The sequence below is a fragment of the Protomyctophum parallelum genome, assembly GCF_964188405.1.
Source record: "Protomyctophum parallelum genome assembly, chromosome: 13".
Classification (NCBI taxonomy): domain Eukaryota; kingdom Metazoa; phylum Chordata; class Actinopteri; order Myctophiformes; family Myctophidae; genus Protomyctophum; species Protomyctophum parallelum.
Window position 1 is genome coordinate 19,400,740 of NC_139708.1, and position 51,854 is coordinate 19,452,593.

Sequence of the window (51,854 nt, forward strand, 5' to 3'; positions counted from 1 at the left end):
GTTAACTGTGTTTGAGAGGGTGGTCAGCTTTTAGCTTTCCACATAACGAGAAGTGTTTTTTAAAGAAAAGAAAATAATTGTATAGGCCTACATTAATAGTGAAAATAGCTGATCTACAAGCTTGCAACGTGTTGCGTTGTGCGCTTGTAGATCTGATATTTTCACTAGTTTGGGTCCCGGGCAAATGTCTAAACTCTCTTTTGGGTCTCCACCTGAAAAGTTTGGAACCACTGATTTATAGAGACTGTTATTGTTTAGAAAAGTCACCAGGGTTTTAACGGCACTTAAACGTTTGCCGTTACCGGTTAGAATGAAGTTTCGTGACTTGAACACCTGTAGCGTCCATAATATTCTGGGCGGTTGGTACCTTAGCCAAAACAGCCCGTCGTCAAATAATTCATATACAGTACACAGGGAGGGTACATCGTCATTGCACAAGCACTTTATTTGGTGTGTTGCCGTGAAACCAGACAACTGAGATAGAAAGATCACAAATGTGTAGGCGATGTGGAAGGTCATTGGAACACCTTACAGTGATGTGCATGTGTGTGTGTGTGCGAGCATGTGCGAGCGTGCGTGCGTGTGCGTGAAAATATCGCCGTCAAGTGTATGTGATATATCTGTGCAAGTCTACATCAGTTTTGTTATAGCATTTGTACGTGCACTTCAACAGTTAAACATATATCATCATGGCATACGGAGTCTGCCTAACAGTGACCACAGCGATAAGAGGCTACAACAGAGAACAGAGATAAATATTGCTTTAGATCAAACGACGGCAGACGTGTAAAGGATAAAGTGGCCTCACCTCACCTCTCTGTGTGAACAGATTTTTCGATATCGATGACGAAAAAGCACAGTTGCACTTATAACACCGATTGCACCACCAGAATACTCATTTGTATGCAAACGCAGCGGATTAATGACACACACCATGTGCCCGTCTGTCTGTACACGTGTACGCGAGATCAATGACAAAAATACATTAGAACACAGACACCACACAGGAACAACCTAGAGATGCACCGACACCATGGAACCTACGACTTGGGATAACACAATATTGGTTATTCAGAGGACCGCCAGAAGTGGTTGGAAACAGAAATGTGATGGTTAGAAATCTGGCCACCTGCATGGGGCATCTTTGACTTGTATAGATTATACATTTGTTTTGAACGTGATAATGTACATTTTACAACACAATCCCTATCTGACAAAAGTTTGTGCATTGGCATTCCCCATACGCACCTGCAGCTAATAATAGCCCCTGTTTTACAACGGGTACAGAGACACATCTTAAATTTGTTTCTCACTTGCAAAAATTCCAGTGATTTTAAAGCAACATAGTGTAGGCTACCAGCGTTTTAGGCATGGAGTCCTTTTTCACTGTTATGCCTAATTCATACTGTTGTTATGTTGGTGGTTCCACCTACATTTTGTAATCTGGGTCCACTGTACCATAATCATAGCCCCCATGCATATGTTACATGGGATATTGGACTTACTTATGGATTACGGCACAATCTATTATCTACGTAATGTACCTAAATTACAAAATCTAAGTGAGAAGAACACCAAAACATTTGATAAGAAGTGTGGGAAGTTTTTGTGAATTAAAGGTAACAAACATGAATGAATATGCCGGTATTATGTCAAAAACAAAAAAATAAAACGTTTTGAGGAATTAAATCCTATAATGAATCATATTATGTGACCGAGGAGGACCCACATGGCCGTCATCCATGATCTTCTAGCATGAGTGAGTGTAAGTATGAGCGAGGCTTTAAACTGTCAGAGATGACCGTAACAGGAATAACACTGATTAACTTTAAGATCCTATCTATAAGACAGCAAGCACTTGTGCAATGCATCAAAGGAGGTCCCAACTTCACAGAAAGCTGACGAATTTGACTCACGTAATGACTCTAAAAATTTGTTTTTTTCCTCTAAATCCAATTGTACTCTTTAACATCTATACTTCAGATATATAAACATACACATTATTTTTGTTCATTCTTCCTTCTTCAAAAGGACAGTGACAACCACAAAACACATTCATTGTTTGTTACCTTGAGGTGGTTTTATATAAACCTGTATGGTTCTCAATCTCTACACATCTCAACTAGGGTTGGGTCTTGGGATCATTTTAGGATTTTTACAATTCCGGTTCCTTAACGATTCCCTCTTAAAGCTCTGATTCTTTAATCGTTCACTTTTAGTAGAAGCAAGATTACTTGTGTTGAAAGCTACTCAATTAGTGACAAGAGCAATTGTAATTAGTTACAATACACCCACACCAAGAGTACCAACATATTAATGAACATAGTATTTTGAAGTTGTTCTTTGTCCTTGATCCTCCATTGTTGGAGGAAACTCTTATCGATCTTCCCAAAAGTAATTTTCAGCTAGACTAACCCACTAAATGAAAAGTAAAAATTAAATAAATTAAAAAAGTTTTGAAAATATGAAGTGCAGCATTTGGGCAAGAGTCAAATCCTTTTCAACATTTAAGCACGTTACTGTATGCATGAACGTTCCTAAGTGTTAAATGTACTGAATACAGTTAACATGTCATGTTCAATAAAGCTATACCGTTCAAATATTGCCACCTCGAGCCAAGAGACAATGACATATCACATCATTTTAACAGCAGAAAAGGGTATCACCGCATTCACACAGTGTTCTGAGTTAAACACATTCATGATAAATTCTATCCTCATCATAAATAAATAAATACATAAATATATATATATATATATATTTGCTGGCACAGTATACCTTTGACTCTTTAGTCTTTAACCAACCACATAATATTTATGACCATGAGGCTTTCTAATCTAGACGTGGTGCAGTCTTCTAGCACTGTGGTTCTCAACCCTTTCAGGCTGTGCATTCAACTCTGTTCCACAGATACAAAATTGTGAAAACAGCAGATCTACAAGCTCACAACGTCTCTTGTGAGCTTGTAGATTGGCTATTTTCCAAAAGAAAATCTTATATAATATAAGAAGAAATTTGGCCAAATTGTCAAATAATATAATTATAATATAATATAAATTATATTATTTGACAATTTGGCCAAATTATGTATTACCTTTGATGCAGTAATAGTATTATTCTCTCTTTTCTTTCTGTTGGAAGTATTAAAAAGTTCTCTAAATTGTCATCTGGAGAAGGAGCCCCTAAAATCACTTCACTGTCATCTGGAGAGCCCCACAGTGCGACCCGCCGACCCGCAGATTGAGAACCACTGTTCTAGCAGATTACCAAGACACTTAAACAGTAAGGCAACACAGAGCAGACACAGTGGCCCCCCACGCACGTGCACGCGCACACACAGGCACGCGCACACACTGCACCCGGCAGCACCAGTGTAGTGGACAGTACAGTATATGATGGTATATGAACACCCACGACTCATTACCACTGAAACATATAGGATGTGGGTTCACAGTATACCTATTTACCCTGAAAAGTATGCACACCCCTTCAACACATACACGTAGCACTTCATTGCGATACATTGCGTTAATATAATAAAATTACTTAAACAATTGGGGTGGTTGTATTTTGGCTCCCACATGCTCTTCTATTAAGACATTTAGATCGTGTCAAAGGTCATGTCTCACCTGGACACAGGATCTGACACAGAATTTTGACATGATGGTCCAGATTTGATTCATCCCCTGAGCAAGCAGGCAGGCTATATTAGTGGTTAATAAATGTAGCACTTGCACAGGAAACCGAGCTCAAATCCGGGATAGAAGAGCAGAGGCAAGCAGGGCTTTCCATCATTTTTTTCCCAAAAGAGAAATGTGATGTCTCCCCGGGAGCCGAACTAGTGAAAATAGCAGATCTACAAGCTCACATCGCGTCTCTTCACGCCGCATTGTGAGCTTGTAGATATTTACACTACTTCTTAAACATTAGTTTTTTAATTTATGGAATTTTTGGAACATTTGAAAATGTTTTGAAATGATGATAATTCAAAAGAAAATACCAACTAAATAAAGGGACACCATAAGAAATGTGTCTACGACCAACACTGTTTGGGAAACAGTGCTCTATATTGCCCTGAGGGACTCCGGTCAACCAGCCTATAGGGTTTAAGGGGTAAACAAACAGGCGTACCGACGTGCACTCCTTCAGTACGGACCCGTCCCTTCTGTACAGACGTGTCGCATACCAGGGCGCACACCCCTTCAGTACGGACGTGTCGCGCACTGGGGCGCGCACCCCTTCAGTACGGACGTGTCGCGCACTGGGGCGCGCACCCCTTCAGTACGGACGTGCACCCCTTCAAGGACTGGACTGATGTGCAGAATGACAGTATAGAACAGCACAGCACAACAAAAGGACAGCTTTAAAATCTCAACAACAAATTCACAGTGGTGGAAAGTAACTGCACTTAATTTTGAGCACTCTTACTTTACTTTACATTTTTTGGGGGGGACACTTTAATACTTCCACTACAAATATTTGAAAGATTTAGATTGCCTTGTAGATTTAGACTATTAGACTATAGACTATTTTATACTTAGGCTATTCAACAATAGCAGATCTACAAGCACCAAACGGCGGGGCAACTATCGCTGCAAGAGCGCTGACATTTTGAAGCAATGGCTGCTGAACGATTTTTTCTTTTGGTGCACACGAAAAACAAAACAACACCAAATAGCATATTGCACGGTCACAAGTTAATTGAGTTACGCATCTGTTGATAGAACCCTGATGATTAGTATATAGGCCTTTCTACCAGGTGAAATACGGTAGAGAAATACAGTCCCAACCACAGACTTCTCAGCAAACCATTGTCCTCAACCGCCATAATGATGAATAAGCTCAACTCCTTGTTCATTGTGTGAAGCAGTTTAAATGTATGTCACTTGTTCCACTGGTGGGAGACACTTCACCTCAACCATATAGTATAGTGTCCACTCACCAGCAGATCCTCATTATCCAATCTGCTACTTGAAAGACATATACTGTATCTTAAGTGCCACAGTCAGGATAATTCAACAACTAATTTGTGTTATATAGCTCCCCTTGTGTAAACTTAGTTCCTTAGGAACTAAGTTTACACAAGGGGAGCTATATAACACAAACGCAGTATCAAAAGCCCATTGACAGCAACATTTTTGCTATGCATTGCATTGACTGATCTTTTCAGAAGAATTATTTGGATGGGCATTTGATTCCCCCCCCCCCCCCCCCCCAGAAGCTGCAGTTGGTCATTGTTGCCGATTACATGTGAAATTTGTTGGACTGAACTTCTCATTTTTTCTTTCCAAAATTGAATTAGAAAAAGGGCTGATGGCATTTGAAAGCTGGATGAATGTACCTGTATTATGTGGCTGTAAAAGTAGGCTTCATTAATGTATTGCAGTGAAACCTGTACTTTACACAAAGTTAAACTCTCAGAATATGTGATGGTAGTAGTCACATATACTGTATCTCACCTGTCTGACTGTCTTTCCTTTCTGTGGTGGTCGGATAAGGCCTTGTAGGTTCTACTGTCATGGAAACCAAAGTCTTCACTTGTCAGCTCAAATGTTCACCCAGTCATCAGATCCAGCATTTCAACCTGTTTGACAGCCAATCAGACAGAGCATTTCAACCTGTTTGTCAGCCAATCAGACAGAGCATTTCAACCTGTTTGTCAGCCAATCAGACAGAGCATTTCAAGTTTCTTTTCAGCCCATCATTGGAAGTCAGCAGACGCCAGAAGACGTCAAAGGTTTAGCAGCATGACAACGATTGCAGTTGAGGTGATGGTTGAGTCCCATCGATTATTTCTTTTATCAATGTGATAAATCAAAAACAAGCAAAACAAAAAAGACCCAAAGGTACTCATCTTCTCCAGGAGTTGCTGTTGCCGTTCTTATAGCGCCTGTTTTCAAGGGTACATTTAAATTTACCAGGTACTCTGTTGTCATTGGAGGAGGACAGAGGGGGGGCAAAGACAGCCACCTTGATGATGCAGACAACGGATTGAAGGGAACTTGCTCCATCTGAGACGGTCACTGCTGGTCGTCCCAGTAGATGAAGAAATGAAAACCTCTTTCTCTACCTGCCTCGACAGAAATAAATCCCCTTTGACCTCTTCCTCTCCTGACCCATCCGTGTCCACCTCAGAGACCCAAGGAGCCACCGTCGCATCACCCCCGACCCCCTATCATGTGACCTCCAGGGACGCGGGCGAGACTCGATCACATTCGGCCCGGGAGCGCAGGCTGTGCCACTGCTCCACCGGTGTCCTCTGGGAGGCCAGCAGGCGGCGCCAGTGAGACGTTTCAGGTGGACCCGTGGAGAACTGACCGATCACAATGCGGCCCACAAAGTCATTGCTGCTCTTCATGTTGTGGCCATACACTGTCAGTAGAGAGGGGGCGAGAGAGAGAGAGAGAGAGAGAGAGAGAGAGAGAGAATGAATGAAGTTAAAAGTAGTGAACTTTAACACAATCAATATTGATCGATGGCACTGACGTTTGATTCTGTCACTCTGCATGCAGGCTTATATCACTCACTGTGCTGTACAATAGAATACATGATTATTCATGTAGGTCTGTTTACGGCCCAAGAAAAACCCTGGAAAGGGGAGGGAAAGGTTTCAGGCAGAACTCCTAATGGAATACTAAATGATAGAAGACACGTCACACCAGTGTCTGTGACTATGTGGAACGGTGAGTCACAGTGACCTGTATGTTATTGCGACCAAAGGTCGCAATTCTGACCTGAGATCAGATTCTATAAATGTCTTCTACATCCTGACAGTTTTCTGAAAAAGCATATGTTTCTGTCAGTCGTTCTTAGATTTTTCAAAAATAGCAGACCTACAAGCTCGTAGCGCGCCACTCGGTGGCGTGCTATGAGCTTGTAGATGTGCTATTCTTCAATAGCTAAAGCATAGCATAATGCTAACACCAAAAGGGGTTCCCGCCCAGAATGGGTTAATGGAATCGTGCATAATTCCCGTCAGTTTGTGTGTCGGGCACGTGACATCACGTTACATCATCAGGGATGGAGCACGTGACATCACGTGACATCATCAGGGATGGAGATCCCTGATGTCATCAATATTAAGCCCATATATCCCTGATGTCATCAATATTGGCCAGCAACTCTACACCTCAAAACTCAAACCCCTAGATCTCCATATATGGAGCTGACCTGTTCTGACATTCCATTATGATGATCCTTCCCCTCCATCCTTCCTCTTCGATGTCTCCCTTTTGACTGATACCTGTCCGTTCAAACTCTAGCCGGGCCTACCGTATGTGTATATGTATTTGGTTAAAATGGGTAGGGTTTAAAAAAAGGCAAGAGTTTGCTCTGGTGCACTGGCCTAAAAGTGGGTCCTTAAAAACTGCTAAAACTTCTGAAATGTATGTATGTATGTAGGTATGTATGTGTGTATGTATTTTAAAAGGGGAGGCTTTTTTGTAAAAATCCCTGCCCGCAATACCTTCATATATTTAAAATTAGTCCAAAATAGGGTTACCAGTGAAGGGCAAACTGCCTATTCACTGGGGACTATGCAAGGCAGAGGCGTCCACCCCCCTGAGTCCAAGTTTAAGCTAGACCGCATAGTATGTATGTACGTACATATGTATGTATGTCATTCATACTGTATACACTTGTTAAAGGTGAAAAGGGAAGTGTTTTTCCCCCATGTGTTTGTGTGGGTGTCTGTAGGTGTGTATGAATAATGTGGTCTCTGTGTCACAGCCTCTCATGTGACGTGAGACAACTGAAAAGAGTAATGCCTGGCTAAATTTAACCCTGGTTTGACAATAAGGAGTTGACCCCTTATAGGAGAGACAGGGGGGGAGGCGGAGAGCAAAGTGCTTTGATAAGAGACAGATAGAGCCCTGGTTAGGTCTGTTTTCATTCAACAAACTGGACGCACGCAGAGAAAGACAATTAAATAATTGCATAATAACTCCCCTATAGTTACTGCCTGTATCTGTGACGTGATCGTGCAGAGAATGGGTCATGACTGTTGAGTGTTCTATGGATGCATCACACGTCAGACCCACAAGCCCCATTTATTGTCTCCACCAGGCCGAAGGCATGGGGGGAGAGTATGTTTTGCACTCCGTCCGTCCGTCCGTGTGTGTGTGTGTCCGTGAGCAGCTAATCTCCGGCACCGTTAACCCGGTCGATGCCAAATTTTGCACACAATTCAATTCAATTCAAAGGGCTTTATTGGCATGAGAAAACATACGTTTACATTGCCAAAGCAGAAAGAACAATACAACAATACAGCAATACAATCAATACAAAAAAATAATGTACATTTGAAGGTCAGAATCTTCAATAGATCAAATTCTATGTACCCAGGTCACTCGATGCAGGTATAGTGCAGGAATATACACAATGATTAGTCTTTAGGGTGGTTGTGTTCAATTTGATATCCTTCTCCTATCACAGCAACTCACAAATCTTGCTGCTGTGTTTGCACATTGTTGTACTTCGCCCAGCAGATATGGGATTTTTTTGTCATTGGTCATGTTTTCAAAATCTCTGTGTGTGGTTGTAATCTGTGGGAAGTATGTGTCTCTGATGTCTTGGTACAATGGACAGATGGTTAGGAAGTGTAGCTCGGTTTCCACTTCATTTTGTGTGCAGTGGGTGCATAGTCTGTCTTCTCTTGGGATACACGTCTGCCTATGACGGCCTTTCTCGATCGCGAGACTGTGCTCACTGAGTCTGTACCTAGTTAAGATTTTTCTTTGTTTTGGGTCGGTCACGGTGCTCAGGTATTCTGCCACTGTGTATTCTCTGTTTAGGGCCAGATAGCATTCTAGTTTACTCTGCTTTTTTGTTGCTTCTTTCCAATGTGTCAGATAGTTTTCCTTTTGCTGTTTTATAATTTGGTTTAGTCCAATAGGTTTTCTATCTCGTGGCTCTGTTTGTGTCCGGAGTTCTAGGGCCAGGTGGCTGAGGGGGCATCTCTCTAGAGTTTCACTGTGTGTGAGTGCCTTGTTATGGAGTGCACCTAGGTCACTTTCTTTTAGGTGGTTGTAGAACTTAAGTGCTCTCTTTTTTATTTTGATTATGAGTGGGTATCGTCCTGATTCTGCCCTGCATGCATTATTTGGTGTTTTTCGCTGGGTACGGAGAATGGATTTGCAGAGTTCTGTGTGTAGGGTCTCGGTTTGGTGTTTATCCCATTTTTCAAGGTCATGGTTTGCTAATGGTCCCCAGATCTCGCAACCATAGAGGGAAATTGGTTCTATCACAGAGTCCAGTATTTTAAGCCAGGTTTTAATTGGGATGTCTATTTTGATGTTTCTTTTGATGGCATAGAATGCCCTTCTTGCCTTGTCTCTCAGGTCCTTTACAGCTTGGTTGTAGTTCCCTGTGCTGCTGATGTTTAGGCCAAGGTAGGTATAGTTTTTTGTTTGTTCTAGTGGGATTGTATTTAGGAAAAATTGGTGGTTTTGGCGGCTGGGCCTTTTTTGAAATATCATGATTTTAGTCTTAGTTAGGTTCACTGTCAGGGCCCATGTCTGGGAGAATTTGTGTAGGAGATCAAGTTGCTGCTGTAGTCCTTCCTTGGTTGGGGACAGCAGCAGCAGGTCATCTGCATAAAGTAAGCATTTGATTTCTGTGTTTGCCAAGAGGTAAGACTGTTCTAACGTTTTTGCTAATTCGTTGATATATATGTTGAAGAGTGTTGGACTCAGGCTGCATCCCTGTCTAACTCCTCGGTTTTGGGGGAAAAAGTCTGTGTGCTTTTCGCCTATTTTAACTGCACATTTGTTGTTAGTGTACATTGATTTTATGTCATAGGTTTCCCCCCAATGCCACTTTCCAACAGTTTGTACATCAGGCCCTCATGCCAAATTGAATCGAATGCTTTTCTGAAGTCGACAAAGCAGGAGAATAATTTGCTTTTGTTTTTGTTTATTTGGTTGTCAATTAGGGTGTTGAGAGTGTAAATGTGGTCTGTTGTGCGATATTTTGGTAGAAAGCCAATTTGTGATTTGCTCAGGACATTGCTTTCTGTGAGGAAATTTAGAATTCTGTGGTTGAGGATCATGCAGAGGATCTTTCCGAGGTTGCTGTTTACACAAATCCCACGGTAGTTATTTGGGTCATATTTGTCTCCACTTTTGTGGAGTGGCGTTATCAGCCCTTGATTCCATGTGCTGGGGAAAATCCCAGAGCTGAGCACGATATTTAGGAGTTTTAATATGGCCAGTTGGAATTTGAGGTCGGTGTGAACACACACTCCCTGGATGCCAACGATGAACCTCTGCCCCAAAATTTCCACAACGGCCTGTTATAGCGCCACCAGGAGGCCGCTTTGTGCAAAACAAGTTTTTGCATGCCAAATTTTGCACACACACTCCCTGGATGCCAACGATGAACCTCTGCCCCAAAATTTCCAGAACGGCCTGTTATAGCGCCACCATGAGGCCGCTTTGTGCAAAACAAAGTTTTTGCACAGTACACCTACAGATTTTGTCCAAACATCGCGCAAATTGGTACACAGTCTCTCTAGAGCCATTCAACGAAACGGGTCTTTCAGATTTCTCAGACACCATCCTGATTGGTTAAGATTGGCTTCCAAAGTTCACAGGAGTGCTCAGTTTCAAACAAAATGCTGCAAATCATGAACACATCGCGTGATTTCCGTGAAATTGTGCACGCACATTCCCACTAGGCCCAGGAAGAAATGCCACATGAACAATTTCAAGACAGGCCTCAAGGTGGCGCTATAACTGGCCAAAAAGTGTTTTTACCTCTAATTTACTTTTGTTGCCCTTTTATCCAACCACCAGATGAAGGCAAGCTGCAATGTCCTACATTCCTATCCTGGTGGAGACCTGTGCCCAGAAGGGCACTTTTTCTAGTTATCCTCTGTTGCGTGCCGGTGTCACACACACGAAAATAGCAGATCTATAAGGTTACTTTACTTTATATGACGACTTTACACTGTGAGTACTTAAAGGACCACTTCACCACTTTTCAACCTATCTTCATATAATAGGTCCTCACTAATAATCATGATAAAATTGCACAATCTTTTTCTACTCAGTCTGTGTCTCATAGGAGGGCTGTGGGCAGTTTAGAATCCGTTTTTTTACAAAGATGTTTAGATTTTCATTATCGTGAGAACGATGGCTTCCATTTTCGCATTGGAACTTTTCAGGACTAGAAAGCCTGCAGTTTCTATTAGCTTGTATTCCCCATTGATGATGTCACTGGAAGACGGTTTCTGAACTGCCCACAGCCCTCCTATGAGACACAGACCGAGTAGAAAAAAATTGCACAATTATTTCATGATTATTAGCGAGGACCTATTATATGAAGATAGGTTGAAAAGTTGTCCTTTAAGTAGACGTTTGAGAATGTTTTACTTTAGTGGAGTATTTCCAATTTTCAATACTTTTACTTCTACTCCACTGCATCTCAGAGGACAATTATTTAGACATACGGTAGTTCAGCTATAATTAAACATAGAGTTTTATACATTATGATAACTTGTGAAATGGGACATTCTGTAGGAGAACTTTTACTTTTGGTATTTGTTTTATGCCTATAGGCTATTTTAGTACTTTTAATACTGAACTTGTCCTTGTAACAGACTATTTCTACAATAGGGTATTGTTGATACTTGTACTTGACTAAAACATGTGAGTACTTCGACTGGTGTTCAAGGACAACACAGGACAGTAGGCTACAGAGTCATGCAGAACCACAGTATACATTGCACTGTATAATAGAGCAAAACGTGATATTCAATAAAAAACAGGTTACCTGTCTTTTCAAATTAATTCCCATTTCCTCTACACTTTATTTAATTCATTCCTTTCTAGACTCCTTTGTCTGTTTCCATTCCTGCTTCCCCCAGGATGGTTTTTAAAATGTTGTGTAAACACATGCCCTGAGCCGCTGCCACCCAATTAGTGCTCAACACAGCAGTGAGTCCGTCTCTATCACTTCTGCATGGAGAAAGAGAGACGGAGCACATCTCTTAAAAGGCCACTTCACCCCTTTGCAAAAGACGTTTAGAAGATTTGGAACACTTTCCTTTGGTTTTTATGTGTGTAATATGTGGTTTTAGATATTTTAGTATTTCAAAGTGCCTGTGGTCAGTGTGGTGTCATAGGCACTGGTCTCACTTCTTCCCTGGACTACATGTTGTCTCAGTAAAACAAGCCTCCCCATCTCCACAAGGTGGGGCAGTGCACCAAAACATTATGGTCATTGTAGTAATCCAGTCAAACACACAGACTTCATAATGTTTTTGGCCATATAGAGTGCAAATTTGAAAATTGTGCTACTGTTATCTACAACAAATACTATTAACATTGGATGACTGGAGTTTCTTCCAGCGGTGAAATGTCCCTTTAAGACCAGTGGTGCTCAAACATTTTCATGTCAAGGAGCCCCAAAAATAATAATAATTATTATGTAATTGCCCGCCGACCCCCATCTGAAAATATGTTGTTCCATGGACCCCCCCCCCCCCCCCAGAATCAAAGATATGAGTTAAAATGTTCGCTCTGAAAGAATATATATTAAATTATTTGCGCCACATTTTCACGATTAAAAAAATAGCAGATCTACCAGCTCGTAGCACGGCCTACGAGCTTGTAGATCTGCCATTGGGGATAATGGTTGCAAGGAGTTGCATGGCAAATCATTGGTATGGTTTGGGCTTTATGCACGCGTAACTGAGGGGTCGAGACGCGAGACCCCAAAGTCGCTCGTAAGACAGGGTGTACTCAGCAGGAAGTTTGCTGTAGTGCATGATGCCACAAAGAAAGGGTCCATCCGTTATGCTGTACACATACAAACGGATATGATATATCACTAAAGATGTTATTGTGCACTATGCAGTATGTACTTGGTTCAGTGTTTTGCTTCAAAATTCGGCCCATTTCTCACTAATAGATAACTTAATTAGCTGCCATTCTACAGCTATAATCTTGTTTTCCCTCGGCGTAGCCAAACATTCCACAGCCGGTGCCTAATTCTGCGTGAGTTTATGTGATTGTCGTCTCCTGCCGAGATTACATCAGGTATGAAACCACAAACAACAGGTAATTAATCCTGTCTCAGCACATATTAGCCGGATGGGAGATGACGGTGCAATGGGTGTGAGGACGAGGTCGCGAACAGCCAGATCCAAGGTGTTACTTTAGTCTGAGTCAGAGGTCATCGCCATGTTGGCTTGTGGTGGACATTTTTGTCAAAATTCCATGTTTGCGGCCTGGGCGGCCGGCGTAGCCGTCTGGGCACCTTGGCTGGCGGTGTGCCGCGGGTTCGACTCCCGATCCTGGCGGCCTTTGCTGCGTGTCACCCCCCCATCTCTCTCTCCCCATTTCCTGTCAGCCTACTGTATACCTATCTCTCTATAAAAAATAAATAAAATAAATGCGAAAGCCACAAAAGAAATTATCTTTGCAATCTATTACCACCAGAAATCCATAAAGAGCTAGCTCTGAAAGACAACTGGTCTGTAACTCTGAGAGTGTTCGAATGGAAACTCTCAGAGTTATTTGAGAACCACTAGTACTAGTTGCGGACTCCTATGCCATAGTGTCATAGTAGATAAGTGTCATAGGCCTACATATTCTGCAGAAAACCTGGAGACTTGACATACAGTAATTAGAATATTATAATGGTGCGTAAAAAGGAAAATCAAAACAACTCCAAACTCCAAACGATTGTGTTAATTTGTATTGACATATTTAAAATTCAATTTTATGATGAAACGCAAAGAACTCAGGGGCAGCAGCACCCTCTATTGGTGTAGTAGGGTAACCATTAATTGGAGACCAATTGGAGAGTGTTGGGATGGGGCCTGACACAATGCAGCGTTTCCCCAGGCTTTCTACTGTAGCACATAGCAGTTCTAGGTCAGTGCGCATTTTGGTGGAACGGCCACCAGCTCTGACGTCATTTGTAGCCACATGTGTGATGATAATAGAGGTGGTGGGGTAAAGATTAATAACAGCTGGGACAAGCACGATCATATCAACTATCTTACCCCCGGAGAGACAAAAAGTGACGGCGCGTGGTAGAATTGTGTGCCTAACTAATGAAACGCAAAGAACTCAGGGGCAGCAGCACCCTCTATTGGTGTAGTAGGGTAACCATTAAGACTAGAAAAGGGTGCTTCTCTGAGTGCAGGTCTTTGCCAGGATGGGTGGACTACCCAGGGCTGTCAGTCAATGTTGAAGCCTATTACAGGCAAATAGTATGGAATATCAAAACCCTGTTTGTCACATGACTCACAAGACCATTTGTAGTTAATTTGGTAGGATTTAAGACCTGGGTATGACAAAAGAACACCCATTTTCAACATGTCTTCATGTCATTTGTCCTCACTAATGCTCATTATAATATGGCACCAGGCATTTTTGTCTATTCACTAATTCAGAAACCTGAACACCATGCAGTGACATCATCGATGGGGAATCCAGGCGAATAGAAACTGCAAGTTTTCTATTCCAGAAAAGTTAGTATGCTATAATAGAAGCCATTGTTCTCGGCTTCTCGCATTAGTACAACTTAAACAACTTGTTTGAGATTACCAAATTAACCTACCATTGATGTCACTGGTAGGTGGATTTTTGAACTGTCCACATTCCTCCTCTGAGACAGAGTTTGTTTGGCGGAGTGCCCTGGGTGCGTCAAGAAGAAAATAGTTAAACTTTTGATCCTCCTGGCTGTGTTTCACAACACAGTCATTCACGACCTCACGTTGAATCGTTACCACAACCATGAGAAGGCCATGTTTACCGTTGGTTCAGCTATATGCTAATGTGCTTGGAATGAACTCCCATTTACACCTTAGACAGGCAGCCTCTGCAGACAGCTTCAAAGCACTGCTCAAGACCTATTTCTTCACTCTTGCTTTTAGTTTAGCAGCTCGCTTGGTCTTCAACCAGCCAAAATTCTCACATGTCTCCCCCCTGCTCCGCTCCCTCCACTGGCTCCCGGTCGCTGCCCGCACAGAATACAAAACTCTGATGCTGGCATTCAAAGCAACCAAAGGTATGGCTCCCCCATATCTTACAAGTATGATTGAACCCTACAAACCCTCCCGCGCACTCAGATCAGCCAACGCAGGGAAGCTGGAAGTACCCTCACTAAAAACGCCGGGACAACGCTCCACACGTCCCAAACTCTTCTCCCTTCTGGCTCCAAAACTGTGGAATGCACTTCCCATTGCAGTCAGAACTGCAGCATCACTCCCAATCTTCCGCCGTAGCCTGAAAACCCACCTTTTCAGACTCCATCATGGCCCTTAGCACTTACCCTAAACCCTTAGATAGCATTTCTGTTGGATTATATAGCATTTGATACAGACTTATAGCATGTTATGTAGACAGCACTGTAATTGTATTGTATGTAGTCATAGCACGCCATAGTACACATATATAGCATAGTAGTAAAGATGTATAGTTTATATGTATAGTGTATGTATAGTTTCACTATATAAATATTCCACTGTTACTTTCTTAGCTTACGCATGTTTCATGATAAATGCTTTTTATGTGATGTATTCCCATGCTTTGTTCTTGCTTAAATGTAAGTCGCTCTGGATTAAGAGCGTCTGCTAAATGCCTAAATTGTAAATTGTAAATTGTAGTTGATTTTTGAGGGGCGCTAGCCCGTCCTATGGCCAGCTTTGAGGCCTTGAGGGTTTGTGTGAACACAAACATTGGCTGACAATTGGCTGATCACCCTATAGCGATGATTTGATTGGCTGAGCAAAGTACATATTGAGGATAAAAGTGAGGGGAGAAAAGTGAAGGCGCCAAAAGTGATTGGCCGGAATGACATTTGTGATGATTTGAATCATAGGAGTTGTTGAGGCACTCGCTTTTTTTTTTTTCTTTTTTTTTTAAGATATTTTTTTGCGGCTTACGCCTTTTATTGATTTTTGAAGGGACAGACAGTAGGCTGACAGGAAACGGGAGAGAGATGGGGGGATGACATGCAGTAAAGGCCGTGTCGGGCTCGGGAGTCGAACCCGCGGCACACTGCGACTGGATTACCAGTCAGGTGCCCAGACCGTTACGCCATGGCCTGGGCCAAGGCACTCGCTTTTGTTTGACTCGGTTCCACACATAGTGAAAAGAGCAGATCTACAAGCTCACAACGCCTCATAACCTGATCTTGTAGATCGGTTATTTTCACAATGTTTGCCTCTTTCTTATATTATTTGACAATTTGGCCAATGTTTCACCTGCTTTTATAGTGTATAGTTTGTTGATTTACTTTTGAGTTTTGATATAGCAATATAGTAATGGGATAAAAAATACCATTACATACCATATTAAAAATATTAAATTCGTATCGCATCGTATCGTATTGTATGCCATTACTTTTCCTCAAGTAAATTTGGAATACTGGAGTACTAGACTCAGAGTATAAGGTATTGATGCTTTTACTAAAGTAAAACATGAGTACTTCTTCTATCTCTGGGTACTGATGCACCCCAGACTGTCTCTCTCTCATCTAGCCTGGCTTGGCCAGACTCATAGCGGGGATTCACTGACGCTTCCTTCCGTGGGTGGAACCTTCAGTGAATCCCCCGCTATGAGGCTGGCCAAGCTAGACTATCTCTAACCCCCTGCAGGCCTAGAACCTGTGACTGTCCAATGCTTGTTATAATCTCCCAGTGCAGCTGCAGCCTCTCGGGGTGCACCTCAAAAAACCTAACTTTTAAAATATTACTTTGTGTCGACTGCCACCTGGCTACACGATGCTCCCTGCCACAACAGCGCACGCACGCACGCACACAACACACACACACACAGAAAAATACTGAGCATTAATTCAACTCAAATGTGGTTAGAGTCTATTTGATTCCATTTGCACACTCTCAGTGCAAACGGTAACCCTTTTTTGTGTTTAATTTTCCTTAGAGCTGATTGATTTATTTTTGCCCCTATTTAAATAATACTGTTTTTACTGTATTATTACAGGCAAAGACAAAAAACTTTGTCTTTGCTTGGTTATAAATAAAGGTGAAATAAAACAACACATCTATATTATGAAACCAGGTTTTGGCTCACCGCTGAAAACGAGGCTGACTTCGCTGAGGTCCTCATGAGGCACGCGGAAGCTGAAGGACTCGTTGTAGAAGGGGTCGATTGTGCCTCGCATGCAGGACGTCTTCTTGGTCTTGACCAGCTTCAGTCCGGTCACCAGCTGGACCTTGACGAACGGATCTGGAGGGGAAGGACAGTCAGGAGACAGCCAGGAGCTGTTATGAAGTGTGAGCATTCTGATCACTTTCATCTTAAATTGTAGGTACTGTAGGTATTTCCAGTGGTGTAAAGTAACTCGTAAGTACATTTACTCATATACTGTACAGTACTGTACTTAGGTACAATTTTGAGGTACCGGTGTTGTTACTTTACTGGAGTGGAGTATTTCCAATTGTCAATACTTTTACTTCTTAGTTACTAGATTTTGATTATTATTACAAAAACATACATTAACCACTTCAGCCCTATATACATTTCGGCCATTTGAAAATAGCCGATCTTCAAGCTCACAATAGCTCACAATGTGTCGTGATGTGACTCATTGTGACCTTCTAGATTTGCCATTTTCAAAAGATTTAAAGATTTTATACATTTGAAAACATTGTGATATTAATAAATACTAGAGCGGCTCCATATATGGACCCTGGGCAGGGCCCTGTCCAGGTCTTTTTGGGGTGGTTCAGGACAATCGTTGGTCCGACCGACTGGACACCGGGCACTGCACCCCCTGTGGTGGTGTGTCGAATTTGAAGTCGGTGGGGCGATAGATAGATAGATAGATAGATAGATAGATAGATAGAAATGTAATTGTACCTGATCCCTGGCACATATCTGTCTGCAGCAGCTGCTTAGCTCTGATGATGTCCACGTTAAGTCTGCCAGCACTGGGAAGGTAGGTGAGGGAGAGCAACAGCTCTCCAAGCTCCACTTCATTCTGAAAAACCACAGGATCATTCATATCTGGACGTTTTTACAGCAGTAATATCTGTAGGCTAGCCTCTGTACCCAGAGCATAACATGAAACCAACTCTCACAAGTTAAATTATTATTAATCATCTGCATCAGTTAATTAATTTACAAGAAATCTACACAATTAGAGAATGTAGAATAATAGTTATTTTTGATCAACGATTACCTGTTATCTCTCCTAATGGTAACAGCATGGAATTGTGGACAAAATCTTATCCAACGATAACAAAATATTCTTTAGTTTTGGGGTCTGATAGGCTACATCTCATCCAATGGTGGTAAAACGCTGAACCTATTCTGGACGGGAACCCCTTTTGGTGTTTTAAGCATTATGTTAAACTTTAGCTATTGAAAAATAGCAGATCTGAAAATTTGTTTAAGTGCACGTGCAACTTTTTGAACATATATTCTTTCAGAGCGAACGTTTTTAACTCAAATCTTTGCTTCTGGGGGGGGGGTCCCTGGAACTACATATTTTCAGATGGGGGTCCGCGGCCAAATACAGATAATTCTGGGGGTCCTTGATATGAAAAAGGTTGCGCTCCACTGACATAGAAACATAGGTTTTTCAGGAAACTTTTAGGATTTAGAAGCCTTTTTTTTTACCCATTTTGTTGTTAGCATTATGTTATGCTTTAGCTATTGAAAAATAGCAGATCTACAAGCTCATATACGAGCTTGTAGGTCTGCTATTTTTGAAAAATCGAAGAACGACTGACATAGAATTTTTTTTTCCAGAAAACCGTCAGGATGTAGAAGACATTTTTAGAATCTGATCTCAGGTCTGCATTGCAGAGTAACCAGACCTGTGAACTGGGCACCAGCAGAGTAACCAGACCTGTGAACTGGGCACCAGCGCCTTCCACCAGTGTCCGCCCTTGACCAGGTCCACCTCGCTGAGCTGCAGCGCCACCTTGCCCACCACGCAGTGGCGCGAGAACTTGTCGAAGTCGACCACGGACAGCAGGAGCGTGCGCCGCTGCGCCTCCAGGAAGGGGATGTCGAAGGTGAAGCGCTCCTCGAACACCGGGTTCTGGGTCTTCCGCTTCACGCCCGTCTGCCGCGAGTTCTTGTGGTCGGGCAGCAGGCTCATCTTCACGTAGGGGTTGGAGTGCGCCATGTCCTGCCGCGCGCCGTCGCAGGTCAGCGGCGGCGGCAGGTCGCGCGCCTCGATGACTCGGACCCCCAGGTGGCCGTTGATGAGGTCGTATCTTATTATGTGGGGGGGGCGACAGGCAACAGGGGGACGGGAGGCAGTGTTAATTTAGTCAACAAACAAAAACTGGACTAAAATGTAAATCGGCTATTTTCATCATGCAACCATTTTTGTCAACAAAATCAATCAAATAGATTTAGTCGACTAAAATCTTATGATATTTAGTCGACTAAAACTAGACTAAAACTAAAACATTTCAGATGATTAAAATAAGACTGTCAACATTAACAGTAAGTGAGAGATTGAAATCAACAGTTTACAGCAGGATGGGGTTCCCAAAATATTGATCCCCCCCAAAAAATCATTGGATGGATAAATGAGAAGTCATTGGTGCCCATGATGACTAGCCTGGCTACTAAGACAGACCGAATCTTGCTTGCCCAACAGTGTTGTGTGATATTAGTTTGGCTACATGATGACGTCATTGGCTAAACTATTTCAGAGCCAAGCTGTGTAAGTAAGTGAATGATAGACCTTGCACAAATATGGAGATATACATCATAGGTGACACCAGTCATAGATGACACAGCCATAGACGGACACCATGCAGTCAGTGGCGTGCACAGACATTTTGAAGGGCAGGTATCAAGTGAAAGAGGGTCACCTTTTTCGACACAAGGGAGGGACTGCCTTAAGAGTGTGTGAAATCTATATATTCCGGGGCATAAATAATATATTAGCAGCTTTTAACCCAGAATTGGTGACATGCACCTGTTATTGATGACACCAGTCATTGGTGTCATCTATGACGAGTAAAGAAGTTAAAACTCACTCAAGAGATCCTGATAACTCATTCAGAATGTAAAGTTGTGCAAGCTTAGCATCTCTTCATCTCGTTGTTCCGCTTTATAACAAGAAAGAGCTGTTGTGAGATAAAGCCAGTTAATGTTAGCTTAAAGCTGTGAAAACATGTCGTGGTATTTTCCTGGCTCTTCCAGGCCCTTCGGGGTGAGTGGTGGTGTGTCGTGGAGCAGCGGCCTCTCCGTGTCCACGGCTACGGTCACTTCCCGCTCCGCGGGGTCAGTGGCGGTGGGAGGCGCGCCGTCTCAGCCCATGGTGGTGGTGTGGGAGTGGCAGGATGACCAGGGCTTGTGGCGCCCTTACAGCGGTGCGGTGAGCGGCTACATCGAGCTACATTTGTCTCCTGCAGGCAGCTGTGCGGGGGTCTGTCTGGGACTGTCGGACCCCGGCCTGTCTGCTTATCAAATCGACATCCCCAGCCTCAAACAGTTCCGAAAGGACACGGGGAAGGCGCGATCGGTGCGTCGGTCACTGTTTGCCCAGTCCTCTTGCCTGGCCAGTGGCGTCTACTGGGAATGGGTCAACGATAAAGGCGCATGGACGTCATACGAGACGCACATTTCAATGCTCTTGGAGCAGAGCTACCAGGCCTGGCAGGGCACAGCAGACCTGAGTCCACACGGATGTGATTACACAGTTGACCTTACGTCCATGACTCAAGTCAACGCGTCCACCGGCTTCAGAAAGCAAGTGCGGCGGCAGTCAAGCGCACCCTACCCGCTAACATCCTCTACTGGATCCTCGGCCATCCCCTCAGGCCCTGCCAGCTCCTCCTACCGGCAGTTTCAGAGTCACAGCAGCACGGTCCGCGCGCCTAGCCACCTTCAACACGCATTCTCATTTTCGTCCGGCCAAGTGAGCTTCCCCAGCTTCCAGGGGGCAGGAAGGCCTCTGTCTATGGGGAGCGTGTCCTGGGGTTGTCCTTGGCCTAGTCAACGTTCTGGACCTCAGCCGATGAGCTCCACAAGTGGTCGGAGTGGCCAGCAGAAGGCCCCGGCGGCCCGGAGACCAGAGGCGGTGATCCGGCGCTACATGGAGGAAGTGTATGAGGTCCCGGACGAGGACTGCATCATCTGCATGGACCACCTGTCGCGTCCGTCCGGCTACGAGACGGCGTCGTCGTCACCGGACAGAGCCCAGAGCGTCCTCCCGGACTCAGTGGGCAGGTTCACAAAGTGTGGCCACGCCCTGCACGTCCTCTGCATCCTGGCCATGTACAACAACGGAACCAAGGACGGCAGCCTGCAGTGTCCGACGTGCAAGGCCATCTACGGAGAGAAGACCGGCACCCAACCCGAAGGAAACATGGACATTCTCAGCTCCTCCGAGTCGCTCCCCGGCCATCCCGGCGCCGGCACCGTCCAGATCGTCTACAGCATACGGCCCGGCATACAGGGTCCAGAGCACCCCAGCCCGGGGCGGCCGTACTCCTGCAGGGCTTTCCCTCGCGTCTGCTTCCTCCCGGACAACGAGAAGGGCAGGAAGGTCCTGGAGCTGCTGAAGGTGGCGTGGGCGCGCCGTCTCATCTTCACCGTGGGCACGTCCAGCACCACCGGCGAGCCCGACACGGTGGTGTGGAACGAGATCCACCACAAGACCGAGATGATGTCCAACATGTCGGGCCACGGCTACCCCGACCCCAGCTATTTGGACAACGTCCTCTTGGAGCTGGCCTCTCAGGGCGTGACGGAGGACTGCCTCAAGCAGCCGGGCTCCAGAGAAACAAGATAGTGTTCCTTCTATTATTAGGACAATATACCGCCACAGAATAAATAATGCAGGCAAAAGAAAATAAAAAGATACACATGAAGTCATACCGTTATTGAATTTAGCGGACTTCTCTACGAAGAGGCTATGCAAGAAAATGTATCTTGCATATATGTACTAAGTTATCACACCAGTAAAACTGGAGAAGATTAGACACTCCTTGAATGGTTCTTCCGATACGTTTGGGAGGATATGGGGTCCATTCTTTCAATTCATTCAGAATTTGAATCCGTCTCTGCTTGGGGATGAGTGAGGTCTGCTGGACTTTTGTTTTAAAAGTAGCTTATACTGTGATTGGATTGTATGGATTGTATTGTATTGGATTATGGATGTATCATGTACCTATGTTTTTTTTTATATATATATATAGGATGTTGTGTACTGTTGTTTTGTCTGTTTTTGTCTGCCTTTTATATTTCAACTTTTACTGATCTTGTATTTAAGGTTTGTTTGTCTTGTTTTCTGTTGTCCTTTTTCTTTGGGGTGAAAATTCAATGTGTTTACTCTTTTATGTCATACTTACATATTTAAGAGAAGCTGTTAATGTTAATTATTATTTTTCAAACTCAAATGCTTCTATGAAAAAAACCAATAAACAAAGATATCACACCAGTGTATTTAAATACATGAAGAGGGTTTTATACGTATTTGAGTCAGATCAGCCGAGTTGTAGTACTAGGGCCTAATAATTTGTGAACAAGAGAATGAATGACATGAGCAAAAAATGATGGTTATCAATTCCAAACGGCTTCCTGAATGTGTTTCCTGAGAAACACCAACACCAGATCATCCTCCGAGTCTGAACCAGACATTCTGAATAATGGAGGACATCCTGACGGCATATTGTCTCAATCCATTTCTATTGATTATGTTTATGATTGATTGAATAATGGAGAAGCACGTTAATTTACATAAAATCTACATCATTATTAATTATATTATACTGTATATTTTTGGAGGGGCGCTAGACCCTCCTAGCTTTCTGTGTCTGTGTGTACCACGGAATTGAGGATAAAAAGTGAGGACAGAAAAGTGAGGACGCCAATTGTGATTGGCCGGGATGTGATAATGTATGATCATAAGAGTGCCCCTCACTTCACACGAGTGTGATTCTCTCCCATAATTGACTACATTGATTGGTCTGATTAACCTCTTAAGCCCTATTCCATCTATTTTCGCTATAGTTGTGATGCGACACATTGTGTTGCTTTTAGTCATATTATGTATGTGTACTGTACAGTATATAGAGCTTAAGAGAGTTGAATATGTCTCCCCCTCTTAATTTTATCACATTTTTGAGGGGGCTAGCAAGTCAAGTCAATGGACTTTTAATGTTTGTTTAGGGCACTAAACGTGACGTCATGTGGCGGCCAAGTATATGGACTTTTAATGTTGGTTTAGGGCAGTTAAACAAACATTGACGTCATGTGACGTCATGTGGGTGTGTGAGGCGCCTGCGCTCACTTCACACAAACTGTGATTTTATTTTCTGGTGTCGGAGCTGCGGATCTCACTGCGTGCTGAAGTGGAGCATGCCCAGTTGGTATCGGAGAAGGATCTCGTCGTCCGTCAGAGAGTCGACGTCGTCCGCGGACGAGTCCAGGGAGTAGAGGCGAGGCTCCAGCTTCCGGAAGTAGTCGTCAGGAGGGTGCTGGGGCCTCCGCAGTGGCTGGATCACCTCCTTCCTGCTGGGGCCCATGGCCCAGAACTCGATGGACTTCACATCCACCAGGGGTGAACTGGGCCGACGGCTATCCAGAGCTGAGCAGGAAGAGCAGAGGGGAAAGAGAGGGAGGATAAAGGCATTAGAAAAAACCATTGAATGGGAGTTTATCTTCAGCTCGACTTGACGGCAATTTCAATCACTTGTGGGATTTACTTAAAAGACTTAACGCTATCTACGAGCATGTCGACCGTACACTAGTCTGCGGTAGTGTATCCCACACGTTGGGGGTTAGGGGACCCATCTTTATGGGTCGCAAGCAAATATCAAATATCAAATTCATATTTTTATTTTGTACATTTCATTTCTCAGGGAAAATGTGTTAAATTCCAGAAATCTTCAGCACATTAACAGGGCTTAACTCGGAATTTAATTTGGTACTTTTTTTGGACCCTGACCTGTAAAGGTTCTATTGGGTTCCATTTGAGTTAAACTAACACAGTGTAGATTGATAAGGTCCCCGGTCGGATCCGGCATGTAGCTAAAACTCACAGGAGAGCTGTGGACCCAGTGTTTAGAAACTGTGAGCCATAGCTAAACTCACAGGAGAGCTGTCGGAACCAGCGTTTAGAAACTGTGAGCCATAGCTAAACTCACAGGAGAGCTGTCGGAACCAGCGTTTAGAAACTGTGAGCCATAGCTAAACTCACAGGAGAGCTGTTGGAACCAGCGTTTAGAAACTGTGAGCCATAGCTAAACTCACAGGAGAGCTGTCGGAACCAGCGTTTAGAAACTGTGAGCCATAGCTATCTAAACTCACAGGAGAGCTGTCGGACCATGCTGAGAGTGGAGCGAGAGGACGTCTCAGAGCTGGAGCGCCTCCGCATGAGAGAGCTGTCCGGAGCCATCGCTGCTGCATCTCCAGAGGCCACCTCGGAGTCCACATCCTTCTCCGTGTTACACTCATTCACCCTGGCACGAAGAGAGACAGAGGAAGGGAAAGAGCGAGTTCTATAGGTCAGATCACCGTTAGTAATAGTATTAACATGTTAAGGCTGCAGGCGGAAATCCTGATCATCAACAAATTAATCTACATTTTGTTCATAGGACATACTTAACCCCCCGTAGATTGTGTGCTATGCGGATTTTAAATAATCACAACTGCACTTTCTGCACGTCAAACGCCATAGGTACATTCTTTCATATGGTGTGGGAGTGTCCGAGTGTCCTCACATTTTGGAATTTGGTTGCTACTAACCTTTCGACTATTCTACAAGTTAACATCACACCCTCCCCATCTCTATTCTTATTAAATTATGTATCCCAGTTGCCATTAAATCTCTCTCTCTCTCTCTCTCTCTCTCTCTCTCTCTCTCTCTCTCTCTCTCTCTCTCTCTCTCTATCTCTCTCTCTCTCTCTCTCTCTCTCTCTCTCTCTCTCTCTCTCTCTCTCTCTCTCTCTCTCTCTCTCTCTCTCTCTCTCTCTCTCTCTCTCTCTCTCTCTCTCTCTCTCTCTCTCTCTCTCTCTCTCTCTCTCTCTCTCTCTCTCTCTCTCTCTCTCTCTCTCTCTCTCTCTCTCTCTCTCTCTCTCTCTCTCTCTCTCTCTCTCTCTCTCTCTCTCTCTCTCTCTCTCTCTCTCTCTCTCTCTCATTGTTTTGAGTCTTCTCTAGTTAATTCTGCGCAGGCTTCTGCACTGGATGCCTAATACCCAGCCATCCCTCAGGGATCATCAAAGGCCCTCGGTGTCCATGGCGACAGCCAGTGGGGCAGATAGTTGTCATGACGACGGTCCAATCTAAAGCACATGGCTGGAGGATGTATGCGCGTGCGTGCTTGGCTCGAGGGTTGACTAAGGCCCTGTGAATTGGTTTAAGTGATGCAAAACTGTCACACACACACACACACACACATTGATTAGACATTATAACATTGATTAAAAGGATCCATTGCCAATAAGAGAAGATCAGCATCAGTCAGTCTATTCCTAGTTTTAATATTCCTAACATTTTGGAATGAAATGTGAGTGAACACATCATGATTGATTTTCCATTAATGTTATGGTTTTCAGTTCAACTGCATAAAGGAAACAACACAGAGGTTCAGTTCAACGGAGGCTGAGGCTTATAAAGTAAATACAGAAATATAGCTCATGCCTCAAATAATTTTATAACACCCCATAAACGACATCTGTGTGTGTGTGCGTGCGTGCCCACCCACGCACACACGTGTGCATGTGTGCGTGTGCCTGTATGCGTGCGTGTGTTTGTATTTGGGTGGGTTGGTATGAGTGCTTCCTGACTAACATTGCTAGGAAAACGTGTGTATGTTAACGACCAACTCCATATTCCAGTCAGTCATAGTTCCCTTTACTGCCTCATGATGACATCACACCCTGTCTCCAAGTCTCTAGCTTAATTACCAGAGTCCATTTTAAATTGTTTAATATGGGTCAAAATAATGGTGGAGCATCTACTTACTTATATCTAGGGGGGGGGTGGCGATGGGGATTTTCCCTTTTTTTTCCAGCGCTAGCATTTATTGAAAAATTAGGATCTAATTTACGCCAGCATTTTTTTCGGTCGAGCTCTTATTTTGAAAAGCCACATAAGTTCCAGTCTACCGGAAGTAGCTTATCCTCTCAACGGAGCCGAGACAGGCCTGGTTTACAATGTGAATCCAAACCGGGGCACTGGAACGCTCCACATCATCGGCTCTGTGCCGTCAAAGAAACACTGTTTTGACCCAAATGCCATCTGGGACAAGGAATAGGAGATCCGACGACGATCTATGATTTACGATCCAGTGCTGTGCTAACAACATAGCTAGCTAACCAGCTAACGTAAGTAGCATTATGGCTCGATTGATCTAATGCACTATAAAAGCACAATTGCCATTAATCAACGGCAATGGTGTTAAGCGTTAGTATCAAAATTAGGCTTCAATTGGCATTAATCAACGGCAATGGTGCTGAAATTATTAATGTTAACAAAGTCCACGATCACAACACCAGACCAGAGGGACCACGTTCAACCCAGATTCGGCTCAAACAGTCCCTAGACTCTTTCAAAACCGCTCTCAAAGAGCACTTATAGGGGCGACTGCAATTCGAAACTGGCCCCTGTAAAAGTATAACATTTTAATATCAATCAATCAAGACTTACATCCAGGCAGGGGTCTGTGCAGGGAAGGGTCCAAGGATCTCCACCTCTTCGTCCGTCTTGGTGCAGCAGACACACTCCCAGCACCACAGCAGACAGGAGCGACACGAGCAGCGACACCGCAGACAGTCTGCCAGCCGGGCCAGAACGCCCTGCGTGTGCGTGTGTGTGTGAGTGAGTGAGTGAGTGAGTGAGTGAGTGAGTGAGTGAGCGAGCGAGAGAGAGAGAGAGAGAGAGAAAAATAATATTACATTTCTTCCAGTCTTACAATTGTCTCTAAGTGAATTCATAAAAAGGAAGCCTGATAGAGGGATCAGCACTATAAACCGCTTTTGGTAAAAACATCCTTTCAGTTCAAGGCTGTTCAATCTGGAATGACCTACCCCTGACAATAACAGATTGTCTGTCATCTAAAGAAAATGGTTACTCGACAACCAAACCTGTGACCATGTATAGTCTAATAGTCTAGTGTACTTGACAGCCTATATTACTTGAATCCTGTATTATTTGAAAGCAATACTGCTACTGTAATAATTGTCTCTGAACGAGGGCACATTATATCTGGATCTCATGTGATCAAGATTCAGTTAGACTTTTCATATTCCATTCGGATTGTCTATGATTGACTTCCACAGTTTGCGGGCCTTGGGTAAGCAAGGCTCCATGGAGCACACTAGTAGCCAAGTTAAGTCATTAAAATGTCTTCATTTAGTAATGAATTCGTTCGCAAACATGAGCACCGGCGCATTCCGGTGCTCGCTGTCTCTTGTGGGTGCTCGAGCCCCCGGTCACCCATGGGATATGGGACTAATGGCTCACTGGTTAGGCGTCCCCACTGGGAGGACGGAGGAGCCTCCACTGGGAGGACGGAGGAGCCTCCACTGGGAGGACGGAGGAGACTCCACTGGGAGGACGGAGGCGTCCCCACTGGGAGGACGGAGGAGACTCCACTGGGAGGACGGAGGAGCCTCCACTGGGAGGACGGAGGAGCCTCCACTGGGAGGACGGAGGCGTCCCCACTGGGAGGACGGAGGCGTCCCCACTGGGAGGACGGAGGCGTCCCCACTGGGAGGACGGAGGCGTCCCCACTGGGAGGACGGAGGAGACTCCACTGGGAGGACGGAGGAGCCTCCACTGGGAGGACGGAGGAGCCTCCACTGGGAGGACGGAGGAGCCTCCACTGGGAGGACGGAGGCGTCCCCACTGGGAGGACGGAGGCGTCCCCACTGGGAGGACGGAGGAGCCTCCACTGGGAGGACGGAGGCGTCCCCACTGGGAGGACGGAGGCGTCCCCACTGGGAGGACGGAGGCGTCCCCACTGGGAGGACGGAGGCGTCCCCACTGGGAGGACGGAGGAGCCTCAACTGGGAGGACGGAGGAGCCCCCACTGGGAGGATGGATGCTGGTGAAATGTAATCATGTGCAAAATCGAACAAAGAAAGTCAGAAAGTCGGCATTTATGCAATTGTATTTGTACGGTGTATAGCTTATAGCTACATTACGGTCCAACCATAATAAAAGTTAAAGCCATCCATCGTCTCACTCGAGCACTCGAGCACTGCAGAGACAGCCTACGTGAGCAGAGCTCCCTGTCTATCGATCAGTCACAAATGTAATCATCCCTTATGATCCCCTAATTGAGCCCGGCCAGGCTGCATACATGTATGCACGGCCAATAATAATTCAAAGGGGTCTCCTTCCCCTCGCCTTTAATTAATTTGGCCCTTAATTGATCAAAACTGGAGTGGAAATAAGAAAGGAAGATGTTCACATCTGCCAGCCCCCCTATATCCCTGCTCTTATTGTTTTGGAAGAAAAAAGCTAAGGGTTAAGACGTCGAGAGATGAATGGCAGCAGGAAGGCGTGGCTGGCCGGATGCAGATGCAGAACGCACTCACATCACATTACCTACAGTATGTACGTACGTACATGTGGCTCTTAGCCCGTCCGTCCACCATCACCGTCTGTTTGTCCTCCATTTTGAAGAAGCAGAAGATCTGCTTCAAAATCTGACTCCATGATTGAATCAAGGTGCAGTCGGTGGCTATAATCTGTCTGGCATCAGGGCATTCATTACATGCAAGCAGTTCCTTGTCAGGACTGAATTCCCAACAGACCATTTCCAGGTGCCATTAAATCTCGCTAATACCTAAGCTTTGCTAGCAACAGCAGTGCTATTGGCTATTCAGTTCTCAGTGACAAACAGCCTGAAAACAAGCTGGACAAAAAAATAATGTTTTTTCTTTCTTTCATGTGAATCTACAGTGAGTCAGTGATGCATGGAACAATTGATACACCATTAATGGAGAGATCCTCCAAGACGTGGAGAGATGGAGATGGAGAAAATTGTCAGTGATGTTACGTTACCCATGTTTTAAATGGAGAGTTTGTAATTCTGCCCTATAGGAGAAGGTGCAAAGAATTGAAGTGGAAGTACATCAGGTTTAAAAAATGTTGATCGAGGCTCTGAAACAGCAGTGACTGTAAAGAGGTTAGATTATTCACACTGTGTGTGCACTGTGTGATGTTATGTCTCCCTCTGCTATGTATTTTGTTTGTCATTAAAGGGATTGTGACATTAAAAAAAAGGTTTTCGAATTGTTCTTGTTTTTTTTAGGTTTTCTAATCTCAATTGCACCCAAAAAACATGAACTTTTAACATTCAGTAGATTTTCTGTGATCTGGGGTTTTCTGGCTTAAACAGGTGCTCTGATTTGCCGGCAGTAAGTGACATCACTTACTGCAAATCCCATATATGTCAATGGGATTTTCCAGCAGATGTCACTGTTTCACTGTGTTGCCTGTTTTCATTGTAGCTCAAAAGGCCCAAAAAACCCCAAAGAAAACTTCAGACCACAGAAAATCCACTGAATGTTCAAAGTTCAGGTTTTTTGGGTGTAATTGAGGTCATAAAACCTAAAATAAAAAATAAAAATAAAAATAAATGAAAATGAATGTCATAAAACCTTTAATGTTGTGTGTAGCTCCAGCAGGGGTGAAAGCCCAAGACAAATCTCCCTTGTGGACAATAAAGTTTACCGTGACCTTGAGATCATAGTAGTGGGACAAAACTGAGGGAGGATCGTGCGTGACAAACATTTGAGTTTATCTATAAGAAATAAATTCACCCAAGTTGTGTCGCACACTAATACTACTGAACCTCATGAAACAGCGGTGTAAAAGTGCAACATTTAGTGGATGAACGTTATTCTTTGAAGCCCGATTTCCTCTGCCATGGCCTAACAGCTAACACCACTCCATTCCACACCGCCGTTTCCACTCCCAAGGAATTGGGCTTGTCAAAGTGGTATGAAATGAGAGTCTAGTAAATAGTAGTGACCCTTTTAGAGTTACAGGTTGTAGAGTAGAGAGAGAGAGAGAGAGAGAGAGAGAGAGACAGTAATTGATCTCCGTGGAGGAAATGTTTTGCACAAGATAACAAATCAAATCATCAAACCCTAAAAACAGATCAAACCGCTAAATCAATTTTGCCAGTTTACTCTTGCGCAAAAATAGTATTGTGTAGTAGGGCAAAACGTAATCAATATAAATAAATACATGGTAATGAAAGAAAAATGCATGTACTCAATGGAATGTCCTAGAAGCATAGTAATAGAGCATGTGATTACATGATTTGCGCACATTGATGTGATGTAACAGTAAAAGATATTCAGACTGTACCTCATTGATCGGTTCCAACTGTCCTTTTTCACAGGCCGGGCGGAGCAGATGATCCCGGGGGTGGTGGGGTTTGTGGGAGGAAGGAGACAGCAGAGAGGAGAGAATATAGTTTAGCATTTCAGCTCAATTGGTGAATGAAGTACGGTGGTTTTATCAACTGGCTTAAACCCATTTTGACTATGTTTCTATGTCAGTCGATCGTTCTTCGATTTTTCAGAAATAGCAGACCTACAAGCTCGTAGCGTGCCACTCGGTGGCACGCTATGAGTTTGTAGATCTGCTATTTTTAAATAGCTAAAGCATAACATAGTCATACAGTAATGCTAACACTAAAAGGGGTTCCCGCCCCAAAATGGGTTAACTCTCTTATGAGTCGTGACACCACTTACCACACTGTGCTGGGCAATTAAATGAAAACATATAGAAACCAACATTTAGAATCAATAAATCAACAGCCAACGTATTCTTGCTGTGTTCTCGAGGCCTTATTTTTTGACTTATTTTATTTTTTGCAGAGCACCACTGTTGCTATACAACTCCATCCTAGGGGATTCACTCCCCTTTATGCATTGACTTAACCCGAATTCCAAAGCCCCAAATCTGGGACCACTCGCTCACTAAAGCATTGCGGTGTATACGGTGACATCACATAGCGTCAGTGTCCAAACGTAAATCGTTGCGGTTTGCTGATTAGTAGAGTTCAACCAATAGCGGCATTTAGGCCACGTATTTAAAGACCTTCATGTGAATGGGAATGCGCCTGCCTATATTTGTCAGTAGCAATGCTTCCCAAATACGTGCCTGGCAGACCTCTTAGATCCTCGAGCGCTGGTCTCTTAGAGATTCCAGAGTCTACGCCAAAGAATATGGAGAAGCAGCCTTTAGTTACTATATGCCTGGCCCCTGTGATCTATGGTTCTCTAAGACGCACCTTTTTAGCATTGCCTTTACTTAGATTAGATTGTTGCATATGTCTTTTCCTGTTTTATTTGTTCTTTTGTCAAATTATACTATTTTATACTATTATTACCATTATTCATGCCTTATTATATTGTATTTGTTTTTGTATTTTGATTCCTTTCTTTTCTTCCTGTGAAGCACGTTGAACTGCACTTGTCTGAATTGTGCCGAGTGAGGCGAGTAGGGCCGAGATTTTGGATATTGTAATTTGGCTCCATGCCCTGTGTGTGAGCCACTATGTGTGGCCTCATCCTGTACTAGGGTCTGGCTCCATGCCCTGTGTGTGAGCCACTATGTGTGGCCTCATACTGTACTAGGGTCTGGCTCTATGCCCTGTGTGTGAGCCACTATGTGTGGCCTCATCCTGTACTAGGGTCTGGCTCCATGCCCTGTGTGTGAGCCACTATGTGTGGCCTCATACTGTACTAGGGTCTGGCTCCATGCCCTGTGTGTGAGCCACTATGTGTGGCCTCATACTGTACTAGGGTCTGGCTCTATGCCCTGTGTGTGAGCCACTATGTGTGGCCTCATACTGTACTAGGGTCTGGCTCTATGCCCTGTGTGTGAGCCACTATGTGTGGCCTCATACTGTACTAGGGTCTGGCTCCATGCCCTGTGTGTGAGCCACTATGTGTGGCCTCATACTGTACTAGGGTCTGGCTCCATGCCCTGTGTGTGAGCCACTATGTGTGGCCTCATCCTGTACTAGGGTCTGGCTCTATGCCCTGTGTGTGAGCCACTATGTGTGGCCTCATACTGTACTAGGGTCTGGCTCTATGCCCTGTGTGTGAGCCACTATGTGTGGCCTCATCCTGTACTAGGGTCTGGCTCCATGCCCTGTGTGTGAGCCACTATGTGTGGCCTCATACTGTACTAGGGTCTGGCTCCATGCCCTGTGTGTGAGCCACTATGTGTGGCCTCATACTGTACTAGGGTCTGGCTCCATGCCCTGTGTGTGAGCCACTATGTGTGGCCTCATACTGTACTAGGGTCTGGCTCTATGCCCTGTGTGTGAGCCACTATGTGTGGCCTCATACTGTACTAGGGTCTGGCTCTATGCCCTGTGTGTGAGCCACTATGTGTGGCCTCATACTGTACTAGGGTCTGGCTCCATGCCCTGTGTGTGAGCCACTATGTGTGGCCTCATACTGTACTAGGGTCTGGCTCCATGCCCTGTGTGTGAGCCACTATGTGTGGCCTCATCCTGTACTAGGGTCTGGCTCCATGCCCTGTGTGTGAGCCACTATGTGTGGCCTCATACTGTACTAGGGTCTGGCTCTATGCCCTGTGTGTGAGCCACTATGTGTGGCCTCATCCTGTACTAGGGTCTGGCTCCATGCCCTGTGTGTGAGCCACTATGTGTGGCCTCATACTGTACTAGGGTCTGGCTCCATGCCCTGTGTGTGAGCCACTATGTGTGGCCTCATACTGTACTAGGGTCTGGCTCTATGCCCTGTGTGTGAGCCACTATGTGTGGCCTCATACTGTACTAGGGTCTGGCTCTATGCCCTGTGTGTGAGCCACTATGTGTGGCCTCATACTGTACTAGGGTCTGGCTCCATGCCCTGTGTGTGAGCCACTATGTGTGGCCTCATACTGTACTAGGGTCTGGCTCCATGCCCTGTGTGTGAGCCACTATGTGTGGCCTCATCCTGTACTAGGGTCTGGCTCTATGCCCTGTGTGTGAGCCACTATGTGTGGCCTCATACTGTACTAGGGTCTGGCTTCATGCCCTGTGTGTGAGCCACTATGTGTGGCCTCATACTGTACTAGGGTCTGGCTTCATGCCCTGTGTGTGAGCCACTATGTGTGGCCTCATACTGTACTAGGGTCGTTGGCCTATAGAGCCCCAAGATCACTGACAATACTAACAACAAATCACAAATGGTGGTGTATTCATTGGATGCATGTGGCATGACATGTATACCAACTCCCAAGCCCTTAAGAGGCGGTTTCATTACTGTATGGTGGACTTTTCCTACCATATTCAATAAAGATTGTATTGGCAGCAGCAACAGGATATGACGCACACGCACGCACACACACACACACACACACACACACACACACACACACACACACACACACACACACACACACACACACACACACACACACACACACACACACACACACACACACACACACACACACACACACACACACACACACACACACACACAGTGGATGTCTGTATGCTTTCGTTTTGTAGCGTGCTGTTGACTTCCGTTCTGTCGTTTAACCTCTGTGCTGGTCAATGTCTTTACAATGTTTGATCATGGACATTATATTATATGGGTTAGAATTGGATGCACATTATTGCTAGATTGGCCTAATGCATGAACTGATTAGTTGCATCAGGGCCGTTAATCTGTGGCAGCCAAATAACAGCAATTAGCCACATGAACCCTAGCGTTCCTATTCTGGGCAAGTCATAATAAGCGATTATTGTGTGAAATATTGGGTGAAAATAGCCTATGTACAAGCTCACAACATGTCATAATGCGACACATTACAAGCTTGAAACTCCGCTATTCTCAGCCAAGAGATTTGCTAGATTAGAGCAGTTTTCCAAACCTTTTCTGAATCAGGGCCCACATGAATTAAACAATCTTGAATTCAACAAAGTGCTCGTGGCCCACACATCAGACCACTTAATGTGGCAGCCAATTAATGCATTGTCACTTGCAATACCATTGCGGCCTGTGGGCCGTGTTCATGGTTGTGAATTGCTGGTATAGAGGGAAAAGGACACACACACACACACACACACACACACACACACACACACACACACACACACACACACACACACACACACACACACACACACACACACACACACACACACACACACACACACACACACACACACACACACACACACACACACACACACACACACACACACACGAGTATAGACCCCTGGGAGACTCCGGTACATGAGAAAAAGAGTTTGCACATCAACAATGGGTTTTCTCCGTGGAAAATCCAGTATACAAAAAAGTAGGAATTAAAGAAATCCCAAAAAGGCACATCGACATTTTCAAATCAGAGGACATATAGAAACCTCGCTCTGACCACCTGTCCCTCCTGGAGAATGAGAGCAGGTTTGGTTGTCCAAGGACGGGCCTGCCCATTGGTCTGGTTGTCCAAGGACGGGCCTGCCCATTGGTCCACCAGCCCATTGTTCTGAAACCCCAATAGTCCAAAGAATGTTAAGGTAATGTGAGATCAGGCTTAATAATAATGTGTGCTGTCGGACCAACGGTGCAACTGGATAAAAAGCCACCGATTATTTGAGATCATTGCAATTATTTTGCATAATTGCGACAATCATTTGTGTGACTAATAGTCATGTGAAATGTCATAATCGCGACAGACCTACGGCCGGACTAATGGCGGGTACAGCACAAACATTCCGCTACTTTCCCGTGTTATAGCGCCCGTTGTCGAGGTGCTTAAATTGTGTGCCTGACAGACTCATCCAATTAAAATGGCAAAACACGGTTCATTTTCAGCTAAATATTGTCTATTTGGCCATGTCTGGAGCCTAATTCAGTCAAATATACACTGTGCGATAGCAGGTGTGCACATGTTCTGTCCTCTCCCAGCATGCATCTGTCCTTCTCTTCACATTTTAACTACTCATACTGTAGGACGGGTGCTTCCCTAAATAACACATGACAAAATCATTTGCTTGTCAATCAACAACAAATGAAGCAGAAAGAAGGCTGATGTATTTCTGTTTCAAAGAATCAATTCGCTCCATCTATCCATCTCTCTCTCTCTCGCTCTCCCCTCTGAAACCCAGCCCTATTGTTGTCTTTGTAATTAGCTGTCACTGTATCCATGGTAACAGCAACAGGCGTAGTGCCCTCCCCCCCCCCCCCCCCCCCCCTCTTCCCCACCCCCCCTCTCTCTCGATCCATTCCCCAGAAGAGATGACGCACCACAGGTCAGAGAGAGAGAGGGAGGTGGGGGGGGGGGGGGGGGTGACAGAGGAAATGGATAAACAACGGTAAGAGAGGGAGAGTGCATGAGATGAGACAGAGAGAGGGGGATGGAGATGGAGATAGAGATGAAAGAGAAGAGTAGACAGGGACGAGAGAGACAGGCAGACAGACAGGCAGGCAGGCAGGCAGGCAGGCAGACAGACAGACAGACAGACAGACAGACAGACAGACAGACAGACAGACAGACAGACAGACAGACAGACAGACAGACAGACAGACAGACAGACAGACAGACAGACAGACAGACAGACAGACAGACAGACAGACAGACAGACAGACAGACAGACAGACAAAGTGTACACATCACCAATGTGTAACTACAACTACTACAAGGACCACACACGCACTTGATTCTGTCTCTGGTAGTACTTAAATAACACATTATATACTACAGCACCTACACAGTAAACAGTAAAACTCTTAGGTGTTAAGCTGTTATAGTGGAACCAAATGGACCAGTGGGGGCTATCTATTACTTTGTAAATCATTGTATTTCTTTGTGAGGACATGAAATGATTGACTGAGAACAAAATATCTGTGTTTTATGCATGTCTGTTTTTTTCAAGCTTTTTGGAACGAATGCTTTCATGCATCATTTTCTGTAATGTCCAAAATCTACGTATTATGATATCAATAATCATTTATCGATAGCAATATAAAGAGGGCAATCCAGATAATTACCACCAATTAGTATAATTCAGTAAAATAATGATTCTGCTATGTTTAGATTTGTTACGACAACTTGTTGCATCTGAATCTCCCGTTATTCAGAAGAAACACTTTAGCCCTATTTTCCACTTCATATATACTGTACAATGTTGTCGCACGACGAAAATAGCAGGTCATGCATTTATTTCTAAATGTTTTTGAGACATTTTGAGACAAGATTTGGAGTCATTTTTTGAAAACGTTCACCCGCCCCAAAAGTCACACCAGGTTGAATCGTGCCGTCGCTCACCAGTGCACGTAACATAAGAGTGTTATGTTCATAATCTCTGTCAATAACAGAGATCAGAGCTGTCAATGACAGACAGCATATAGGTAATCGTCAGGTTACACGCGATACACACACGTCACGTCAAAACACGAAGCGCAACAGGTGTTTGACACAGATGTGTGTGGATGGGAAAACTCGTTACAATTTGTGTTAATCTCTCATCCTCAACTTTTCTCTTGGGAGAGAGATGCACTTCCCTGTCATGACAAACAGCACTGTCTGGGGGAAGGAGAGGGGGGACATGACAGGTGTGTGTGTGCAAGTGGGGGAGAAGGGACGGAAATGGGAGAGGTTCAGAGAGAGTGGAGTGAAGTGTTAACATTTTTGCTGGGCATCAGCAAGAGAGTCTGCAAGAAGAATGACAGAGAGAGAGAGAGAGAGAGAGAGGGAGAGAGAGAGAGAAGATTACTGTGTTAATTGTAGTGTAGTTTGCAGCCAGAGAAAGTATGGGCTTGAATCGTATGTGGCACTTGTGTGTGTGTGTGTGTGTGTGTGTGTGTGTGTGTGTGTGTGTGTGTGTGTGTGTGTGTGTGTGTGTGCATGCGTGCGTGCGCTCACTGTGCAGTGATCCTACCTGTGTGTATGCCATCTTGCCAACTCTCTCCTCAGTCACTGGTCTGTTCCTTGTCACCCGTTCGCTCCCCCATCATCCTCCAGCGCTTCCGTTTCACTCCGGGGGGAAAAAATGTTGATGGGAGAGAAAAAAATAATAACTATAGTGAATAGCACAGACAGAAAGGAGACTGAATCAGTGAGGAAAGAAACACCTAAGGTTTAATTAATAGAACCTGTCTCTCCTCAGCTCATCCCTTCATCTTTCCCCCAGCCCCCCAACAAAAAACCAAAAAAAAACCTCAATCATAACACGATAAAGAAACACACAGGGACCCTCTCTCCCTCTCACTCGCCCCCCTCTCACTCACCCTCTCGCTCTCTCTCTCTGTCACTCTCTCTCCCTCTTTCTCTCTCTCTCTCTCTGACTCCCTATTTCTGTCTCCCTTCCCAGTCACAGTTCCACTCCCTCTTTCTGACATCAACCCCACCCACTTTCTCTCTCTCTCTCTCTCTCTCTGCCCATGACTCATCCACGCTTGCACGAGTGCTGATGGATATCAAATCACATTTTGCTGTGTGTGTGTGTGTGTGTGTGTTTGTGTGTGTGTGTGTGTGTGTGTGCGTGTGTGTGTGTGTTCTCTCAAGGCCACCGTGCAGTGACACACACCTGTCTACACTTTCCACTGTCTCTCTGGTGGTGGTGGTGGTGGTTGACACAGACACAGCGAGAATGAGACGAGAGGTGACAAAGCAGACAGACAGACAGACAGACAGCAAATCTCTCAGATCTGTGAAGCCTCTGTTTTAATAACTGGAATGACCCAATTAGAGTTACCGTGGAAACCGAAGTGGCAGATGACCTGTTGCTGTGGTCCTTCCCTCCTCTCTGTGTCTCTCTCTCTTATTCAAAGAAGAATGACAACAGGTAGGAGAGAGAGAGAGAGAGAGAGAGAGAGAGAGAGAGAGAGAGAGAGAGAGAGAGAGAGAGAGAGAGTCCAATTCCTGTCTGGTGGAATCCTTGTATAGACAAAAAACATTAATGGAAAAATGTGAAGTGAGGGGTGCCTTTTATCATTTGATGAACATGATAAAATGCATAATGATGTATCACGAGGGGGCGGCACACACAAAGCCAGGCGTTGGAGGGGAAAAGAAAGAAAAAGGATTCCAAAGGATCTAATGGAGTATATTGTTACACACTCCAATGAAGGAATATGACACCAAATAGTTATGTTGGTTCTAAAATATTATATACTATTACAGTGAGTTGAAATTAATTAATTCTTCACAAAACAGACACAAACAGCTTGGCAGTGTTTACACATTTCTAAAGTATTCAATCAGTCAAACCTGGCGTCCCTAGTTTGGGACCTTAAAATAAATGTAAAGAACAATAGCAGATTGTGAAAGTACTGTATAAGATGCTTAAGAGGTTCTATAAATGTATGTTAAAAACCCCAAGTTAGCAGAGAAGGGGGGTAGCGTTTGGGTTGATTGGATGTTGCATTCATGAAATATGGCGTTTTATGTAAGAAACATGCCTTGCCCACACATTTGGCAAAAGTTGTGCTTAAAGGCAAACAGTCTGTAAAATTACTACCGTTACAAAACCTTTAAAATAAACAGTAAGAAGCTTTCAAAACACAGAAAATGGATATAAAGACTGGCCTGGAGGACTGAAGGCTATGCACTTGAAGCTATAAACCCAGCCTCACTGCAACAGAACAGAGCACCCTCCACCACCAGCACGGCTCAGGTCCCTTATTAAATGCAGCCCCTGTAATTACCTGATGTGCTGCAGGTGCGCCATAGACTGACAGAGCCACTCCTGCGTGTCACGAGGTCTTCCTTTCCTCCTCACCCGCAGATGAGAGATGATGGCACTTAGACCACACCCCCTGCCACAAGGATAGCACCTTGTGGCCGTTGTGGAAAATCTGAGGTGTAGGCCTAGTCTATTTCAAGTAGACCTCTAGACATATTGTAAATGTAAACAGTGCTGCTATTTTTGAGTGGTGCAACCACTCCAAGGAACAGCTTTGTCCGTGTTCACCTATGTATGTGACGTTCACCTATATGAGCATCATATAATGAGTACCAGTAGGGGCGCTGTTGCCTGCTAATGAGAGAGAGAGAGAGAGAGAGAGAGAGAGAGGGGAGGGGGGGAGAGAGAGGGGAGTTGTACCACTCGGTTCACACGGTGTGATTTTTACACACATTTAAATTTGAGGCTTTCCCCCCCTTTTGTATACCATTTAATGTTTTTCTTTTGTTTTGATGAGAATGCTGACTATATTTCAAATATAGCAGCATTCTCATCAAAACAAAACAAAAAAAAAGTCTTCAAAAGATTGCTGTATTCGTTAAAAAAAAAAGCTTTATAGCCTGTAGATATAGCACTAACGATGCAATGTGTCATACATAGCTCTGTTTACACAATGCTGTACCCCCTCCAAATGTAGGCATACTTTCCCCATTTTCAACTGTTTTATTATATTTTGACACTTGCTTTGGCAATGTTAATGTAGGTTTTCTCATGTCAATCAGGTTCTTGTTTTGCTTACTGAAATAGGTGACTACCTTATTACTGTACAGTTAGCCTGGGCACCATTTCATTTCGGTATATGATCCGGGCTGGAGCCGGATGATATGCCTACGTCATGTTGTAGGCAATGGTTTGCCTACAACAAACAGGAAGAACAGGCGGCGACAACTTCCTTTTCCCTCTCAATAAAAGCTCTCGTAAAGCTCTCGCTTACGAGAGCTTTTATTGAGAGGGAAAAGGAAGTTGCCGCCGCCTGTTCATCCTGTCTGGCGACTACAAAACAATACTACAACATGACGTAACACATCACCCGGCCTCAGCCCGGATCATATAGACTTTTGAAACAGAGACCAGGCTTTCCTCCAAGGCGGTGGAAAGCCTGGTGATGCGAGGTTACTGTACAGTAGGCTATGTGTTTTGTCACAATTCTTTCTTAATTTGTACCACACTTTTGGATTTCAGCCAATAAAATTGGTTAACAGATTGTCCCCCCCCCTCCCAGGAATTAATAAAACTGAACTGACTATCTACAAGTTCACAACCCATTGCATCGTGACACATTTTGAGCTTGTAGATTGGCTATTTCTGTAGTCAAATTAAAGCTGTGAATTATTAAAACTTAATTCAATGAATAAAATGTTATTTTGATCAAGCTGTGCAATCCCATCATATCTGCCCAAGGCTTTCCATCAAAGCTCCATAATAGACATGTTGGTGCTTTGGTGAGTGAGTGAGGGACCGGGGTTCCATTTCCGCATATAGGACATAAAAGTTACAGTGATTTAGTCATCTCTAAACTCTTGTGTCCTGGTGTTCTGCCATGTGGCACCCACGTGCTTCACTTCCTCTTGAGTCACAGTTTGAGGGGAAAACACATAAATAAAACAGAACTAAACCGCTCAGTGCTAGACAGCACATAATAAACTCACCCACACACTACTCAAACAGTCAAACTCAATGCAGATGCATTAATAATTGCCTCAAAAGGGTTTATCAGCCTGTTACCCATCATGGACACTCTCCTCCCCTCCCCTCCCCCCCCCCCCCCCCCCCCCCCCCCCCACACACACACACACACACACACACAGTTAAAGAAGAAGCACAGGATATAATCCAAAATCCAAAATAGCTAGTTTATTTATGACCAACGTTGTCACGTTAAATATCTGTAGTACATTCGGTACAAAGCATTTGGCAGAAATCAAGCGTACCTCACAATCCACATACATTACTGTATGTTAAACAGAACACACCATACATTCATTTTTACAGCTGAAAATACCCTCATCGTTGTGCCCATAATCTTAGGTTAGGTGTATGACATTCTTTGAATTCTTTGCAATTGCAATAAAGTGCAATTAACTCATGAATAACCTGTTTTCCTACAGTGGATTATTGGTTCTCTACTTCTCTCCTACATTCAAGTTTTGCCGCAGCACAATGACCCCCTTTTTTTAAACACTTAAACCCCATTATGGTTGACCGGAGTCCCTCAGGGCTCTATACTAGGAAGGGTCTTTTCTGTTTTCTGTTATTGTGGGGAAAGCTTTCTGTTGAAAACGGCCGATGCAGAAAAACAGCCATCTGCAAAAGCTGTCTCCACAATACCGATGCTGGGGTCTAAATGGTTAACCTGTATTTACCCAGGATAGATGAGTGCTTGTTTTCAGCAACGCCACCCCCCCCCCCTACACACACACACACACACACACACACACACACACACACACACACACACACACACACACACACACACACACACACACACACACACACACACAGGCCAATACAACCACAGTCCTATGCTGTAGTCCACTGAGCAGCTGAGCAGCTGGGGGTTCAGTGGTGCTTGCTCAAGGGTACTTCAGGCCACTTTTCCTACTGTATGTGTGTGTGTCTGTGTATGGTACACTGTCAAATCCCAACTGAATACTTGAGTGTGTGTGTGTGTGTGTGTGTGTGTGTGTGTGTGTGTTGTGACTCACTTCCTTGCCTGAGATTCGGTTCTTCTTTCTAGTCTCTCTCGTCTGGGCCTCAGTCATCATCACAACATATCGATTTAATCGATGAAAGGAAAGGAAAAAGAACATTCGATTTGGTGGAATTCTTTTTGAGCAGCTTTTTTCATTCAATTATGTTGCGTGAAAGAAAGAAAGAAACAGAATGGTCAGCTTCTCATCTTTAAGTGCAGCCAGTCAGAGTGTCATGGAATGGATGTCTAATAGTTTGATCATTGTGTGTGTGTGTGTGAGGATATAGAGAAGTGGTGCTTTTATCTAGAATTCCCTCGACGCGAGCCAGGGCGTGCCTCGAGGGCGGGCAAGAGAGACACAAAACAGCAGGCCGCTGTTGAACAGAAATAGTCATAACACACTGACTCATATAGAGCAACAACAGTGTGCAGAGCAACTCACACACACACACGCACGCACGCACGCACGCACGCACGCACGCACGCACGCACGCACTCGCACACACAGCCACACACACACACACAAATATAAAAAGCTAGAACACAAGGGAGATTTGTAAGGAATGGTTAGGGTAGAAGAGTGTTTGTGTGTTTGTTTTTTGTGCTCTTCGGCGCAATTGAGTGTGAGCCGCCGGAACAGACCCGACGTGGCTATCGCTATAGCAACTAGCTGCCAGGGCAAGGCCCCAGAGGCATGTGTTCTTGAGAGCGCGTGACGTAAGCCAGCCGGCTCTCAATGTCGGGTTCGGGGCCCGCCTGCACGGGGTCCAAATGTACCAGAGCAACCAGAAACGTTTCCCGTAAAGATGTTCTTGGTTTGATGGTGCACCTTTAATCATTTAAACCCTATAGCGTCCCAATTTGGGGTACGTCTTAATTGGCCCGACATTAGATGAAAGCAGCAGCTCAGCTGTAGGTCGGCTACGTTCGACGAGATTAAGAGATTTGGTGTAAAATAAGATGACCTAGCATAGAGTCGATGAAGTTTAGCCTATAGGATAGGGTTTAAATCGTTAAGGGTTCATTATAAAATAAATTCAAAAAAATAAATGCTTCTTTCTGGAACAAAAAACAAAACTCCAGCGTCACTCTGAAGAAACCAGTTTCAGGTTCCACTTGGCACCTTTATTTGCTTTGTGTGTATAGGCAGAATCCATTTATTCCCTCCAGATCTCCAAACGACAGATCTAAATATGAGACGTGATTAGTACCGGTTCTTAAAGGATAATGACACAAAGCAGCTGTCCTAACCTGACAATTATCTGTGGGATTCTGTTTAATCCTTAAATGAACCCCAAGCAGCACATATCTGCCTATCTGCCATGCCATCTAAAGTATCGGAATGAAACGCAGCTTAATTGTAGAAAATACCCAGATTGGGTGTGTACGGTTTCCGTCCTCAAACATAATGAGCGGTGCAATGTTTTGTAATCAGCCTCTTTACCTTTGAAGACGGAATGTAATCCTGCAAATCGTTGCTGTCGGGTGGAAACCTCATATGTCCAAGACGGCAACTTTGGATTCAAATTCAAAAAGTAGCAAAAATAGCAGATCCAATGAACTCAAAACGCATAGTATCGCAACACGATTTGAGCTTGTAGATTGGCTGTTTTTGCTACCTTTGTGTGGCACTGCAGTAATATGAAGTAGGCCAAGTAGGGCATTGATTTAATGATTTATGAATAATAAAAAAGGGGGAAAGAGGTTTCTGACTGACAGAAAGTCCACGCAATAGTGGATTCTGGGGATTCCCAGGGGACCCCGATGGGGTTCCAGGGAGTCTCCAGGTAAATAAGTTAATATACTATCTTTTTATCCACTTGAAATTGTATGCTTTGATTATGAAATAAAATGCTGATCTACATCAAGTGCACAACACGTCACGATGTGTATCACTGTGTAATCTTGTACTGTAGATCTGCGGTTTCTGAAACATTCAGAAAAATCTTGAAAAAAGTATGCAGTCATCTTTTCAGATGGGGCGGTCCACAGACGGCCAAATACAATTTGGGGGTCCATGACATGAAAATGTTTTAGAATCACTGATTTATACAGTATTATAAACAGCTGTGAGCCAACACATTCTTCATATCAGAAGGAACCGTTTCATAGATTGCAGGCATGTAACCCTATAAGCTATACTGTTGACTGTAGTCAACAATATTATCAGTGCTTGCACATTGGCACACCTAAATCCAACACACCCATTATTATGAATTGTAATAGCTGCAGCTGTGTTGCTTACACCACGGCGTACTATAAAGGTCATGCAGCCTGCCATGTTTCGATCCTTTATAGTTTTTTAACCTGTACACAGGAAGACAAACTACAAAATCAGCCAAGGGTTTCAGCTGCTATACCACGACCCCTAGCATCCCTATTCTAGGCATGTCATAACAGTCGAACATTCGGCGAAAATCTCAGAACTACAATCTCACAACGTGTTGCGCAACACAATGTCTTGTGAGCTTGTACCTATTCTATTTTCGACGAAGAGATTTGGTGTACTAGGAGGGGCCAGAGTTGAGAGCCCCTAGTAGAGATTCCTGGTCAACAAGGTATACTGTATATGGCTTATGTGGTTATTAATGCTGCTTTTGACGTACTAGTCCATCTCCAAATGTTGGCAATGGCCATGGCCTACCCTGCCCAGACCAGTACTACTCCTCTGCGGCCGGGTCAGTCTGATCAGCCTGTGGAGATGGGTCCAGGCATAGGCCAAACGTCCTGAAACCAGATCCAAAGATGCTGCCGGGATCCCCGCCCAAAGATTGCCCCCTGACCCCACCCGGGCAACACCCGCGGCTTCCTTGACCAGTTTGGGCAGAACCACAGAGTCGGGCAGTAAAGCTGTGGAGCTCTCGCCTCCGAGGAAGAGGTGAGTCAACGTGCGTTTCTGAAGGAGTTCCCTGAGGCTCCGTATCAGGTCCTCTACTCTTGCCACCAGGTGAGTCTCCTCCCAGCTCTCCGACGGAGTGCTGAGCAGCAGACGTAGCCAGGCGGTCTTCACAACATAGGAGGACAGCACCGACCTCCAGAGCGCGGAACCCTGTGTGTCCAGAGCTTGGCCGGCAAGGTCACGAATGGCCTTAATGAGCTGGAGGCACTTGAGGTGGCAGGAGCCCTGAGGGAGGCGCGCCTTGGCCCAGCTCAGAAGTCTCTGCTCCTGCCGAGGGAAGTACAGCGTCCACAGGTCTTTGTCGTCCAGACCTTTCGTCGTTGCTGCGGGAGCATTTGGCACGGGAACGGAGTCCACTGGGACGAGGTAGAGGCCGTCGCCGAGCGGCAGGGCGGGGAGCAGACGCACGGCCATGGAGATGTGACAGCAGACGTAGTCGGAGCGCGGGGTGAGCCGCAGCTGCACTCGCTCGTCCACCAGTGCCAGGTTCAGCGCGCAGCGCTGCTCGTGCGGATAGCGCACGGTGGCCAGGGAACGCTGGACGGCCGAGTAGAACCAGCGGTGGACAGAGTCGGGAGTGAACCGGTAGGCTCTGCTCCCCGTGGCTAATGCACCCGACCTGGGCCTGCTCCCTGTGGCTCCTCCTGCACCTGACCCGGGCGAAGACCTCTCCGGAGAGCCTCGGGGATGGAGCCGCAGGAAGGTGTCGGCGAAAGCTCTGTGTTTGCGGACCCACTCCTCGCGACGCGGCACCTCCATGCTGCACTGAGGAGGAGGCCCCCACCTTTCCTCCTCGTTCTTTCCGTCCTTCTCATCCCTCCTCAACGTCGCCTCCTGTTTCGGGGTCGCCTCCTCCTCTTCTGCCGCGTTGTCGTCTGTTGTTGTTTTCTCTGCAGCGTTCCCTTTCCCGCCACTGCTGTTTCTCTTGCTTGACCTCGTCCTCCTCACTTTGGTCGCTGTCGCCCTGGCGTCCGCCTTGCTCCTTGGTCCTTGGTCCTTCTCCGCTGTCGCCCTGGCCTCCACCTTGCTCCTTGGACCTTGGTCCTTCTCCGCTGTCGCCCTGGCGTCCGCCTTGCTGCTTGGTCCTTGGTCCTTCTCCGCTGTCGCCCTGGCCTCCGCCTTGCTGCTTGGTCCTTTCTCCTTCTCTGCTGCTGAATTTCTGTTCTCTCTTCGTTCAGCCGGTCCCTCTGCCCAGACCAGCCTGGGCTCGAGCTTCAGGCCTCTGGGGACCCTCAATGGCACCAAGATGTCAAAGCAGTCTGGGGAGCCCACCTTGTGTTCCTCGTATGAGCTACCCACCTGGTGAACAACAGAGAGGAGACGGAAAGAACATCTCTTAAAACAAACAATGCATATTTTACACTCAAAGTATGGAATGGTACTTATTGCAGGCCTAGCCTACAATGAGTATCAAGGATTGTGACTTTGAGACACGCACGCACGCATACACACACTAAAAATTGTATTACCTAAAATTTTAATTACCTGTTTTACATATAAAGACATGAGATATAATAACACAGGTATAAAAGTTTGATATACTGTATTATTGTTCCAGTGCACATGCACCAGGATTATAGAAATATTACTTTTTTTTAATATTATTTAAAGACTTTGACATTCACTCTGTTTCTGGATTAGTCATCTATCTACAGCCGAGCATAGTTTATAATTCTTGCAGTAATAATATTGCCATTAGTACAGTCTGACTCATTACATGTTCTGCTGTAATTGACAGTATTGATGAAGATGTTAATAAGCTTTCAAGGAACAACTGGGAAAACACATTTTCACTATGCTTAGAGTACACTAATTACTAAGAGGATTTAGGAGAACAAATCTATCTTGCTGCAGTTGCACTGAACCGTTCGACAGATTCATATTCCAAATCTCCTCATAAACACAGACAGCACTTCTGTTCACACAGCTCAGCTCACTGGTGGAAAGTAACTAAGTACATTTACTCAAGTAATGTACTGTACAATTTAGATTTTTTTTTTTTTTTGTATTTACAATTTTCAGTACTTTTACTTCTACTCCACTACATCTCAGGGCAAATATATTTAACTTTTACTTTACTACATTTATTTGAACATTTGAGTTACTAGTTACTTTGTAGATTTTGATTATGAGTACTTTCTACTTTTGTTACTTTAGGTAGGCTACATTCTTTAAGATATTTCATTGATAGATACAGTAGCTTGACAGGGAACAGGGAGAGAGATGACGGGGAAGACACACAGTAAAGTTCGTCAGGATCGGGACTCGAGCCCGCGATACACTGTCATGCTGGATTACCAGCCAAGGTGCCGGGGCCGCTAAGCCGGCCCAGGCCACTTACGTACATTTTTATACCAATGCTTTCGTACATTCACTCAACTAAGTGAATTTTGAATTCAGGACTTTTACTTGCAACATAACATTGTTGTAAAGTCACTGACAGTGACCTTTGACCTCACAGTATCCTTCAACAACACCCACCTGTAAGAAGTCTCCCCTGAAGGCCAGGGTGGATTCTGGGGGCGTGTCGGTGCGACCGGCCTTCACCAGGTCTCCCACCAGCTTGGCCACGTTGGCCTTGCTGTGTCCCACCACGTGGGGCGAGAGACGCACCCAGCGGGCGTAGTAGTCGTCCAGCAGCTCGCGCCGAGACACGCTGGACTTTGGAAGTCCATCGTTGGGCACGAGAGGAGTACCTTTTCCAGCCCTGGACGGGTTGGTGGAGCAGTACCTGGAGCAGACGAAGAAAGACAATACAAAATGACAATATAATGTTGATTGCAAGGTGGGGAGCTGTGGTGTTTCTTGTGAATGCCTATACTGTATTTAAGAGGTATTTTATATTATTTCAGGAAGAAAAGCGTATTGCTGTAGTACTCGTCCTAGTGCAGTACTAGTGTTAATATAACTTTGAAAATGCACTTTAACCCATTAAAACTGGGAAAGCATCTGTGTAATTTAAAATGTTTAGCATTGGCTATTAAAAAAATAGAACAGCAACGCGTCACTTAATTCCTGCTTGAAACATTTTTGAAAAGTCTTGAAAAGTCTTTGTAGAATTGGCCTCAGGTCTAAATGGGTTTAAGAGTTAAATGAACATGGATTTCACTGCAGTACTGTGAAAAAAACAACAACAACATACAAAATCCTTATAAAGCACTGTCTGTGACAGATCTAGGAAAATGTTTGGATAAGATCAGCTCCATTCTTTCATGAGATTACTGTAAACACGCTAAACCCCTACAAGTTAGCAGAGTTCCTAGAAGAAGAAGAAAAAGACAGGCAGGCAGCCAAGACACAACATATAATTTGAAAGCTATAGGGCTTCATTTTCCACACAAAACTGTGTTGATCTTGTGTATTTCTTGTATAACCTCGTCCTTCACAGTGAATGCATGAACAGAGAGAGTACTTGTAAGTGTAGAGTCGATGAATCACATGGGCGCAGCTAAATTGTGTAATTAACACATTTAGCCATGAGGCAGACGCTTCTAAATATGTGGTGCTCGCACTTTTGAGATTTTTCAAACATGTTCAAAAGTAGCAGATACTGTACAAGCTCGCACTAGTGCAGTGAGCTTGTAGATCTGCTATTTTTGAATTAGCTAACGCAAAAATCTAAAAAGACACCGATACTTTTCCGCCGATTTTGGAGGAATGCATTTTTGTCGCATGGTGCATGAGTGCATTTCAAACGGTAGCTTGACGGTATCTTTGTTTAGTGTGCAGATATATTTTATCCAAATGTATAATTTGTATTGGGAGGCTTCACCTCCCATTCCCAATGTATGAATGAATGGACCATTGTAAAGCTCTTTGAGTGAGCACTCAAAGTGCATAGAAAAGTGCTATAAAAATGCAATCCATTATTATATCATTATAAATAATCCTTCTTAGCTTTGCCCAACAAAGTCAATGAGGATGTGAGGCCTGTGCCGTCATATCGTTGCTGTCGGGAGGAAACCTCCTAACTCCATTGAGGTTTTTGATAGTTTTTTGTATAAATCAGTGCTATTGAACATCCTTTACGTCTATGTTGTTTCATAAATATTGATTGGAAAGTAGTAAAACACGCTTTGGACAAAACCTCTTAACTCCATTGGACCCTCAAACTGTCTGCTAAAGCAACTAACTCCACCACCTCTCCCCGTCTCATGCATGCAAGTAATTGACAATATATAAAGTCACAACACCAACTCTGATGAGGCAGTATTGCTTTGTTTTCAAAACATAGGTAAGGTGTTCTTAATTTCCTAAAAAATGAACATTTTGGAGTTAGGTGGTTGCTTCCTGACAGAGCAGTGATATGTTAAGATATGGTTAAGTGCAAACCAACAACAGTGATGATGATGATGATGATGAAGATGGTGGCGGTAGCTACCTGATGAAGACGTAGCACAGTGCAATAGCCAGGAGGAGCTTGGCGAGCGACAGGAGGACTGGAGGGCCCTGGTGGGACGAGCAGCCCTCGCCTTCGGCCTCGTACGCACCGGCCTCGGGGCTGCAGGGCTCCGGGGTCAGCCTGTGGGCGATGTGGTGCAGGACCACCAGGCCTGTGAGCACGCACGTGAAGAGAGGCCAGAAGACCCTGAGGTTCAACGTGTACACACTCATTCTCCACTCATTCTCCACCTCTCCCTCGCCGTTAAACGTCCCGTTTCCCTCCTCCGTACCTTATGACAGTATATCCTCTGTATAATTTTGGTTTACTTGTGTTTCAGGTCTGGTAGACGTACAGTATGCCTGAAGCCTGGCAGAGGGATCTGTTTAAGGCTAACCCATATTGACACGCAGTCAAAAGACAGCAGATATAACAACTCCCAAATGCAGTGGATGGATGGAGCCAAACTCCACGTCTTCTGTCCTCGATCGCCTCCTTTTCTTTGCTTGTTTTGTTGTGAACACTCACTCCGTTATCTGCTCCACTGTTCTCCCGAGTCCTGTTATTCCCAGAGTTTATCCTCTTGACTGCTTTTCTTGCCGCTGTGGTGGTGGTTCTTCTCTGCCCAGTGGTTGGGAAGGACAAGGCTGTGGTTGTCGCCTTGAACCTCCACTAGGGTGGTTTGCCAAGTTCCTCCTTTGCTCAGAGAAGAACCAAGAGTTGGCCTTTTTTGTGTGAAGTTCCTCTTTGAGTGAAACTGCATGCCTGGACTCAGGGTATGTACCCTGCTACCATCCACTCACACAATGTTTGAAAGTTCCCCTTCTCTCTCTCTCTCTCTCTCTCTCTCTCTCACACACACACACACACACACACACACACACACACACACACACACACACACACACACACACACACACACTTAGTTTTCTCTCTCCTGTCTTTTCCCTCCCTTTCTGCATGTGTTTCTCCTCTCCTCTCCTCTCCTTCCCTCTGTCCCGCTCACTCACTCACACTCTCCCGTTGGTGCTGGATGGGTCTCTCAGCCAGTGAGCTCAGAGAGGAAATGCCAAACTCTTGAGAGAGGAATTTCAACAGTAGGGAGAAGTGGAGGAGAGAGGGACAGAGAGAAAGAGGGAGGGAGGGAAGTATGGAAAAGAGAGACTGGGCACTTAATAAACACTCCTCCCCTTCTCTCCTCTTAAAGAGACAAATGCATTGTTTCCTGTGTCACTACTAGTCTGCTGTGGCCAGATTGTTGCCTCCCACAATTTTCAAATAATGCTTCTAATTTATGTAGAATAAGAGATTGTGGAATACTGTTGTCTGGTTATGTGAGACTACTCTAAGCTCTTGGTCAGTGTGAAAAACGGATAACAGTTGTTTACATGAAATCCTCTAATTTTCACTAGAATACATAAATATGAGTGTTGCGGAGAATCCAGTTAATGTTTCACATTATGGAGAAATCTGAAACATTCCCATTCCTAATAAAAAATAATTAAAAGCCAGGCAGGGCTGCATCACCCTGTCAGGATGTAATTATTGCAATAATGACCGGCTCACTGTATATGATCCTATAGGCTACTTAATTGGTACTAATCTAATCTAGCAAACAAGGCAACAAGAAGTCAACACTGGGTGGCGATTTTGAAATGTCTCATCATCACCCAGTACTCATCTGGCACGACTCTGAGTTTCCATTCCTCTTTGTTATTTACCAAGCCTAATTATAATTGATGTATCAGGGGGGGGGGGGGATGTATATAAATCAGTGGGTTTCATCCTTTTTTAATTTCAAGGACCCCCAAAACTCGCAAATATGTGTACGTTCTCATGGCTGTAAAGCCCAAACCGGTCGGATCGGGAGAAAACATTTTTTTTACGGTAAACCACACCAATGCAACTCCTTGCCCAACCCTTTGGTGTGTTTTGGGCTTAAGAGTCCATTTGGAACCCCTTAAGGACCCCTGGGGGTCCCTGGTGGACCCCCGACTTTGAGAACCACTGATATGAAACATGGCTAGCTAAAAGTGAGCAAAGAGGAGAGGACTTTTACAACAGGAGTTTTGAACATTGTGTGTCAAATGGACTCATAATGAGGGCCATCATTACGTAGATAGATTGTGGTCATTTTTACTGAACTGCACAGGCATTCATTGTTTTTACTGTAAATACAGAGCGTAGCGTGTGTGGCAGCTTTCTTTACACTTACAGAGCTCTCTGTTGTTCTGTGACAACTCATGAACAGGAAAGGCACCGGGGTGTGGCCTGCCGATCTAAACAAGAAACCATTGAGTCACACACACACACACACAGACGCACGCATGTAAACGTGCACGCACGTGCACATACACACACACACACACACACACACACACACACACACACACACACACACACACACACACACACACACACACACACAACTATAGTCCCATCTGCTGACCTTAGTGTCACCTTTGACCTGTGTCACATGACCCCAGAGTGACATTATATGACCTTCGACCTCACAGTGTTGTCAGTCACATGTCAGGTATGGAGGAGTGATTTATTTTTACTTACTTTAGTGTTTCCTTTATTTGCCTAGTCCTTGATTGTCACGAATGAATGTTTGTCATGTTGACAGCATGGGGTGGGGGATATGGGGTGGGAAAAGAAAAGAGAAAGGGGGAAAACATACGTTTGTCTTGCTCTTTCTCTTGACGCTGTAAACAAACCCTTTTGTGAAATAAAATATTATTTAAAAAAATACATTATATAGTCTATGGACGTTTAATATGTGTTTAGAGTACTTTTAACAAACATTACCAGGCACCCCTCACTTCACAAGAGTGTGAATTGTTTTAACCACTTAAGCATACTTTGTCATATAGGCCTATAACAAAGAGCACAAATAGACGATTTGCTATTTTCCCTGTTTTTGAAAAGAAAACAAGGAAACATTATGGAAATCTTTAAGTAGCTATATTGTCACTTGAGAGAGTGATGCACAGACTTGTTTTCAGTTGTCTACTCTGTAGTCAATGAGCTGAAAGGGCATATGGGCGAGGTCAGGAACAGTGACATGAATGTACAGTATGTGTCTGTGACTGTGGACAAACTGAAAGACACAGACCATTCTGTTCATGTCCACTCAACACTGACGTGGCTTGTGTCACCAAAGAAGAAAACTGAAAACGAGAGCAGAGCAGCTAGAGAGAGAGAGAGAGAGAGAGAGAGAGAGAGAGAGAGAGAGAGAGCTGCCA

At 44.6% G+C, this 51,854-nt stretch overlaps 3 protein-coding genes across 4 annotated transcripts; 1 reads left to right on the top strand and 2 right to left on the bottom strand.

Annotated features, from left to right (window-relative positions):
- Positions 1-5,232: 5,232 nt before the first annotated feature.
- syt17 (synaptotagmin XVII) lies at positions 5,233-36,851 on the bottom strand. Its single transcript, XM_083779692.1, has 9 exons — positions 36,829-36,851; positions 30,282-30,299; positions 26,604-26,752; positions 24,264-24,415; positions 23,295-23,541; positions 18,835-19,207; positions 17,841-17,961; positions 17,052-17,207; positions 5,233-6,372 (listed from the first exon to the last, which is right to left on the bottom strand). Exons 1-9 carry the CDS (start codon positions 36,841-36,843, stop codon positions 6,176-6,178), a joined length of 1,428 nt encoding a protein of 475 aa, XP_083635818.1. The 5' UTR covers positions 36,844-36,851; the 3' UTR covers positions 5,233-6,175.
- LOC310869554 (putative E3 ubiquitin-protein ligase DTX2) lies at positions 20,122-21,744 on the top strand (the record flags this gene model as incomplete). The annotated part of the gene is made up of 1 exon (XM_083780368.1): positions 20,122-21,744. One exon carries the CDS (start codon positions 20,122-20,124, stop codon positions 21,742-21,744), a length of 1,623 nt encoding a protein of 540 aa, XP_083636494.1.
- A 5,787-nt stretch (positions 36,852-42,638) lies between the features above and the next one.
- Positions 42,639-49,648, bottom strand: itpripl2 (ITPRIP like 2). 2 transcript variants are annotated; one of them, XM_083780287.1, is made up of 4 exons: positions 48,607-49,648; positions 46,707-46,956; positions 45,339-45,524; positions 42,639-45,242 (listed from the first exon to the last, which is right to left on the bottom strand). In XM_083780287.1, the coding sequence occupies exons 1-4, from the start codon at positions 48,837-48,839 to the stop codon at positions 43,932-43,934; spliced, it is 1,980 nt and encodes a 659-aa protein (XP_083636413.1). In that variant the 5' UTR covers positions 48,840-49,648; the 3' UTR covers positions 42,639-43,931. The 2 variants fall into 2 exon arrangements, with proteins under 2 accessions (XP_083636413.1, XP_083636412.1); XM_083780286.1 differs by having other exon boundaries at positions 42,639-45,524.
- Between the last annotated feature and the right edge of the window lie 2,206 nt (positions 49,649-51,854).

Bases quoted from the DNA above. Each gene is read 5' to 3' on its own strand.
- itpripl2 (XM_083780286.1), bottom strand. From the start codon at position 48,839: ATGAGTGTGTACACGTTGAACCTCAGGGTCTTCTGGCCTCTCTTCACG. The intron at 46,957-48,606 runs GTAGCTACCGCC...CGTCTGCTCCAG, and splicing joins CTGTGCTACGTCTTCATCAG to GTACTGCTCCACCAACCCGT. The intron at 45,525-46,706 runs GTGGGTGTTGTT...GTTGTTCACCAG, and splicing joins TCAGGGGAGACTTCTTACAG to GTGGGTAGCTCATACGAGGA.
- syt17 (XM_083779692.1), bottom strand. The intron at 17,962-18,834 runs GTCTGGTTACTC...GTGGTTTTTCAG, and splicing joins CGCTGGTGCCCAGTTCACAG to AATGAAGTGGAGCTTGGAGA. The intron at 17,208-17,840 runs GTACAATTACAT...CTTCCCCTCCAG, and splicing joins AGATATGTGCCAGGGATCAG to ATCCGTTCGTCAAGGTCCAG.